The sequence below is a fragment of the Zea mays genome, chromosome 6 (genome assembly GCF_902167145.1).
Source record: "Zea mays cultivar B73 chromosome 6, Zm-B73-REFERENCE-NAM-5.0, whole genome shotgun sequence".
Taxonomy (NCBI): Eukaryota; Viridiplantae; Streptophyta; class Magnoliopsida; order Poales; family Poaceae; genus Zea; species Zea mays.
Window position 1 is genome coordinate 42,288,988 of NC_050101.1, and position 70,838 is coordinate 42,359,825.

General features: G+C 49.0%; 3 protein-coding genes and 1 non-coding gene across 5 annotated transcripts; 3 read left to right on the forward strand and 1 right to left on the reverse strand.

Annotated features, from left to right (window-relative positions):
• The first annotated feature begins 17,414 nt into the window (after positions 1–17,414).
• dhar3 (glutathione dehydroascorbate reductase3) lies at positions 17,415–20,454 on the forward strand. Its single transcript, NM_001136653.1, has 6 exons — positions 17,415–17,580; positions 17,703–17,793; positions 18,785–18,931; positions 19,390–19,507; positions 19,734–19,874; positions 19,968–20,454. Exons 1-6 carry the CDS (start codon positions 17,520–17,522, stop codon positions 20,052–20,054), a joined length of 645 nt encoding a protein of 214 aa, NP_001130125.1. The 5' UTR covers positions 17,415–17,519; the 3' UTR covers positions 20,055–20,454.
• Positions 20,455–22,479: 2,025 nt separating this feature from the next.
• LOC103629221 (uncharacterized) lies at positions 22,480–23,005 on the reverse strand. Its single transcript, XR_002263172.1, has 2 exons — positions 22,919–23,005; positions 22,480–22,706 (listed from the first exon to the last, which is right to left on the reverse strand). It is a non-coding gene; the product is annotated as an uncharacterized protein (transcript).
• Positions 23,006–25,986: 2,981 nt separating this feature from the next.
• On the forward strand, positions 25,987–27,659 carry LOC542653 (RmlC-like cupins superfamily protein). The gene is made up of 3 exons (NM_001112177.1): positions 25,987–26,253; positions 26,447–27,179; positions 27,278–27,659. Exons 1-3 carry the CDS (start codon positions 26,055–26,057, stop codon positions 27,435–27,437), a joined length of 1,092 nt encoding a protein of 363 aa, NP_001105647.1. The 5' UTR covers positions 25,987–26,054; the 3' UTR covers positions 27,438–27,659.
• A 1,851-nt stretch (positions 27,660–29,510) lies between these two features.
• Positions 29,511–42,566, forward strand: LOC100281192 (Beta-hexosaminidase 1). Of its 2 annotated transcripts, NM_001411496.1 has the most exons (16): positions 29,511–29,925; positions 30,023–30,109; positions 30,615–30,650; positions 31,023–31,134; positions 31,240–31,310; positions 31,388–31,518; positions 31,638–31,654; positions 39,423–39,471; positions 40,086–40,186; positions 40,856–40,915; positions 41,030–41,063; positions 41,189–41,287; positions 41,389–41,448; positions 41,559–41,809; positions 41,916–42,112; positions 42,223–42,566. In NM_001411496.1, the coding sequence occupies exons 1-15, from the start codon at positions 29,572–29,574 to the stop codon at positions 42,089–42,091; spliced, it is 1,638 nt and encodes a 545-aa protein (NP_001398425.1). In that variant the 5' UTR covers positions 29,511–29,571; the 3' UTR covers positions 42,092–42,112; positions 42,223–42,566. The 2 variants fall into 2 exon arrangements, with proteins under 2 accessions (NP_001398425.1, NP_001147583.1); NM_001154111.2 differs by having other exon boundaries at positions 41,916–42,496.
• The last annotated feature ends 28,272 nt before the right edge of the window (positions 42,567–70,838 follow it).

The window sequence follows — 70,838 nt, forward strand, 5'->3', positions numbered from 1 at the left end:
GCCCGATCGCCATCTTCTCTTACGAGCAGGCAGAGTGACGGCGCCGCCCAGGTTCGCGACGGACTATCGCCGGAGAGCGCTTGACTCCCGCCCCTGGTGTAGGATTCCTCGCCGCGCTGGTTGCTACGCAATGAGAAGCAGGTGGCAAACCAAGTCCGAGGATACATACCGCTTAATCAGATGCCCACATCGGTCGGCCACAGATTTCGCGGTGTAGAGTACTCCGGCGACGAATTGCGGCGCCGCCTGTCCACAATCGTGCCCGGAACGACCCTGTACACCACCAGTGTGACACTCCGAAGCTTCCAGGCCCAAATCTGAGGCCTCGTCGATGGAGCACCCGTGGTTCTACGTCGGCGGCACTCTCTTCCCCTTGGTGCGTGGCGAAGCTAGGCAATGGCGTACTCGGCTGTGGCTTGGGTACCGAGGAAAGGCATAGGTCTTATAGGAGGCGGGTCCGGGTTTGGTTGCGCTCGGTCTGCGGGAATCGCGCGCGTGCGGAGCTCTCGGCCACGGCTAATTCGGTCAGCGCGCGGAAGCTGTTGCGCGGAAGCGCGCTGCGGCTGATCCACGAGCGCCGAAGGAATCAAAGAACTTTTGCATGCGGAGTCCGCGCGACGAGGGCCTCGCATTGCGGATTTGCCGCGGACTCTGCACACAGTGCGTCGCGGAGATCGTACGTTAGTTGGGGAAGACGACGACGACGCTGACGACCCGGGGCCACATGGCGGCGAAATGTGAGGGAGTGCTTGGCGAGAGCGAGACGGTGTGTGGCTGGCAGAGTGGGGCCCGAACGTCATTGACGAAGGCGCGTGCGCGGTCACGAAATGGACAAGCAGGCCCACTGGTCAGCGGGTAGCGCGTGGTGGAGATGGCGGGTAGCACGGGGTTAACAGGAGATGGGCCGGTTTTGGGGTTGGTGGCCCAGTTGGTGTGTTCCCCATTCTCTCTTTTTTTATTTTCTTTTTATCTTCTAATCTCCTTATCTAATCTTTTTGATTCAAATTTTGAATTCAAATTTAAATGTGCACTTGCACTCAAATTAAAATTATAACATAAACATACTAGTATGGTAGTACTTTATTTAACCATATATTTTGTTTTATCTTGTATAGTGTTTATTTTTGTTTCCCTCCATTTCCCATTTAATTCCTTTTCTATTTTCTTTCTCATTTCAATTTCAAATCAAACCAAGTTTTAAATTCTAAATTTCAAATTTATGCACAAGAAAAACTTCACATGATGCACAATTACTACATAATATTTCTTCATTTATTTTATTATTATATTAATTAGGTAATGTTTTCAACATGAAGTACACACACCTCATTATAGCAATATATTATTATTTGAGTGTGTAGTCGAATTAAAGGTATATTCAAAAATTCTCCCTTTGTTTTGATAGGAACATTTTTCCAATGTCTAATCTTTATTATGATTTATTTTAACCATCGTTATTTTATTATGATCATTTACCTTTAAAAAGGGTGAATTATAAAGTTTAATTATTTATCAAGGGTACTTTGCTCAGATTTCTTCTACCAATCCCAAATTCAGAATTTGGGTGTTACAAATCCTACCCCTCTTAACAAAAATCTCGTCCCCGAGATTTGTAAGAAAGAGGTTGCAATAAGTTTGGTTTGTAGTCTATGTTTTAAGTTTTCAAGTGGTTTTAATTCCCATTTTTTTAAAAGTTTTATAATACAAATTAGAAGGTGATTAGGGAAGCTTGGGTATGTATATCCACTTTATTGTGTATGGTAAAATAGGTCTTTAACGCATAGAGAGGTTTGGGTAAGAAAGAGTACGGTAAAGAAAGACTCCATCCCGGATTGTGGATCTTGATTCCTTTGAAGATCTGGCTTGAACCTTATCCTTCCTTGATTGATGAGGTCGATCATCTTCGATCTTCGTTCTTGAAGTTGTTATCCGAATTAGGGACACATAGTTAGGATAACTGGGGTACACGAGGTAGGTAGGTTTGAACAAAGTTTTACTTTGCTTTTAGGACAAATGTACTAAGTAGCCTGTGAGGTAGGTCATGTTGTTTGTTCACGGACGAGTTGGTCTGTCGTTCTTAATTTAGTGCAGAGTGCAATAAGTTAAAATATGTTTTATAGGGGTAGAGTCTCATTTATTTTACCACTATCAACTAGTTAAGTGATTGACCTTAGGTTAGCTCAACTTAAGGTTAGACTTCGTTAGGTTAGATTAATCCATCACATTAGATCAGATCTGAGTTAGATTGTTATGACTAGATAAGATCTCATTAATTTGGATTAGATCATGGTTGTTACTTTAGGATGAGATAAGCAAAGTTGTTAGGATAAGACGAATATGTCAAGGTGAGATGAATTTATTGAGATAAGAGAGAATCTTTTAAGCCAAGATGGATCTATGAGTGTAAGATAGAATCTTTCAAGATAAGATGAATATTGTTAGGCTAGATACTTTAATGAGGGATAATCTAGTTTGTCTAGTTAGTTTTATAAGCATTATGTATATGCAGATGTAATTGTGGACATTACTCCACAACTCATCACACTCAATCAAAAATCTAAATCAAACATGTATCACAAGAACAAACATTCAAGCATACAAATATTTACCAAAAATAGTTTTGATTTTGTTCCTAAAAGTAGGTCTCCTATTCCTAAAGGTCACTTTAGGTACGGGATTTCAAAGTGTGACATCCACATTTGTCTTTAGAAAAGAAAAGATAAGAATAATCAGAGTAAAGCGGAAATAGATGAGAAAAGATTAAGATAAGTTTAGAAAAGAATCAGAGTAGCAAAGGTAAGTAGACAATGGTTGTCCAGTTCTATCTAGGTTTTGTCCTACAGTCAACATTCCTCTGATACCACTTCTGTCACACCCGGTTTTCGGGGCACCAAGACCCGGGCACAACATAATCACCAGGTGTGCTGGGACCAAGTCTCACACATATGATGAATCATGGCATAGGATCGAATGTCACATCTTTACTATATAATAGGAGTTCTATACAAAATAAATAATTACATTATAAGGAGACAACGGTCCAGCAACCCAAAGTTGACTGGGAGACGACGGCCTAGACCTCTCACGAACACATCGCAGCATCCTCCATGCGCCTCATCCTGGGGTACCTGTTCTTGACCTGTGGGGGGGTGTGAGACAGCAAGAGTGAGCTCACATACGTTCATCGCTCAACAAGTTGTGGGGAATAATGTGAATGAACTCGCCAAAGGTGGGAGTTCATGTGAAGTGTAAGGCTTACCAAAGAGGATGGTTAGAGCTGAGCATTGCTTTTAAAGTTGGTCAAAGTTTTATTAGCAATTACTAAGTATAAGTAAATACCAACCCAATTAAATAGTAGAATAAAAGTAACAACATCACCTGCGATGCAATGCATATGACAAATTGAATTTAGTTCCATAAATTAATCATGTGAGGGTCCGACCGAGCTGCTCATGACCGTGAGCATGGCTAGTATACCAGTTTTACACTCTGCAGAGGTTGCGCATCTTTACCCACAAGTCATGTTACCCATCTGCCAAGGGATCGTGACTTCCCATACACCTCTACCGAGGAGGCGAGGCAGGGTAACACTACGAGGCCTTTACAAAGTTCCACTAGCTTCAGAAAACCGCTACAGTTTATAGGAAGCTCCAATGCAGGGTTCTTGTCTGACCGCCATCGCAGCAAAATCAACCAAGGACCTCCCTACACTGACCACTCCCCTACTGCCCTTGCCCCTTTCGGGTAAGGTAGTCCTCCACTAGCTTTCCTAATTAATCAGTCAAGGGCGTCCATAAACCCTTGTGGTAGCACTGTTTACCCGGGTGGTCGCTCCATGTTCCAATTAACATAATGATCTTATCATGAACAGTAAATAACAACGGATAACAAAAGTATAATCATGAATAATGTAACTTCATACCCAAAACCACATAAAGCACTAGCAAGTACTACCCAAAAAGTTCAGTGGTAAACAAGGTATAAAGATAATCAAACTAGGGCAACCTATTGGGTCCCATCAAAATTAACCTATGCAGATCATTATGATTAATCAGAACATGGCTGGGTAAAAAGAAGTGATCAAGGGCACAACTTGCCTGGGACTTGAGATTCCAGGTACCAGGATGATCTTCAGATGACACGTATCCTCACTGCTAAACGTAGCAATACAGACAAACATGGTATAGGCAAAAATTAACATTACACCAATCATAAGAATAAACTGCGTAATAATAATCTACGCGTTGCTACGAGATCGTGGGTTCGAGAACCGCTAAATTCGGAGCTACGGTTATAAATTTATGATTTTCTAAAGTTTTAGGAGTGGTGTACAAAAGAAATTAAGTACATAATTTCAGTTTAGGTTTCATAACAAAATAAGGTTACTAGATGATAGATAATATTAATATGAAACTAATGCAACTGAAACGGATCAAATCGGAGCTAAAATAATTAAGTTATGAATTTGCTAGGTTTCTATATTTCTTTTTATGTTATAAATCATTTCCTATATTAAATTCTGCTTTTATCCGAAACTCTGGGATGAGGGCACCATTTAGGAGAAGTTCAGGGACTAAAACAAAAATATTCCTAAGACCCAGGCTTAACCAAGCAGTGGACCGCGGGTTGATTATGAAGAACCCCGAGGGCCCTTTAAGAATTCTACCCTGGCGCCGTGACCTCATGCGATCCCAACCGTCCGATCAAAAACTGAGCGCTAGGATTAGATCCGTTATTAAAGCGAAACGGTACACTCTGCGCACCGCTGGATCACAATCGGATGGCGCATGATCACTCGCTCGCCCACGGCCGCGGGATCGCTGATCTACGGTACAAATAAAACCCCGAACCGGTATCCTTAGGTTTAGATCTGTGCCATCCACGGACGGACCAACGGCCCGATCGCCATCTTCTCTTACGAGCAGGCAGAGTGACGGTGCCGCCCAGGTTCGCGACGGACTATCGCCGGAGAGCGCTTGACTCCCGCCCCTGGTGTAGGATTCCTCGCCGCGCTGGTTGCTACGCAATGAGAAGCAGGTGGCGAACCAAGTCCGAGGATATATACCGTTCAATCAGATGCCCAGATCGGTCGGCCACAGATTTCACGGTGTAGAGTACTCCGGCGACGAATTGCGGCGCCGCCTGCCCACAATCGTGCCCGGAACGACCCTGTACACCACCAGTGCGACACTCCGAAGCTTCCAGGCCCAAATCTGAGGCCTCGTCGATGGAGCATCCGTGGTTCTACGTCGGCGGCACTCTCTTCCCCTTGGTGCGTGGCGAAGCTAGGCGATGGCGTACTCGGCTGTGGCTTGGGTACCGAGGAAAGGCATAGATCTTATAGGAGGCGGGTCCGGGTTTGGTTGCGCTCGGTCTGCGGGAATCGCGCGCGTGCGGAGCTCTCGGCCACGGCTAATTCGGTCAGCGCGTGGAAGCTGTTGCGCGGAAGCGCGCTGCGACTAATCCACGAGCGCCGAAGGAATCGGAGAACATTTGCATGCGGAGTCCGTGCGACGAGGGCCTCGCATTGTGGATTTGTCGCGGACTCTGCGCACAGTGCGCCGCGGAGATCGTACGTTAGTTGGGGAAGACGACGACGACGCTGACGACCCGGGGCCACCTGGCGGCGAAATGTGAGGGAGTGCTTGGCGAGAGCGAGACGGTGTGTGGCTGGCAGAGTGGGGCCCGAACGTCATTGACGAAGGCGCGTGCGCGGTCACGAAATGGACAAGCAGGCCACTGGTCAGCGGGTAGCGCGTGGTGGAGATGGCGGGTAGCACGGGGTTAACAGGAGATGGGCCGGTTTTGGGGTTGGTGGCCCAGTTGGTGTGTTCCCCATTCTCTTTTTTTTTATTTTCTTTTTATCTTCTAATTTCCTTATCTAATCTTTTTGATTCAAATTTTAAATTCAATTTTAAATGTGCACTTGCACTCAAATTAAAATTATAACATAAACATACTAGTATGGTAGTACTTTATTTAACCATATATTTTGTTTTATCTTGTATAGTGTTTATTTTTGCTTCCCTCTATTTCCCATTTAATTCCTTTTCTATTTTCTTTCTCATTTCAATTTCAAATCAAACCAAGTTTTAAATTCTAAATTTCAAATTTATGCACAAGAAAAACTTCACATGATGCACAATTACTACATAGTATTTCTTCATTTATTTTATTATTATATTAATTAGGTAATGTTTTCAACATGAAGTACACACACCTCATTATAGCAATATATTATTATTTGAGTGTGTAGTCGAATTAAAGGTATATTCAAAATTTCTCCCTTTGTTTTGATAGGAACATTTTTCCAATGTCTAATCTTTATTATGATTTATTTTAACCATCGTTATTTTATTATGATCATTTACCTTTAAAAAGGGTGAATTATAAAGTTTAAATATTTATCAAGGGTACTTTGCTCAGATTTCTTCTACCAATCCCAAATTCAGAATTTGGGTGTTACACTGTGTCTTCACTCAGTTCTGCCTGTGGCCTGGGCTAGTTTATCTTCCACTACGTTTTATAATTTCGGCTCACTCTCGAGCTTGTACCCTGGTATTGTAATAACATTTACTCAAACTCTGTACTATTTGAAGTAAGGAATGTGGTTACTAGCCTCCTGGGACTAGTAATTGTATCACATTTGAGTCCCAAAGAATCGGGACGCTTCACAGACTCCCTTGATGGAGCCTTCCCATGGCTTGTGGCCTTCTCGCCGGTTTCCATATCCCTCTTGGTGGATCCTCCCGACATTACTTCGAGTTGTTAGACTCTAATGAAGCACCGGGCTCGGATACTAATTGAAAGTCGCCTAGAGGGGGGTGAATAGGCGGAATATGAAAATTATAAACTTAAGCACACACTACATGCCGGGGTTAGCGTTAGAAATAAATCCGAGACCGAAAGATAGGGAAAAACAAATCAAGAGCGAATCAAGCAGATGAACACGGTGATTTGTTTTACCGAGGTTCGGTTCTAAAGAACCTAGTCCCCGTTGAGGTGGTCACAAAGACCGGGTCTCTTTCAACCCTTTCCCTCTCTCAAACGGTCACTTAGACTGAGTGAGCCTTTTCCTTAATCTCCCAGGTCACTTAGACCCCGCAAGGACCACCACACACTTAGGTGTCTCTTGCTTCGATTACAAATCACTTGAGAAAAGAAATGAGAAAGGAAGAAGGCAATCCAAGAGGCAAGAGCTCAAAAGAACACAAAATCTCTCTCTCACAAGTCACTAAGTGTTTGAGATGAATTGGGGACTTGGAGAGGCTTTGATCTTTTGAATTGTGTCTAGGAGTGAATGCTAGAGCTCTTCTGATGAATATGATACTCAAAAACCTTGGATGCTTGGGGTGGTGGTGGTTGGGGGTATTTATAGCCCTCAACCACCAAACAACCGTTGGGGCAGGCTGCTGTCGATGGGTGCACCGGACAGTCCGGTGCGCCAGCCACGTCACCCAACCGTTAGGGTTCTGGAGCTTTTGACCGTTGGAGGCTTTGTCTCTAGTGGCACCGGACAGGCACTATTCAGTGTCCGGTGCGCCTCTGACCTGCGGCTCTGACTCTGCGTGCACTGTTTCTCACTGTTCATCTGATCACCGCGCTTTTGCAGTCGACCGTTGCGCGAAGTAGTCGTTGCTCCGCTGTCACACCGGACAGTCCGGTGGCACACCGGACAGTCCGATGAATTATAGCGGAGCGCGCCTGAAGAAACCCGAGAGTGGCTAGTTGGACTCAGTACGGTCCTGGTGCACCGGACACTGTCTGATGCGCCAAACCAGAGCACACTCGGTTTCTTTGCTCCTTTGAATTTGATCCCTAACTTCAATCTTTTATTGGTTTGTGTTGAACCTTTATGCACCTGTAGAACATATATTCTAGAGCAAACTAGTTAGTCCAATATTTGTGTTGGGCATTCAACCACCAAAATTAATACTGGGAAAAGGTTAACCCTATTTCCCTTTCAAGATATGAGCATCCTCGCCCACACGCCTACGGTTGAGCTCTGCCTATAGGCCATCAGTCCGCGCGCCCCTCACTGAGGGTGACTGCACGGATGCTGACGCCTCGCGTCGACACCGGTATAGTCGTGGCCCAGTTCTGCCAGAACCAGGGCGATCTGGGCCATGCTGAGAGGTAGTCGACGTCTTCGTGCCATTGCCTCATGGCCCCCGGTGAGGCTTTGGAGCTTGGGGGTTGCGGAGCAACTTCCTGGCTGCTGATAGCAACCCACCGGGAGTAGCCCGTGAGGGGGTCCTAGACTCCTACACTGGCATGTGTTGCTGTGCAGCATGCATAATAGCGGCACTAGACATAGGGCGGTAAGAGCCTGTAGCGTGGAAAATGTCGCCTCTTCCCCCATTGGGAAGTCCCCGGAGGACGAGTCGTGGTGCTCGATGATCTGTACCATCATGTCGAGCAAGGAAAACATGCAAGAAATCTAAGCCTAGTGCCCCCTACCTGGCGCACCAATTGTCAGAGAGAAAACTCCAGTTGGGTGGTGGAATGTACCCCCTAATCTTGTGAACTAGGGGGCCTAGAGATTTTCCTGATTAGTTGGATGAACTCGAGAACACAAGGGTTAGAGTGGTTCAGGCCGCTAGAGCATAATACCCTACATCCACTGTGAGTTGTATTGCATGAGGAACGAGTCTCTGTGTGTCCGAGGGGTTCCGAGAGAGTCTGTCCCTTGTAACGTTGTGTGCCTTCCCTTTTATAGTCCAGGGGGCACATACAAGGAAGTTGAGCCCCGACAGGCGGGCCTAGGAATATAGTAATAAAAACATGGAACAACTAATGTTGCTGGCGGACCGAGATCTTCTCTTGGTCACCGTGTGGATTTCTTGACCAGCCTCTCCTTCGCCTTGTCTTGTCAGCGTATGGGCGAAGGCTCTGGTAAGGGCCACAGCGTAGACTGATACGCCGACGTGCGTAGGAGCGTGCACAATCGCATGTGTTGTCATGTCCGGTCGATCACTGTAACGGACACATTACCCGACCGAACGACGCTTCATGATGGTGTCATCACGCGTGTGGCACAACGGCCTCGGTAACGCGCGGAGCTCTAAGCGAACATTTAATGCACGCGACGCTACCATGCTACTGTGCACCTCGATAACGTGTGGGTGGTTACAGAGACATGTTACAAGCCTGCCAATGCCCTGCACTTGGTCAGAGGCTGCCTTGCATTTAATGTGGGCTAAGGCCTTGCTTCCATGCGAAGGTTCGCACCATGCGCTCAGCGGCCACGTGGCGTTACCGAACCCCTGCTTGGGTCCGGAGTAGGGCCTGGGGCATGTTCTGCCCTGGAGCACCGATAGCCCTCATTAACGACCCAGACCCCATACGGGGGGAGGGTCTAGAGCCCTACTCGAGGGTCCGGTTTGTATACGTGGAGGTCCTGGACCTTCCATGGGTTCTGATTGTGTACATGGGGGTCCGAGACCTACCCATGGGGGTCCAGATCCATAGGTGAAGTCCCTGAGCATATCGCCTCCCTGGACACGTGGCACCACTGGACCTACCCATAAGACAGGGACATGCGCTGTTCTAGAATCGGAGTGGTTGGTCGAGGCAGGTAGCTCTCGGAGTGTTGCTTGAGACACCCTTGGGCAAAGCAGAAATGCGCTTCTCGCTCGAGGCTAGAGTGGGCGAGTCGGAAATGTGTTCCTCGCCCGAGGCTGGCCTCGAGCGAGTCGCGACTGCGTCTCCCGTTTAGGGTTGGCCTCGAGCGAGTCATGACATGGGTCGAGGTGCTCAGTTCCTTAGCGCACGATTAGAGATAACCATGTGAGTGCTGTGTTTTGATACAGTAGTAAGGGGTACCCTAGTTCTATGGTATCGATAGTACTTTTAACTACATCTTCTCCTTAAGAGTTGGTTTAGTGACCAGAGACCACGGGGATCCATGGGAAGGAGTCCCCTTGCTATTTAATAAGATTCCTCCTCCATGGACCCCGTGATCTCTGGTCACCAAATCAGTACTAATAGTATTTAGAAGTGATCTTGTCAACTCTAAATAGTACTCTGATCGTTTTTGCATATCTTGGTCTTCTCAGCTGACCATATTACCCCTCTCTCATTTTGCATATCTTTTTTAGCTAATTGATGTGCTCCCTTTCTCGCTGACTGCCGACCGAAGAGAATGCACGTAAACTCCCTGGACAAGGAACTTCGACATTCAATATCATTTGAAGGGAGCGTGGTAACCAGGACCTGATATTGCCCCATCTGTAAAACTCATCTCGGGTTCCAAGTTTGTGGCTGAAGAAAATGAAAATCAGATTGAATAAAAAACAGACTGAAAACACTAACTGAAGAACACATAGACTGAAACACTAACTGAAGAAAACGAAAAACAGACTAAAACTACCCTGACACTTGAAACTGTCAGCAGCGCAAGGATTTATTCAACAATAAGGACCTGATATTGCCACATCCATATGTTATTGCCCCGTGCGTTTTAATAACACTTCATGAATAATAACAAGGACCTGATCATGTTCTGAATATTGGCTTGCACAACTTGGTGTGCAAAATAAAAAAGATTATTCTTTACCTAAAAGGAGCAATTAAATAGCAGATTTATGTCACAACCCACATCAAACAAAAAAATGTTTTTCCAAACATTCAACATCCCATGCTAATACAGGCAATCAGAGTTGTTATTAAACTAAATGGTCCAATGACTCCAATCCAAAGTTAAAGTAATCAATTGCCAGCATGTGATTAAACTAAATTGTCCTCTCTTTCTTCTTGAATTGATATTGAATCACAATCCACTAATGAAGGTGGCTGCTCTATAAATGGAAGTGTCAGCTCTACTCTCAGATGTGATTTATCTCCGTCCATAGGCGTCGTCATTGTGGCTCTCCCAATAAGTCTCTTGTAATATGACACCTAAGTATCATCAAGGAAGATATATAATTAAGGAGTGTTTGAAGGCACTAGAAATAATAGTTAGTGGCTAAAATTAGCTAGAGACATGCAAACATCCTAGCTTATAGTTCAGTTATTAGCTATTTTTAGTAAATTAGCTACTAGTTAGCTAACTATTTGTTAACTAGCTAATTCTACTAGTATATTTTTAGCTAACTAACTATTAGCTCTAGTGCATTTAAACACCTCCTAAAAAGACTAAGTATTTCATATTTAATATTTTGTAATTTGTATTCGGTTTTGATGCACATGTATTAGTATTCAGTTTCTTGATGTATATCCACCCTCAGAATTCAGTTTTCCTGATCCAAACAATTAGTATTTATTTTTCTTGATCTAAGCCATAGCTTCTTGCCTCCTCACACGAATACAGAAACATGTTGCAACCTATCTGGCCGGCAAAGTTTCACATGGGAAACATGATGGTGGCAGCAGCAGCAAAGTTTTGCATAGGAGATACATGGTGGATTGGTGGATAGCAAGCAGGAAACCACACATCCATGGTGCATACGAACAAGAACTTTGCAATGGTGGGGAGGGAGATGAACCTGTTGTGGCCGCGAGGGAGAAATTCCTGTGGCGGAGTGCAGGAAGGCAATCTCCGATTGGCGGCGGCCATGTTCATGATGGGGAAGTGAAGTACTCTCAATTCTGCGATGGAAAGACGTATCGGTGGATGGAGTGTAAGGGCAACATGGTCAGTTGAGAAAACGAAGGTAAAGAAAATAATTAAAATAATTAAAAAACCATAGAATACTATTCAGTAAGATCACTTCTAACTACTATATCCGTTCATAAATATACGACAACATTATTTTTTTTGAAAATTTTTAATCACTCATCTTATCTAAAATATTTATTTAAACAATTAAAATTTTAAACAAATATAAACTAACTTAAATAATAAAACAAATCATAAAAAATAAAATGATAATTTATTATTTATTTGAATAAGATAAGTGATTAAAGTTTTAAAAAAAATAATAGTGTCATATATTTATGAAGGGGGAATAATTTTATAGAGAAGATGGAGTTGAGAGTAACGTAATAGAAGCCCGTTAAAACGAGTGTCATAACAGAAAAAACTCACCGGGAAGAAGTATAGATGGCCAACAGGCCAGCCCGGCACGACCCGGCACGGGCCCGGGGAAGTACGGCCCATCAGCCAACGGGTCGGCCCGGGCACACGGGCTTAACGGGCCGTGCCTAGGGAGCCCACGTGCCTGGCCGTTGGCCCAGGCACGGCCCTCTGGGCCACTTTTCGTGTCGGGCCAGCCCGCTAGGCACGTTCAAAAAAACGGGTCGTGCCAGCACCAGCCCGTCAGAGATCCCAAACAGCAGAAAACATAGAGAAATTTAACCAAAGTTAAAAAACAGCAGAAAATATAGACAAATATAATAAATGAGCTGTTTTGTGCAATGCTGCCTAATTAAAAACCTTTCTAGGTAAAACTCACCCTTGTGAGAAACCCTAGAAAGGAAAAAAGAGTGCAGCCAGCTTAAAGTTTAATCACTAATAAGTTTGTATCTGTTACAAATGTATATTACAATACAAAATGACTCTCTCACAATCACTCAATGACAAAGCAGTGAAAGCACATGTCAGATGACCACATCACAGTCTAGAAGACTACAACTAAGCAGCAACAGGTTCATCTTCATCAAGAAATAAATTCTGGAATGAGTCCTCAAGCTCTGGATTGTCAACAACATGTTGTTCTCTCTTTTCTCCTAATTCCCAATCTTTTAAGCAAGTCAGCATCTCCACATTCTCAGGCAATAAGCGTCGTCGTCGCTCCTCGATTATCCTCCCTGTCAAACTGAAACAAGACTCCGAAGAGACAGTAGATACAGGAACAGCCATAATATCCCTTGCCATTATGGATAAAACTGGATATGTTAGCTTGTGGTCACGCCACCAGAGAAGTATATCAAAATCATCCTCATAAGAAGTGACATTGTCACTGTCTAAGTAGGCTGTGAGCTCACAAATAACAGATGAAGATGAAGCAGAAGGGGTAGAGCTAGGGGGCCCCAAGCTTGTTTTCTTTTACCTGTATGAATAGAAGGCTGAGCAGCCCTTTGAGCCCTAACTGCACCAAACTTAGTCTCATATTTAGTAAACAGTTTATACAATTCATTTTTTACATCAGCATAATATGTACTGTACTCACACCCAGTGCACTCTACAAGTAAATGCAACACATTAAAAAAACCTCTCATCTTAGCTCTAGGGTCCAGAATGAATGCATATGAATATAGCAAACTCGGTTTCTTTGCTCCTTTGAATTTGATCCCTAACTTCAATCTTTTATTGGTTTGTGTTGAACCTTTATGCACCTGTAGAACATATATTCTAGAGCAAACTAGTTAGTCCAATATTTGTGTTGGGCATTCAACCACCAAAATTAATACTGGGAAAAGGTTAACCCTATTTCCCTTTCAAGATATGAGCATCCTCGCCCACACGCCTACGGTTGAGCTCTGCCTATAGGCCATCAGTCCGCGCGCCCCTCACTGAGGGTGACTGCACGGATGCTGACGCCTCGCGTCGACACCGGTATAGTCGTGGCCCAGTTCTGCCAGAACCAGGGCGATCTGGGCCATGCTGAGAGGTAGTCGACGTCTTCGTGCCATTGCCTCATGGCCCCCGGTGAGGCTTTGGAGCTTGGGGGTTGCGGAGCAACTTCCTGGCTGCTGATAGCAACCCACCGGGAGTAGCCCGTGAGGGGGTCCTAGACTCCTACACTGGCATGTGTTGCTGTGCAGCATGCATAATAGCGGCACTAGACATAGGGCGGTAAGAGCCTGTAGCGTGGAAAATGTCGCCTCTTCCCCCATTGGGAAGTCCCCGGAGGACGAGTCGTGGTGCTCGATGATCTGTACCATCATGTCGAGCAAGGAAAACATGCAAGAAATCTAAGCCTAGTGCCCCCTACCTGGCGCACCAATTGTCAGAGAGAAAACTCCAGTTGGGTGGTGGAATGTACCCCCTAATCTTGTGAACTAGGGGGCCTAGAGATTTTCCTGATTAGTTGGATGAACTCGAGAACACAAGGGTTAGAGTGGTTCAGGCCGCTAGAGCATAATACCCTACATCCACTGTGAGTTGTATTGCATGAGGAACGAGTCTCTGTGTGTCCGAGGGGTTCCGAGAGAGTCTGTCCCTTGTAACGTTGTGTGCCTTCCCTTTTATAGTCCAGGGGGCACATACAAGGAAGTTGAGCCCCGACAGGCGGGCCTAGGAATATAGTAATAAAAACATGGAACAACTAATGTTGCTGGCGGACCGAGATCTTCTCTTGGTCACCGTGTGGATTTCTTGACCAGCCTCTCCTTCGCCTTGTCTTGTCAGCGTATGGGCGAAGGCTCTGGTAAGGGCCACAACGTAGACTGATACGCCGACGTGCGTAGGAGCGTGCACAATCGCATGTGTTGTCATGTCCGGTCGATCACTGTAACGGACACATTACCCGACCGAACGACGCTTCATGATGGTGTCATCACGCGTGTGGCACAACGGCCTCGGTAACGCGCGGAGCTCTAAGCGAACATTTAATGCACGCGGCGCTACCATGCTACTGTGCACCTCGATAACGTGTGGGTGGTTACAGAGACATGTTACAAGCCTGCCAATGCCCTGCACTTGGTCAGAGGCTGCCTTGCATTTAATGTGGGCTAAGGCCTTGCTTCCATGCGAAGGTTCGCACCATGCGCTCAGCGGCCACGTGGCGTTACCGAACCCCTGCTTGGGTCCGGAGTAGGGCCTGGGGCATGTTCTGCCCTGGAGCACCGATAGCCCTCATTAACGACCCAGACCCCATACGGGGGGAGGGTCTAGAGCCCTACTCGAGGGTCCGGTTTGTATACGTGGAGGTCCTGGACCTTCCATGGGTTCGGATTGTGTACATGGGGGTCCGGGACCTACCCATGGGGGTCCAGATCCATAGGTGAAGTCCCTGAGCATATCGCCTCCCTGGACACGTGGCACCACTGGACCTACCCATAAGACAGGGACATGCGCCGTTCTAGAATCGGAGTGGTTGGTCGAGGCAGGTAGCTCTCGGAGTGTTGCTTGAGACACCCTTGGGCAAAGCAGAAATGCGCTTCTCGCTCGAGGCTAGAGTGGGCGAGTCGGAAATGTGTTCCTCGCCCGAGGCTGGCCTCGAGCGAGTCGCGACTGCGTCTCCCGTTTAGGGTTGGCCTCGAGCGAGTCATGACATGGGTCGAGGTGCTCAGTTCCTTAGCGCACGATTAGAGATAACCATGTGAGTGCTGTGTTTTGATACAGTAGTAAGGGGTACCCTAGTTCTATGGTATCGATAGTACTTTTAACTACATCTTCTCCTTAAGAGTTGGTTTAGTGACCAGAGACCACGGGGATCCATGGGAAGGAGTCCCCTTGCTATTTAATAAGATTCCTCCTCCATGGACCCCGTGATCTCTGGTCACCAAATCAGTACTAATAGTATTTAGAAGTGATCTTGTCACTCTAAATAGTACTCTGATCGTTTTTGCATATCTTGGTCTTCTCAGCTGACCATATTACCCCTCTCTCATTTTGCATATCTTTTTTAGCTAATTGATGTGCTCCCTTTCTCGCTGACTGCCGACCGAAGAGAATGCACGTAAACTCCCTGGACAAGGAACTTCGACATTCAATATCATTTGAAGGGAGCGTGGTAACCAGGACCTGATATTGCCCCATCTGTAAAACTCATCTCGGGTTCCAAGTTTGTGGCTGAAGAAAATGAAAATCAGATTGAATAAAAAACAGACTGAAAACACTAACTGAAGAACACATAGACTGAAACACTAACTGAAGAAAACGAAAAACAGACTAAAACTACCCTGACACTTGAAACTGTCAGCAGCGCAAGGATTTATTCAACAATAAGGACCTGATATTGCCACATCCATATGTTATTGCCCCGTGCGTTTTAATAACACTTCATGAATAATAACAAGGACCTGATCATGTTCTGAATATTGGCTTGTACAACTTGGTGTGCAAAATAAAAAAATATTATTCTTTACCTAAAAGGAGCAATTAAATAGCAGATTTATGCCACAACCCACATCAAACAAAAAAATGTTTTTCCAAACATTCAACATCCCATGCTAATACAGGCAATCAGAGCTGTTATTAAACTAAATGGTCCAATGACTCCAATCCAAACTTAAAGTAATCAATTGCCAGCATGTGATTAAACTAAATTGTCCTCTCTTTCTTCTTGAATTGATATTGAATCACAATCCACTAATGAAGGTGGCTGCTCTATAAATGGAAGTGTCAGCTCTACTCTCAGATATGATTTATCTCCGTCCATAGGCGTCGTCATTGTGGCTCTCCCAATAAGTCTTTTGTAATATGACACCTAAGTATCATCAAGGAAGATATATAATTAAGGGGTGTTTGAATGCACTAGAAATAATAGTTAGTGGCTAAAATTCGCTAGAGACATCCAAACATCCTAGCTAATAGTTCAGTTATTAGCTATTTTTAGTAAATTAGCTACTAGTTAGCTAACTATTTGTTAACTACCTAATTCTACTAGTATATTTTTAGCTAACTAACTATTAGCTCTAGTGCATTTAAACACCCCTAAAAAGACCAAGTATTTCATATTTAATATTTTGTAATTTGTATTCGGTTTTGATGCACATGTATTAGTATTTAGTTTCTTGATGCATATCCACCATTAGAATTCAGTTTTCCTGATCCAAACAATTAGTATTTATTTTTCTTGATCCAAGCCATAGCTTCTTGCCTCCTCACACGAATACAGAAACATGTTGCAACCTATCTGGTCGGCAAAGTTTCACATGGGAAACATGATGGTGGTGGCAGCAGCAAAGTTTTGCATAGAGATACATGGTGGATAGCAAGCAGGAAACCACACGTCCATGGAACATACGAACAAGAACTTTGCAGTGGCTGGGAGGGAGATGAACCTGTTGTGGCCGCGAGGGAGAAATTCCTGTGGCGGAGTGGAGGAAGACAATCTCCGATTGGCGGCGGCCATGTTCATGATGGGGAAGTGAAGTACTCTCAATTCTGCGATGGAAAGACGTATCGGTGGATGGAGTGCAGGGGCAACATGGTCAGTTGAGAAAACGAAGGTAAAGAAAATAATTAAAATAATTAAAAAATCATAGAATACTATTTAGTAAGATCACTTCTAAATACTACCTCCGTGATAGAAAACCATTGATTTTTTCGAAAATTTAATCACTCATCTTATTCAAAATATTTATTTAAGTAATAAAAATTTTAAATAAATATAAACTAACTTAAATAATAAAACAAATCATAAAAAATAAAATAATAGTTTATTATTTATTTAAATAAGATGAGTAATCAAAGTTTTAAAAAAATTAATGGTGTCATATATTTATGAATATATTTATGAACGGAGGGAATACTTTACTTTTATGGAGAAGATGGGGTTGAGAGTAACGTAATAGAAGCCAGAAAAAACTCACCGGGAAGAAGGAACCAGAAGCTAACCGGCACGTCGTGAAGCTAACCGGGATTCCGGGAAGCAGAGACGTCCGCCCGTCGCCCGTCGTCCGTCGTCATGGCCGCCGTGGAGGTGTGCGTGAAGGCCGCCACGGGGAAGCCCGACACGCTCGGCGACTGTGAGTACTCCCCACCCCCCACCTACGGCGCCCAATTCCGCCCGGATCCCTAGCCGTCTCACTGACCCTTCTTTGCCTTGGCTTGGTCTGGTCTGGATGGAACCGGAACCTGCTGCCGGCAGGCCCGTTCTCGCAGAGGGTGCTGCTCACGCTGGAGGAGAAGAAGGTCCCCTACGAGGTGAAGCTCGTCGACCTCGACAACAAGCCCGAATGGTCCGTCTCCCTCCCTCTTCCTCTCTTCCCTTCCCCCGCTCATCAATCATCATTATTATATATACTTTCCGCAGCAGCATTGTGCAGTCTGCACGCGGTGTCTCAGGAGTCACGACGGATCTGGCGAAGTGCCGCCGCTCAGGCCGTGTTTTTCTTCCTTTTCTTAATAACACCTTTTCTGCTGCATTGACTTCATTTCCAGAGGATCACCTCACTGTGGTAGACCGGGAACAGGGTTCGAGACAGGGAAATTCTTTGCGCTGTCTCCTTGTTTGCTTTGGAGAGTCTGCTGCGGATGATTTTTCGTTGGATGTGGTAGATTTCCCTGATCTGACTTAATTGCAGCCTGTAAACTGGCACTGGGAAAAAAGAATCCACACAACTTAGTCATGAATTATGTACTATTCAGCCCGACAGCCCCCATGTGTCCTGCTGAATTGATCTCTCCGGTGATTATTTTTTTTCTAGTTATGAACGAACTGTAGGTTTAATATTGCCTCCTATTTTTAACATGTGACACTGGTTCGTAGATTACCCGAGAATTATTATGCAGTTTTATTTTAATTCTCGAGAACTTAAATCTGTCATGACATAAACCCCAGACCTTTGTTCAACAGCGAACATCCAGTATCTTGTCTTGGTACAGTTGCATGTGTCTTCCCTGATGAATTAGAAGTTCTAGTGTACTTGGATTACAGCTAGTTTACGCGCACTAGAGAAGGCTTGATGTTTTCCACTGTACACACCATCAATTTATGCAAAATATTGGAATTGGCAAAACATGCTTCTCAAATTTGTGCTGGCAGTGGCACTTTTGGAATTATGCACCCCCCTTTCATATGAATTCATAGTTAGTTTCTAATTTGAAAATTGAAGAGGATTTTTCAGTTTCTTTTTTTTCAGTGAGCCAAGGGTGTACTTAAGTCCATTTCGACTTTGTTTTTTGTCTGATTGTAATGTTCGCATCTGACTACTGTAATGTCTCTTTCAGGTTTCTGAAGATCAGCCCAGAGGGTAAGGTGCCTGTGTTCAACGGTGGTGATGGCGAATGCATTGCTGATTCTGATGTAATCACCCAAACCATTGAGGAGAAGTTCCCAACTCCATCTCTGGTCACTCCTGTAGAATATGCATCAGTGTAAGTTGTGTTGCTCACATCCATCTGTGCTAGGGAAGTATTTAACACTATGTTAATTCCCAGGGCGTTAAACAGTTTAACCTGAAACCCTCATGTTCTAAATGGAGCCTAAGTCTTTATTATTATTTCCTGTTAAAAGGCCTGAGACCTTAGTTATATCTGAATTTACTTGGGAGGTGTATTATGTTCAAATAGCTGTCAGTTCATAATTCATGCACCTGAAGAATCACAATCTAGTAGTGCTTTACTTGTAGTTTTCATACGTAATACCAACTTGTAGTTTATGAGAAGCAGCTGCGGTGAAATACTTGTAACTTGCAAGGTTGCTATCTACATTATTAAGTTTCTTCTGAAGCATTATTTTGGGTTATTGTGTAGCTCTGTGTTCAAATTTGAGCTTGAGCAATTGTCTTAGTGCTTATGCCACATGATCTGATATAGATTGAATGTAATGATAGGGGATCAAAGATTTTCCCAGCCTTCATCACATTCTTGAAGAGCAAGGATGCTAGTGATGGTTCCGAGAAGGCGCTTCTGGATGAGCTGCAGGCACTGGATGAGCATCTCAAAGCTCATGTAAGTTAAATGCTTGACCCCTTACTGTTTGATATGTCTGCTGCTTTCAGCAGGGAAATAGACACAACACGTTCTTCTGTGCACTTAACATGTTTGGATATGACACAAATCATTTGTGGTATCTGATTACTTAGTGCTCTGGCATTGCTTAGTCTCACCATCAAATCTGATTGAATCATGCCTTTCCTAACGTCATTGTCAACACTCTGGTGTTTGCACTTTGCAGGGCCCCTACATCAACGGGGAGAACGTATCAGCAGCTGATCTTAGCCTGGGGCCAAAGCTCTTCCACCTCCAGGTCGCACTGGAGCATTTCAAAGGCTGGAAGATCCCAGAAAACCTAACCAACGTCCACGCCTACACCAAGGTACACAAGTGTTCAAGTGATTGCATTTCGCCGTCAACTCCATAACCTGTACTACAGAATCGAATAATCAAGCTCACCTTTGTCTTTGCCCAGGCTCTTTTCAGCCGTGAATCTTTTGTCAAGACTAAGCCATCCGAGGAGCACGTGATTGCGGGATGGGCGCCCAAGGTGAACGCGTAAGCACATCGTGATTTGGTGCTAACTGGTGGACTCCATCCATTTATCTGATCAGTCGTTGTCAGTGGTGTGTGTAGGTGTCACATCTGTAGCCTAGACACATGATTCAGTTGGAATAAATGCAGTGTCGTGTGATCGTGTCTCGAGTACTCAGTTCTGGCTGTTGCAATTGTGCGTGTCTGTTGCCGGTTTCGTTCGAGACCATGGGCATCTCTTGATCTGCTATGAGAGCATGCATATAGTGTAACGTGGGCTCCAAATAATGGAACTGCTTTTATGCTTGCGGTGAGCCTTGCTTTCATGATTTTCTGTTCTCTGGTGAATTGGTGGTAGCCTGAGCATCAGGTTATCTTCTCTTATGGTCATATTTCTGACCTGGATTTTTTCAAGCGCATGTTAATCGAAATTTCTGACAATGTCTGACAAGTAATTGCCAAACAATGTCTGACAAGTAATTGCCAAAGTGCTACTCTGTTCATGTTCTTTTCCCCCCTACTTTCCAGTTGTTTTGGGGCAGAAATTTCTCTGCCGTCTTAACTTTGTTTTCAGAGGTTCGGTGTGGTAGACCTCTTCTCGTAGAGGGGCTCCCTATCAGGGCTTGTTCGGTTAGAAGTTGATTGAGGGAGATTGGAGGGGATTAAATCCCTTCCTAGTCAAAATTGAATAGAAAGGGATTCAATCCCCCTCAGGGCTTATTCGGTTCTACCACAATCCATATGGATTGAGGGGGATTGAGGGGGTTTCAATCCCTATTAAGTCAAAATCCCTCGCAATCCCTATCAATCCCCTTCAATCCATATGGATTGAAAATAACCGAACAAGCCCTCAGATGGAGCTTATTACCTTAGCAAGCCTGTGAATGGTCTGTCTCCTTTCCCTCTCCCATTTATTATTTTTCAGAACAGCATTTTTGCACTGTCTGACTACTGATTGGCAAAGGGCTACTCTCGGATCATGTTTTATTTTTCTTTTCGCTCCAATTGTTTTGGGGTCAGATATTGCTCTGCTGTCTTTACTTCGTTTTTCTGAGGTTCAGTTTGGTAGACTGGTATTGGAGTGGCAACAGCATATGAGATAGAGAGAACCTTTCTGTTGTCTGCTTGTTTGATTTGGAAACATAGATAATATTTAGGCCTTGTTCGGTTAATCCCGTTACCTATGGATTGGACGGGATTGGAAAAAATTGTGAAGAAATTTGACTTGCTTGGGATTTAAACCCACCCAATCTCACTCAATCCATATGAATTGAGAGCTAACCGAACAAGCCTTAGTGGATTCGTTGGGCGTTCTAGATTTCCTTGATCTGATCAACTTGTTTGTTGCCTGGGACTGGCATCGAAATCCACACTGCTTAGTCTTGCATTATATACAATCCAGCCCCTGAATAACTGAATTGAGGTCCATGTTTCTTTTGGACTTAAAAAGGCTGTCAAAGAACATAATCCCCGTACTGTGGTTGAACAGTCAGTGTCTTGTCTGGTAGAGTTGCTTGTCTTCTTGAATGGGATTGAATTCTGATATGGCTACTGCTGTCAACAACAAGGGGTACACACGGAGACACGACAATTGTTCCCTGAGCCCTTTTCATGGCATTCACGCCTCACTCTCTTGTGCATTCGACCTATGTAGATATGGCACATTGCAAAAAAGCCAACAATTTCGGATTGACAAGGTGCCTTGTCGTGGGGGCATTGCTTGGTAAACAATATCATCTACAGTTTTGTGTCCTCTATTTTATCTCACATGGAGACAGTCTTAGGCTGTCTCCAGCAGCGTCCCCTAAATTCCATCCTCTAAAGGAATATTCTCTGTCATTTACAGCACACTCTAAAAGATTCTGTTCTCTATATATTCTCAGTCTCCAGCAACGTCCCCTAAATTCGGTCCCTTAAAGCTACAGTGTTAACAGATTCTCTTTTTTCCATTTCTTTTTCAGTTTTCTTTGTTTTCTTCCCAATTCACGCTATACAAATGATGCGCAAAAATGTATTTATTAATTTTCGAATTAATAATTTCGCATTGTCTAAATTAATTATCATTGCCTGTTATTTTGTGTGTAATTGTTCTCGATAGAACGTCGCATAGAAGCAGGTCAAGCTAGCTTTGCAGAGGATGCAAGATACTAAGAGAGTGTCATTGGAAAAGGGCGTGTTTCATTTCAAGAAAATAATATGAGAAGTTTATCATGGAAGAGTGAGGTCTTGAGAATCTGCACAGATGTTCAAGCAGTGGCTGCAAGATCCCTAAGTGTGTGTGATCAAGTGGTCCTGTCTGTCAAACACAATTGACAATTGTATAGCTGACACACATTAATCTTCAGGAAGTATTAAAATGCCTCTATCGAAAACATAATTGGGCAAGAAGTCCTTGAGGTCTGTATCCCCTAATTGTCTCCTAATAGTTCGCTCATAAAGGTTTAAGCATGATATAAAAATGAGAATAAGCAATTAGAAAAATATTAAGAGAAGATAGGCACTGGATCAGGTGTCTATGAAGTACAAACGAATGTTCATACAAAGATACAATAGACACCGACAGTTTTTATCATCATCCACATACACACCTCCACATCATGCAGAAGAATCAAACCATCTTCTGTGCCAAGTGCTATTATTTTACCATCAGGGCTCCAACAAATTGATGTGATGCACTTCCCTGAACAATTATAAATACTTTAGTTGCCAGTTCCTCACTATTTTTTATAAGTTCAAAGCAGACATGATCTTATACATCACTATAACTAAAATGTGTAACTGAAGGGCACACTGGAATTGACAGATTGTACATATTGATTGTAATGACAAGGAACATTCAAAGTGGGCAAAAACAACAGGCAACTGAGGGTAATGGAGTAGGGGTGTATCAACCTGGAGAGATTGTCCAAAGCCTTTGCCAATTGAAGCGGGCAACTGAGGGTAATGGAGTAGGGGTGTATCAACCTGGAGAGATTGTCCAAAGCCTTTGCCAATTGAAGCGATGGACACCTAGAGTTTGTTGATTCTGCGGAAAACAGATGTACTGTGGGTCTACCACTAATAACAATAGCCAAGCCTAAAAGGCTAGTGCTCAACTTCTATTTGCTCTGTTTAAATGAGCATATTAACTTCACAAAATATTTTTGTGTAGAACAGATTTCCAGATGAGCTGTTAGGGTAGAAAGGTCCCCAAAACCAATAACAGGAAATGCTGAAGCAGGAGAGAGCATGCATGAGAGACTATTTTTTGTTGAGTTCAAATTATGGACAAGTGAGTTACTGTATTTACTTGCTATCTTTCCAACAGGAAATATTCCAAAAATGCTGAAGCAAACACAACCATCTTTGCCACCACTGCACACAATGTTAAAACGCTGACAGGAAGCATTAGAAAATTCTGGAATAGCTTCTTCGTTCTCATCCGCAAGACCAGTATCTCCAGAACGTAGTCCACCTATCCTAGGCATCACAGGAGGAGAAAAGAAACGTGTGGTGCGGTCTTCATAGGATAAAAACTCATCCTTGTCAGACTGAATAAATTAGTAGAAGAATCAGTAATGAGAAGTTTTAGTAGAGACCTAAACTAATTTTGATTAGTGCTGAATTTGTAAATCAACTGAAACTTTTTGTAACTACACATGTGTTATTATATGATACTTATATCGCAAAGGCAATAGCATACCTTTGACAGTGGAGAGTCTTCTGCCCAATTCAAAGATACAATGGCAACATCGTGGGATTTCGTAGTTCTTAGCATCTTCCCATTCTGCAATGAGATTTTTTATTCAATTATAAATGCACAAAGTGACAGTGTAAAAGAAAAGTAACAAGTAGATCTTGACAGCATGAGATATTGTTATATTTCAAGATTAACTGACAGTGGCAAGCTGTGCAGATTTGGTCTTGTTTCCAAATTAAAGGTGAAAGGGAGTATGAAAGATTACATACACTACTAGTACTAACAATGTGAGTGAAACTGCAAAAAAGAAATTAATGACACTGCAATACATTTCCCTTTGTGTCTGTGTGTGTGATTATAGTGCCAATCAATCACCTGTGCCTAAGCATTGGAAAAATTTCTCCCACCAAATTGTTTTTTAGCCCTTCAAGCTTATAAAGAAAATTAACCATTGAAAGATGGTCAAAGAAAACATTACACTTATTACAGAGTACTTGTTGAGTGATGACGCCAATTTGTAAAGTTAGTTTTGATGCAGGCAGCAGGTGGCTAGCTAGAAGCAGGTCAAGCTATTTTGCAGCACACTATTTTGCAGCCTCAACAAATGTTGGTTAAGAATCAGCACAACATGAACTTGCACAACAGCGTTTGCGTACGCAGAAGGGAGAGGCAGGGGAGGAGAGTGCAGATTAGACCTGGAACGGGATGGGCTTGTCGAACTGGAGCTGGAACGGCGTGACCGCCGCCGCGGCCATGGACGCCTCTTCGATCTGCTCCTCCGCCATGCTCCGCGTCCGGCAATGGCCATGGACGCCTCTTCGATCTGCTCCTCCGCCATACTCCACGTCTGCCCTCGCAAGCCCTCTTCTCTCCCACCTGCCTCGATGCCGGCGGCGAAGCACGCCGGATCGAGGGCTCGGCTCCGGAAGATGCAATCGCCAGCGCGCGGTAGGAGGAGGCGGAAGTTTCCTCGCGGCGGCGGGTGGATCCGTCGCGCGGATAGCGCACGGTGAGCGACCTTCACATTTAGGGTCTCTGGCACATCCTCTATAATTTAGGGGACGCTTTAGAGGATCTTGTTGGAGACGTAGGGGACCTGACAGTCCCTCACATTTAGCGGACAGGAGCCTTTAGCGGCTCTTGTTGGAGACAGCCTTACAACCTTGCATCTGATTGAACCTGGACATTCATTCGCTGATGTCACTATCAATGTCGCCTTGTTTTGTAGGGCCGTCGCCCCTATATCAGGTAAAAAAAATTTCTCTACATCACATATACAAAACCACACCATCGCAGCCTCTCACATCCATCCGCTAAAAAAAGACCAAACGGTCAAGTGGTGGGGCTTCGATTTCTGTTCGTGGTGGCGCTGGAGCATTTGTAGGGCTGTGTAGTCGTGGAGATTGAGAACATATTCCAAACTGTCTAATCTCGGGCCGGGTGTGCAATCGTGCTACTACACATGGTTCCTCTCCATGACAAGAAACTTAATCATTCTTATGTGATGGAATAACGGATAGACGGGTGACGATTATTATTATTATTATTGCTGGACTTGAATTCGAGTTCGGCCCAGAGCCAGAGGATGACGCAAGCCAGAGCTTTGTATTGTTCCCAAACGCCGCCCACGGGTCGTCTCGTCTCGTCTCCTTCCTCCACGCAATCGCAACGGGCTCTGTTTTGTTGTGCACCCGTTCGGCAAAACGACACGTCGGAGGGCGGTCACGCCAAGTTCATGCGTGCGTGCGGGCGCTGCCGAAATCAAAAGCCTCTCCTCTCCCCCTCCGGCCCTCAGTTCAGGATCTGTGCACGCACACGAAACGCCTGATCCAGATACGTGCCAGTGCGCACCCATCCAGATTATCTAATCTAATCTTAATCATCTTAAATTCTTAATAACCATCCAATCCAAACTTATCATTAACCGATAGTTATCGCTTCGCAGATTCGAAAAACCCGCGAGAGGCATCCAGATTACAGCGCATGACCCGCGCCGCCAGCTCAGCTGCACCGCGACCGCGCCGGGAGCCCAACGAACCCACACACGCCGCCGTGGGGCCCGCGAGTCAGCGAGCTGAGAGCTGAGCCGCGCAGCTCTCTTCGGCTCCGTAGGCGTAGGGGACGGGGAAAGCTGTTTGTGTTGTTGAGCTTGAGCAGCAGCTGCGGCCTGCGGGGTAGATCAGAGGAGAAGATAAGCCCACGGCCGCAGTTAACCCCTATCCTCTCACCAGCTACAGCTACAAATAGCCGCCCTGAGCCCTCCGCCGCATCACAAACACCTCCGATCCGTCCCCGATCATCGCACCACCTGTAGCCCACCTCGCTCTCGAGTCTCGACCCAGCGACGAGATGGCCGCGGTGGATCTGACCCCAAGGACGCCCAAGAAGGCCTACGGCGGCGACGGCGGCGCCTACTACGAGTGGAGCCCCGCCGACCTGCCCATGCTCGCCGTCGCCTCCATCGGCGCCGCCAAGCTCTCGCTCGCCGCCGGCGGCCTCTCCCTCCCCAGCTACTCCGACTCCGCCAAGGTCGCCTACGTCCTACAAGGTACACGCCATTCGTTCCGGTTTGCATGGTCTGATCCGTTCAACTTTGCATGATGATCCGATCTGGTCTGCATACTGCTGAACCGATCTGCTGATCCGATCTGGTTTGCATGGCTACTGCATGCGGTGTTCCTCCCTCCCTATTTCTGATCGATGCGTGCTTACATCGTTATCCGGGCGACAACGAACGACAGGCGTCGGTACCTGCGGCCTCGTCCTCCCCGAGGCGACGAAGGAGAAGGTGGTGGCGGTGAAGGAGGGCGACGCGCTGGCGCTGCCCTTCGGCGCGGTGACGTGGTGGCACAACGGCCCCGCCGCGCAGGCCGACCTCACGGTGCTCTTCCTCGGCGACACCTCCAAGGGCCACAAGCGGGGGCAGTTCACCAACTTCCAGCTCACGGGGTCCGCGGGCATCTTCACGGGCCTGTCCACCGAGTTCGTGTCGCGCGCGTGGGATCTGCCGGAGCCCGACGCCGCGAGGCTGGTGTCGAGCCAGCCGGCCTCGGGCATCGTCAAGCTGCCCGCCTCCGCCGCCGCGCTCCCGGCGCCCTCGCCGCAGGACCGCGCCGGGGTGGCGCTCAACTGCCTGGAGGCGCCGCTGGACGTGGACATCCCCGGCGGGGGCCGCGTCGTGGTGCTCAACACGGCCAACCTGCCGCTGGTGCGCGAGGTCGGGCTCGGCGCCGACCTGGTCCGCATCGACGCCCACTCCATGTGCTCCCCGGGCTTCTCGTGCGACTCGGCGTACCAGGTCACGTACATCGTGCGCGGCAGCGGCCGGGTGCAGGTGGTCGGGCCCGACGGGAGGCGCGTGCTGGAGACCCGCATCGAGGGCGGGTCCCTCTTCATCGTGCCCCGCTTCCATGTCGTGTCCAAGATCGCCGACGCGTCCGGGATGGAGTGGTTCTCCATCATCACCACCCCGAAGTAAGGCGTCTCTGCTCCTTTTTGCCTGACTGTGCTTTGTTTGCCTGCTCGCGAATAGAAATGGATTGACTGTGCTTTGTTTGGAAAAAAAAATGCAGCCCGGTGTTCAGCCACCTGGCGGGGAAGACGTCGGTGTGGAAGGCCATCTCGCCGGAGGTGCTGCAGGCGTCCTTCAACACCACTCCGGAGATGGAGAAGCTGTTCCGCTCCAAGAGGCTCGACTCGGAGATCTTTTTCGCGCCTCCCAGCTCCAACTGAAGCACCAGCTCTCCAAGACGGGGGAGAGGAGATCGTTCTCGATTGTCGTCAAGGTCATGGTTATTAATAATTAAGTTAGTGTCGTCGTCTTAAGTTAGCGTCGCGTCGTCGTCTTAAGTTAGCGTCGTCGAAGTCAGGGTAGAGCGAGAGGTAGAGGTCGTCTGTCATCCGCCATTGAACTGGAACTGCTTTTTCAAGATGAATACTACCCCTCTTTCTTAATCATCGTTATTACTGCTGCGAAGTTGTGTCTGGGATGTTCGATTGTTTGGCCCTTTAGGCGCATGATGATTAAATCTTGATCTTGGTGCTAACTGTGTGTCCTCTTGTTTTAGACCATCTCTAGCAGGTCGTATAAACGGTCGTATAAAATACTATTTTGTATTTAGATTATATTATTTACGAGTGTAGTTTAAAATAGAAATTTTGATAAGGAGTGAGATAGAGAGCCTGTTGGAGATAGTCTGAAGATGAAAAAATGGTCTGAAGATGAAAAAATGCATGCTAAACAGGTGTTCGATCTACACAGTGGGTGCAGTTTAGACTCCTATACAATCAGTGGCGGACGCAGGACGAAAATTCAGGGGGGGCCAAAAAGATCACATGAGAGCCATGATTTTCTAGTTCGCCAAGTTCGCCGACTGCAGGGGACAAGTCATATCGTTGCGACGAGCGAGATCTAGCTTGTCGAGCGGATGGACGTCAAACAGGACAAAGGACGGAGGCGTCAGAAAGGGGCGAAGTCGGGTGGCGTCACATCGGGAATGGGTCGGCGGCGGAAACGAGGCAGCGAGCAGACTGGTTTAGGTGCTGTCGGGAAGATTAGAGTCAGACTGGTAGATGCAAGGACTTGATCGAGAGAATCCGGCAAGCAGGCTCATAACATGGTTGTTTTAGGCCATGTTCTAAACCTTTAGAGCTAATTGTTAACTGATTTAGCTGGGTTGGGGCATCTAACAACTAATACTTATTTGAGGGGTATAACTAACAATTAGTTGATCCATTCTAAACCTCTTGGGTAATTTTAGCAACTAGCTATTAGTTTTAGAGATCTAGAACAAGACTTTATACTATCTAAAACTTTGATTTTTTTTTACACTTAATACTAAATAATCATTAGGTATAAAAGGGTGTATAAAATTGAGGGGGGGCCATGGCCTACTTTGCCCCCCCTCTGGATCCGCCACTGTATACAATAGAGAGTTGCTGGTCATCTAGGGAGTATTTAGTTTGAGGAATCAAACTATCCAATATAAGATGGTGCATCATAATTCTATTCTCTTGTTCCTCATGTTAGTACTAACTAATTATAATAAATTAGGTCATAATAGATAACTCATTTCATTTCACAAATAAAAAAAAGAGAAGATGATGATGATAAACTAACTTATTGATTAAACCAAACACCCTACTACTCTCTGTCTTCACTCCAAAGGCTGCAAAACTTGGATTTTACTGCACCTATACGGCAGCTTTGGATCGATGGTCCCTCCAAAAGGATGCACAAACCTTACACTTACACAACCTGACGCTGCCTTGGACACACGCTGCTCTGTACAAACACCCCTCCCTTCACTTTTAATTATACTGAACAACTTATAATGGCGTCTCTTGTCCATTTTGCCTCTTATGATAAGTGTGTATCCATTTTTCATCTGTTTTTATGATAAGTGTACGGTCCATTTAATTACCTCACTGATGGCTGACCAATAATGCTCAGTGTTTAGGCTAACATTATATTAGTCCTACCAGGGTAAAAAAATACTTTTTCTTTTGATAAAAAACTGTGGAGCTGCACCTATTTTGACTAGAAAATACAAAATAAAGTAAAAAAAAAGAACATAGAGCATAATAGTCCTAAACATATGTTAGGTATTGCTTTTTAACAATTTATTCTAAATGTTCAAATAAGTAATTGGTCCAACAAGCTTTAGTTTAACCTTCTACTAGAGAGGTAGCCTCAATCTCCCCGAACATTTACATGATGATATATGGAAACATTGAGGACCTCTACCAAAAACCCATACCTTCTCCCGCCACGTATATATTGGATCCCCGCGGCTCTGTTCCTCTCTCTCTCGTCCAAATCACCGAAGACAACCAGCACATTAAAATTCTTCCCAACCTTCCCAAAATGCCCCCCAACCGCCCCGCTTACCTGCTCTCCGCCCTCCTCCTCGCCGCCGCCGCCGCGGCCGTCGGCGCGCGTCGCCACGCGTCGCCGGCCGCGAACGCTACCTTCGCCGGAGAGCCCGTCTACCTCTGGCCGCTGCCCAAGAGCGTCTCGTCCGGATCCCGGACGCTGACGGTGGACCCGGACCTCGCGCTCGACCCGCAGGGCCTCGGCGGCCGCTCCCCGGCCGTGGCCGAGGCGTTCCAGCGGTACCGGGGCCTCGTGTTCGCGCCGTGGGCGCACGCCGCGCGCGCGGGCCGCGCGCGGTACGACGTCACCAGGCTCACCGTCGTCGTTGCCTCCGCCAACGACACGGTGCGTAGTGTAGCTTGCTTGCTACCTGGCTGCTTTCGTCTGAATCACCCCCGTCGTGCACAGGCCCGTGTGACGTTTTCTCCGTGTGTGTATGTAGCTGGCGCTGGGGGTGGACGAGAGCTACGCCATCTACGTGGCGGCGGCCGGGGGCGTCGATTCCATCGTCGGAGGAGCAATCATTGAGGTCCGGTCGCCTGGCCTCTTCCCCCCACGGTTCTGCTCTGTAGCTTTTGTTCAGATCGGTGCAGCTGTGCTCCCTGCCTCCTCGCCCCCCTGCTAATCGTGCAGCTTTTAGAGTTGACTAGTTATCAATCGCATACAACTGCAAAATTTGCGGCACTAGTTCTCCATCCTTTTCGGATGTTTAATTATTCCTTTTCGTTGTTGGTGATTTTTTCACTGGAAATCTGGGATCGTTCTAGTTGTTGAGTGTTTTATATCATAATGGACTAAATAATGGTTAGTGATTGAAGCTCATAATGCAGTTGAGATAAACTATTGAGCAACACTGGCAGCTGTACAAATAGTTGAAGGTGTCTTTCTTATCCATATGTGCTAGGCCTATGATTGAGTCCACGCATGCTGGCATACTTGCATTTGTATTGATTTTCTTTTTAACCAAAGCATATGCTTGGTTTGCCAAGTGCTTCCATGTTGTAACTGAAGCTGTGATTTACCTGTACTTGCAGGCAAACACAATATATGGAGCTATTCGAGGACTGGAGGTATGGACTGAGTGCGCAGGAATGACACCTTTTTGTTTTCGAATTTTAATTGGCTTTTAAGTTTAAGCCTGCTGATTAGTGGCAGAGCCTGGACAAGAAATGAGAAGGGACCAATATGACATGAAATGAATGCAGATGGGACCAGATTTGTATTTTGGTAGCACTTAAAGGAACAAAATTAAGTACTTCGTTAAGAATTTATCTAGCAGCATGGTGGCCATGTCCCTCTTTGGTCCTCACTAAGCTCCACCGCCACTGCTGGTTGTAAACATGTTTTGCATGATCTCTGAAGAGCTAGTTAATACTTAATTTTTGGTGTTTTAATATTTTGGAGCATGCACATAAACATTATTTGTTTTAATTGATCGACAGACATTCAGTCAACTTTGTGTTTTCAACTATGACACCAAAAATGTTGAAGTGCACAATGCTCCATGGCATATCCAAGATGAGCCCCGCTTTGCTTTTCGTGGGCTGCTCCTAGGTAAAAATGCAACTTAGTGCTTCTACTAAAATCACTGAGTTATACATAAGAAACAAAATGTAAAGTGTGAAATGACTAATTTTGCTTCTATCACATGTATTGCAGACACCTCAAGGCATTATCTTCCAGTTGATGTTATTAAGCAAGTGATCGACTCTATGTCATTTGCTAAGCTGGTAATACCACCGTCTTCTGGATCGTGCTTCTTATGCTAGAATTCACATGTGCTGAAACCTAGAGTTATGTCCAGTAGAACGTTCTTCATTGGCATATCATCGATGAGCAATCCTTTCCATTGGAGGTGCCAACATATCCAAACCTTTGGAAAGGTTCATACTCCAAATGGGAGCGCTACACCGTGGAAGATGCACATGATATTGTCAAGTATGTCATTATATCATTCGCTTTCAGCATTAGCCTTTTATTTTCTCATCTTAGTTCTTTTGCTGACTGATGTTCTCTAATTGCTTCCATATCTTGTCTCATACTTTTCCATGGCAAAGCTACGCTAAGAAAAGAGGTACTTTCAGTCGCTATATATATATATATATATATATATATATATTGATCTTCTTGACTATATTATATAACTGTTCAGTCAAACTACAAGTCATAGTTCCCCCCTGAGAGAAAACAGCAGTGGAAACCCCACTGTGGTAAAATATATTTATATAAGTAGGAAAAAAAGTGTTGTTGTTATGACCGGCCGCCAGTATAGGCGCCGGGCAACAGCATAAAACATGCAGATAAGGATTAGAAGATAAGATTGCATGCAGATAAGGATTAGAAGATAAGATTTGTTAGAGAGAAAAGAGGAGATCTATCTCATTAGATAAGGATTAGAAGGGAGTATAAATAATTGTAAGCACCACTCTATAGATCAAGCAGAAACAAGATTGTTCCGGCTTCCCAGAGGGAGCCGGGAGATTACTATGACCTAGCTGCCCCTTTCCTCGCGCCGTGAACACGGCGCCCCGGCGCTGTGCATCGCGCCTCAAACCCCGGCCACCAATCACCCACCACTACAACCTGCGATCAATCCGGGAATCAGCCCCGATTCCTATCAACCTGGTATCAGCAATTTCAGGTTCGATCACCATGTCCAGCCCCAACCCTCCACCTTCTCCCCACCACCCGCAGCCGCCACCATCTCCGGGGCTGTCCCAGCCGCCGGGTGCCCAGCTGCAGGCACCGGCATCCCAGGGGACGGCCGCCCCCATGCTCGGCGATCACACGGCGGCCGCGCTGGTGCCCACTGCGCCGCCAGCCGACGTCCTGACGGGCTCTTCCCGCCTCCAGGCATTCACGCCTCATGAGATGACGACGGCCATCTTGAGCTGGGCCAGGCGGTGGCCGGGATCCGCGCCTTCCTGGCCGGGCCCTATACGCCGCCACCGCAGCTACCTCCGCCGCAGCAACCGCCCGCGCCGGCGACCTCGTACCAATACGGGATGCCGCCGGATTGGGCAGGTTCCGCTTCATCTTCTTCACCGCAGGCGTCCCAGGGCCTCCCCATCCATATGGTCCGATTTCCGCCCTCGCCCTCACCACTGCCGGCATGGGCGACCGTGACATCGGCGCCCGTCTTCGGATCGGCCGCCATACAACCACACGTACCGTTTCAGCCAGCCGCTGGGGGAGTTCCCTCTCACGGGGGCTCATCGGCGGCCGGTGTCCTCTACGGCGGGGTGGATGGGTCGCTGTTCCACGGCAGCAGCGTTTCGCCCCCGGTGTCCAGGGGCCAGTGCTCGTCCCCGCCAGCAGCAGCACCCGCGGCATCCGATCCCCTGCCTCCACGATTCTACAAACTGGAGTTCACAACATACGACGGCGCTGCTGACCCCGTCAATTGGCTCAATCAATGTGAGCAGTTTTTTCGGGGCCAACGCACGCTCGCTTTCGACCGCACATGGCTGGCCTCATACCACTTGAGGGGCACGACCCAGACGTGGTACTACGCCCTCGAGCAGGACGAGGGCATGCCGACGTGGGAACGGTTCCGGGAACTCTGCCACCTGCGTTTCGGGCCGCCAATACAGGGCAGCCGACTTGCGGAGTTGGGTCGGCTTCCCTTTCAGTCCACGGTGCAGGAGTTCGCCGAGCGCTTCCAAGCGCTTGCGTGTCACGTCGACAGTGTATCCTCGGTTCAGCGGGCGGAACTCTTCGTCGGCGGCCTTCCCGACCACATACGGGTGCAAGTGCAGATGCACCATCCACGGGATCTTCAGACCGCCATGTACTATGCTCGCGCATTTGAGCTATGCACGGCGGCCGCACAGCCGGCTCCGACATCCCGCCCCACGCGACACGCACCTCGCCCGCCCCAGCAGCCACCGGCGCGTGCGCAAGTGGGGGGGGGGTAACCTCCTGCAGCGGCGCATACACCTCCAGGGGGGCGCCCCTTTCGTCGGCTCACGCCGACCGAGATGCAAGAGCGACGCCGTCAAGGGCTGTGCTACAACTGTGACGAGCCATATGTTCCGGGTCACATGTGTTAGACTACCCGTCTAGGGTTTATGTTATTCCCTGTGTAATGACCGTTATACCCCTGTGTAATGGGCCTTGGCCCAGTTACTCTCTCTATTTAATACCACTCCCAACCCCTGATTAGGGCATGGGTTCCTATTCTAACATGGTATCAGCTTAGGGTTTCATCCTCTCCTCCTGCTACAGCCGCCAGCCGCCAGGGGACGTCTTCCCCTTACAGCCGCGCCTCCCTCCCGCCGCCGGCCCCAGCCCCCAGCCGCCGGCCTCCCCTCTACCTCCCTCCCTCCCCTTCCCACTCGTCCCCAGCCGCCGGCCTCCATCCGCCGCCGGCCCCAGCCCCCAGCCGAAGCCGCCGGCCTCCATCCGTCCACACAGAGCCGCCCGACCCCGCTCTCGCGGCTCGTCGCGCCGCCAGGGGCAACTGCCGCGCCGCCTTGGACGGCCGCCGCCAGGACGCGCCCCTGCCGCACTCGCGCCTGGGAGCCGTGCTGCTCTGGCGCCGACCCCGACGCCGCCCTGCGCCCGGCCCAGCCGCCGCTCCGCCTGCGCGCCCTGTCCTGTGCCAGCCGCGCCTCCCCTCTCCAGCCGAGCGCGCCCTCCTCCCCCTTCGCCTCCACCGCCGCAACCCTCTGCTCATGGCGGACCTCCGACCCGACCCGCACCCTGCCGGCCTGGTGCAACCGTCCCTGACCGCGGATCTGGGCACGACCCCCACTTCCCTGGCCGCCGGCGTCGCCTCCCTGGGCCTCCCTACTACCGGCCAGACCCACCCCATGGGCCCCGGCCGCTCCGTGGCCGATGCCGAGGCTCCCTACATCGTCGGCCTACGGCCCATCCGCGACGTCTCTTCCCCGGCCCACCGTCGAGGCTCCCCACCGGGGTTTCCTGCCCTCGCGGCACCCCCCGGTACCGACTCCACCCTCGGCGACACCCTCGCCACGATCCAGGCGGCTGTGCTGGCCTCGCAGGAGCGTGCGCGCGCCGCCTCCCTCGCCCTGGAGCGTGAGCGTGCTCTGGGTGCCGCTCTGACCACCCAGATGGCCACCACGCAGCGTCTCCTCGGCCGCCCACCGGTCGCCCCGGTGGAACCCCTGGAGGACCCCCGCGACTCCGACCTCGACGCCGACCTCATCGCAGCTCTCCACGCTCAAGCCGCTGGTCTGCACAACATCCGGGCCCTCGTGTCCGTGGTGTTGGATCCGGCGTCTTCCCACTACCCCCGGTGGCGTGGACAGGTCCTCCTCACGCTGCGACGGTTCGTCCTCGACGATCACGTCCTCGTCGACCACGACGCTCCACCACCTCGCTCCTGGTGCCTCATGGACAGCGTTGTCCTCTCGTGGCTCCACGGCACCATCACCGTTGAGCTACAGGACATCATCCGCGACCAGGCGGACACTGCGCGCCAGGCGTGGCTCGCTCTCGAGGACCAGTTCCTCGGGAATCGGGATGCTCGGGCACTCCACCTCGACGCCCAGTTCCACCTGTTCTCTCAGGGGGACCTCTCCGTGGGCGAATACTGCCGCCAGATGAAGGGCCTCGCTGACTCTCTCCGCGATCTCGGCGAGCCAGTTGCCAATCGTACCTTGGTGTTGAACCTCCTGCGTGGCCTCAGCCCCCGCTACGGCCACCTGAAGGCTCTCATCAAGAGGAGCGTGCCCTTCCCCACCTTCCACGCCGTGCGGAACGAGCTTCTCCTCGAGGAGCTCACCATGGCGAATGAGGCACACACTCCTGCCTCGGCCCTCTACAGCGCTCCTACCAGTGGTCAGCCACCTTCAGGGGGCCAGACCACCCGTCCTCCATCGACCGGGGCTCCCACCCGCCCCCCACCTGCCGTCCCGGCGGCCCCTCGTCCGACTTCCACAACCGACGGGGGTCGTCGCTCCCGCAAGGGCGGCCGTGGGAGCGGCGGCTCCTCTCGTGGTGGTCCCTCCGGCCGGGGTGGCGGCCACGCGTGGCCGTCCTTCTACAACCCCTGGACCGGGACCATCGCCATGTGGCCGGGCCAGGCACCGAGTACCCCCCGTCCTCCGGCGCCCGCCCTCCTGACTACACCTCACTACGGCGCACCTCCTTATGGTGTTCCCGTCGTGCCCCAGGCTTCGCCCGCGCTCCTGCCCCCGGAGACCCACACCTCGACGCCTTGGTCCCCGCCGGCTGGTGGTTGGGACAGCACCTCCCTCGCTGCTGCTTTCAGCACCATGGCGATGACCCCACCCCCCTCCGACTGGGTGATCGACTCCGGTGCCTCGTACCACACCACCCCCACGGCAGGCACGCTCTCTCGCTCTCATCCCCCACTCCCCTCTCACCCATCCTCGATCGTCGTTGGAAACGGTTCCACTCTGCCAGTCACCTCAGTAGGTGCCTCGGTTCTTCCTGGGCCGTTTTACCTCAACGATGTTCTCGTAGCTCCCCACATCACCCACAATCTTCTTTCTGTTCGTCGATTCACTACTGACAACTCCTGTTCCATTGAGTTTGACCCCTCTGGTTTTTCTGTGAAGGATCTGGCCACCAGGACCCTTCTCGCCCGCTGTGACAGCTCGGGGCCTCTCTACACGCTCCAGCCCTCCACCGCCGGCGTGTCTCCACCTCCTGCCTTGGTCTCCACCACCTCCTCCACCACATGGCATCGACGTCTCGGCCATCCTGGACCCGACGTCATGACCAAGATTACCAGTAGTCTCGATCTTTCATGTAGTAGGGGATATTTTGAGGGTCTCTGTCATGCTTGTCAGTTAGGCCGACATACTCGTCTCCCATTTACTACTTCTTCTTCTCGGGCTGAGCAGGCTTTTGATCTGGTTCATTGTGACCTTTGGACCTCCCCTGTACTCAGTCTTTCTGGTTATAAATATTATCTGGTGATTTTGGATGATTTTTCCCATTTTCTCTGGACCTTCCCGCTTCGGTTGAAGTCGGACACTTTCGCCACCCTCACACACTTCTTCACCTGGGTATCCACTCAGTTTCGTCGCCCGATCCGTGCTCTGCAGTGTGACAATGGCCGCGAGTTCGATAACAACGCCTCTCGCTCCTTCTTCCTCACTCATGGCGTCCAGTTGCGTCTCTCGTGCCCCTACACTTCTGCCCAGAACGGCCGAGCCGAACGCATGATCCGCACCACCACTAATATGCTCCGCTGTCTCCTCTTCCAGGCGTCTCTCCCTGCCCGCTACTGGGCAGAGGCCCTGCATACTGCCACCCACCTCCTCAACCGTCTTCCCTCGAAGGCGGTACGCCACCCTACCCCCCACTTCGCCCTTTACGGCACAGCCCCTTCCTATGACCACCTTCGCGTGTTCGGCTGTGCCTGCTACCCTAACACTTCCGCTACCGCTCCACATAAGCTTTCTCCTCGCTCCACCCGCTGTCTATTCCTTGGCTACTCCCCTGACCACAAGGGGTACCGGTGTCTGGACCTCACCTCCCACCGCATCATCATCTCTCGTCATGTCGTCTTTGACGAAGATGTGTTTCCCCTTGCTGGCTCCACCCCACCCACCGATCTTGACTCCCTCCTCGAGTCCGATCCGATTCCTCCCCCACCTTCGGCTCCCCGTTTTGCGCCGTTACCTGCTCCTCGTGCGGCCCCCACGACCTCTTCCGCGCCACGCGCGGCCCCGTCGACCCCGCCTGCGCCACGCGCGGCCCCGTCGACCCCGCCTGCGCCACGCGCGGCCCCGTCGACCCCGCCTGCGCCACGCGCGGCCCCGTCGACCTCGCCTGCGCCACGCGCGGCCCCGTCGGTCCTGCCTGCACCACGCACGGCCCCGTCGACCCCGCCTGCGCCACGCGCGGCCCCGTCGACTCCGGCTCGATTCGCCAACCCCGCCCTCGTCTACCATCGCCGCGGCCACGCCACTACCTCGGCACCCCCCGACGCGTGCCCATCGACGAGTGCGGCCCGCTTCGCCGACCCCGCCGTCGTCTATCACCGCCGTGAGCCGGCCCCTCCAGCCGCTCCCGACGTTCCGGTGGCTCACTCCGAGTCATCCGTATACCACCCGGTCGCCATCCATCGCGACCCCGGGCACGTCCACCCGATGGTGACTCGTCGCGCTGCTGGCGTTCTCCGCCCCGTCGACCGGCTCATCCTGGCAGCCGCCACGACCAGCACTCCACCCGACGCTTCCCCGGTACCCTCCTCCGTTCGCACTGCCCTCGCCGACCCACACTGGCGTCGCGCTATGGAGGAGGAGTACGCGGCCCTCTTGGCCAACCACACTTGGGACCTGGTGCCACGCCCACCAGGCACCAACGTGGTCACCGGCAAGTGGCTATTTCGCCACAAGCTGACCTCAGACGGCTCCCTCGACCGCTACAAGGCCCGTTGGGTCCTTCGGGGCTTCACCCAGCGCCCCGGAGTGGACTACGACGAGACCTTCAGCCCTGTCGTCAAGTTCGCCACTGTTCGCGCCGTCCTCTCCCTCGCCCTCTCCCGCGACTGGGCGATCCATCAGCTCGATGTCAAGAATGCCTTCCTCCATGGCACTCTGACGGAGACTGTCTACTGCAGCCAGCCCACCGGCTTCGTCGACGCTGACCGTCCGGACCTGGTTTGCCGGCTGAACCGATCCCTGTACGGCCTCAAGCAGGCGCCACGGGCTTGGTACAGCCGCTTCGCCTCCTACTTGGCCTCTGTCGGCTTCGTCGAGGCCAAGTCGGACACGTCCCTGTTCATCTACCGGCGCGGCGACGACACCGTCTACCTCCTGCTCTACGTCGACGACATTGTGCTCACGGCATCCACCGCCGACCTCCTTCACCGCACGATCGTCGCCCTTCAGCGGGAGTTCGCGATGAAGGACCTGGGGCCCCTCCACCACTTCCTCGGCGTCACCGCCGAACGTCGGCCTCAGGGTCTCTTCCTCCACCAGCGCCAGTACACCATCGACATCCTGGAGCGGGCTGGCATGTCTGACTGCAAGCCCTGCATCGGCAGCGTCGCCTACCGTCTACAGCTTCCGGACGGGGCGCGCATCCACGACGTTTTCCACGTAGGGCTGCTGAAGCCTCACCATGGCGAACCTCCAGCAACTCCGGCCTCCCTTCCGCTGGTCATGGATGGACGCATCCTCCCGGGGCCGGAGCGCGCCCTTCAGGCGCAGCAGCGCCGGGGCGTTTGGCACGTGCTGATCAAGTGGCGCGGCCTCCCTGAAGACGACGCAACGTGGGAGACAGTCGAGGAGTTCAAGGCGCACTACCCAGACTTCCAACTCGAGGACGAGTTGTTTGCGCAGGCGGGGAGAGATGTTATGACCGGCCGCCACTATAGGCGCCGGGCAACAGCATAAAGCATGCAAATAAGGATTAGAAGATAAGATTGCATGCAGATAAGGATTAGAAGATAAGATTTGTTAGAGAGAAAAGAGGAGATCTATCTCATTAGATAAGGATTAGAAGGGAGTATAAATAATTGTAAGCACCACTCTATAGATCAAGCAGAAACAAGATTGTTCCGGCTTCCCAGAGGGAGCCGGGAGATTACTGTGACCTAGCTGCCCCTTTCCTCGTGCCTCTCTCCTCTCACGCGCGGTGAACACGGCGCCCCGCCGCTGTGCATCGCGCCTCAAACCCCGGCCACCAATCACCCACCACTACGACCTGCGATCAATCCGGGAATCAGCCCCGATTCCTATCAGTTGTACAAGGCAAAAAAAAAAACCAAAGGACAAACAAACTGTACTAGGAAAAGAAAGAGAAAAAAGAAGGGAGGGTAAATTAGCATAGCATGCTTACATATATCACTGCATTCTCTAATTCCATGCTTACCAGTACTATACTTTTCACAGGTATCAATGTGATGGCAGAAATTGACGTGCCTGGTCATGCAGAATCATGGTAAGTTTGCCTGTAGCTTTTCACATGATGTTCATAGAGACAGACAGACAGTAACTTCTCCCTTCGTTCCAGCGTAGATTTTTGCCAGTTGCTTTGTTAAGTGCAACTTAGTTATCTCCTGCACAATTAGAGAAATTAGTGGTTTTTATTTCATGGCGTCACTTAGTGTTACAACTTACAAGTATTGATTGATCGAGCAGTTAGTCATTCCTGGGCAGGGGCAGAGCTTCATTGAGGCCAACATGGCCCGTGGCCACCCCTGGCCCAGTAAAGCTTCTATATAATTAGAGCCCACTCTGCAATGTTTTGTAGACTTTTGCTCTTTGCTACAACCTAATTAGTTTTATTGGCCCTTGCTAGAATTTGGCCCATGCTCCGTGACTGCACCTGAGTACAGCATATGTCCAACGGTACCTATATCAAGAAATCGTCATAATTCCCTTATTTGATTTTCATCTGCCGATTTACATTTCAAATTAAATTAATGCATACCTGTCCACATATTTCTAACTAGGTTATCTGATTAGGCATCCAAACGCTTACAGTGGTTATGTTATGCCCCTTGTCTCCATTATTTGCTCTTGAAAATTTATTCGCAAATTTACTTTTTGCAGGGGAAATGGATACCCAAAGCTCTGGCCTTCTCCCATTTGTACAGAGCCATTAGATGTCTCTAGTGATTTCACATTTGAAGTAATTTTTGGAATTTTGTCTGGTTAGTTCCTTTCACACTTCTTAGTTCTTAGTCTGCTTAAGTCATATGAGGACTTGAATACTAATCGGACAAATACTCATCCACTTCATATAATTTTGACATCACATGTTGCTTTTTTTAAGAAAGTGAAAAGGAATACATTGATATTTTGCAACGTGGCATGTGGAATGTGTGTGCCCCTATACAGGTTCATTTCATCGAGCATATGAATTTCTTTTCCAAACTGTCCATAGTACTTTATCTAGAAATGGTGTTCCACAAATCATTACGAATATGAACTGGCCAACTCAATATTGGGTTGTGTTTTGCTGAAACATTATATTCCACAACCAATTAAATTGACTTAAATAACTAACCGGTCGTTACATCAGAGCACTACCATTTCAGAAATTGGTGTCCTGCCTTCCGTAGAACCTAGCGGGAAAGTACACATTCTTGTTTCTTAGAACTGGACTGAACTCTTGGATTGCTTTAGAATCATGTACAAGCAACCATAAATGTGCACTAAATATTATCCAGTGACAGTTGGACCCTCCTCCTGTAGTATAAAACTCGTGCACCAATATTGGTAATGATCCATAATAATTTCTCTGCTGGCTTTTGTATATACCAATTTGTACTGCATTATAACAAATTGATTCATCATTATGGGCCTTTTTATCTTCTCAGATATGAGGAAAATCTTTCCATTCGGGCTGTTTCACTTGGGTGGTGATGAAGTATACACAGGTTAGACGATTTCTGTTTCACTTGGGTGATGATGCTATACAAATACTTCAGTGTCCAAGCGCCTTTTTGTTTCCCATGAAGTTTTTCCCAGCTCACTCTAAATATCCATGACAGGGTGCTGGAACACAACGCCTCACGTGCGGCAGTGGTACGGAATCTTATCCAGCAACTAGTTTCAATCCACAATTTATTTGATATCTGCCGCTGGATGTTCCATTTGACTCAGACTCAGTTGTTTAACTTAACACCCCCCAATCCCAATCACAATCCCAGGATGGACGAGCGCAAAATGACCACGAAGGACGCTTACAAATACTTCGTTCTGAAGGCCCAGGAGCTGGCGATCAAGCTGAACTGGACTCCCGTGAACTGGTCCGTTCCTGGCATCCTTGTTCTTTCGTTCACTCTACAAGTTACAACTCACTCTGGAGTTACAAGGGAGCTCTAACCTTGACTCTGCGCCCCGCCTGCAGGGAAGAAACCTTCAACTCGTTCGAAGAAAACCTCAATCCACTGACGGTTGTGCACAACTGGTAAACCGCGAAAATCAGCCTGTTCCTCTCATTCCTCGGCAACCGTGAATCTTCCATTTGTCGATGCATGGTACTGAAAAGACAGTCTGACCTGTGAAACGCACCGCCAGGCTGGGGCCCGGAGTCTGCCCAAAGGTTGTGGCCAAGGGTTTCAGATGCATAATGAGCAACCAAGGCGTCTGGTACCTGGACCACCTCGACGTCCCCTGGGAGGACGTCTACAGCGGCGAGCCGCTCGCCGGGATCAGCGACAGAGAGCAGCAGAAGCTGGTGCTCGGCGGGGAGGTCTGCATGTGGGGCGAGACGGCCGACACGTCCGACGTCCTGCAGACAATCTGGCCCCGAGCCGCCGCAGCGGCAGGTACGACTACGAGCCACCACACTCTCCCGCAACCGAGTTCCCTTTCCACAAGGACTCACCCTCACCCTGTCGCCGCCGCCGCCGCCGGGTGGTTGCTGCACTGCAGAGCGTCTGTGGAGCCAGCTGGAGGCCATATCCGCCCAGGACGTCGAGACGACCGTGCTGTCACGGCTACACCGCTTCAGGTGCCTGCTGAACCACCGTGGGGTCGCCGCGGCTCCTGTCACGAACTACTACGCTCGGAGGCCGCCGGTCGGCCCGGGTTCGTGCTTCGTTCAGTAAAGCAAGCAGCCAAGCAGGAAGGTACCCTCCTACCCACGCCACGAGGTGCTCTGCCTTCGTGTACCATATCTGTGTGTAATCCACGGAAACAATCTGTATAATAATCTGTCTCCGTTTTCGATTTCCCAAAGTCGAAATAAAACCGCACCGTTCAAACCTCCTTCGAGCTCGGGCAGTACTGCATTTGTTTTCTGGCGGCGGGGTGCGTCGCTGTCGGGGACCGGACGCCATCTTTTCCTCAGTTTGGCCTTGACCTGAAACCCGCTGGTCCAAGCTGCGCATTAATGGCGCGTGTAATTTGCGACCACCTGTTGTGCTTGGGTGGTTTGGAGTGACGACAATGGGTTTGGCACCTTGTTCTATACTTCCAATATAGAGAGAGAGGTCACTGTCCTTCCCATGCCACCTTCTTCATTGCCCATGTATGTCTTTGGCCTTTTGCTCTATCTATATATATCTACTGCCCCTATTTCTTAACTATTGGGAGCCTAAAATCGAGATAAAATTGAAAGGGCTAAATTTTAGCCCCTTTAACCTGACTGGATTTTAGGCTCTCAAACTAGCTACGAGTGCAGGTGAGGTGAAGCATGGAACGGATTCTTAATATCCCCTTTATTACGCTAGGCGACAAGGCCATCAGCGCAAGTCTACACTACACTACAACATGATGGCCGTTCACTATACAAAAAGATTAGGCAACGAGTACCCAACAGCATGCCCACAGGAGCAAACAAAATTGTCTCGCACCTAATATTCCCATGACATGTTTTTTTAAATAAAAAAACAGAATCCCCTTTTGTGTAGTAGGAGCTCAGATCACGTGGCATCACTCTTTTTTTCCTCTCTAGGGGTCAAATTCTGTCTTCGTTTTCCAAAAGCGACTACACTCTTGCTCTACGAATATGAGATGACATCATAACACACCAATCAATCCTAGCCAGCTATGAAGCGAACTCTATGTCTATGGCGACGTTAGAAGTAGGGCCAGACGAAATGTCTGTGGCTCGTTGGCTCGCTCGTTTCGTGGTCAGCTCGGGTCGACTCGTTTGAATTTTTTTATGAGCTGAACTAACATCCTAGCTTGTTCATTAACGGGTCAGTTCGATTTGTTAACGATCCAGTTCGCGAGCAAAACGAGCTATCACATTTTAACGAAACAAAACTATATGCACATCATTTACGTAACAATTGATCAACATTGTCGGTACCCTGAAACAGGGGTACCCCTTACTACAGTGTGAAGACACGGTGCCCACGCAGCTATCTCTAGTCGCGTGGTGAACAACACCCAACCCCACCACGTGGACGGCTCCGGGGTCGCCACGTGGCCAGATAAGACGATATACTCCAGGATATCAACAGTGGGTCCGGACTCCCATGGGAAAGTGTCGGACCCCTGTACGAACGGACCGGACCTCGGGGTAAGATCCAGAACCTCCACGGGCGTACACCAGACCCCTCGGACGGGTCCCGGACCTCTCTGTGTGGGGTCCGGGCCACTCACAGCAAGGTCCCAGGATTTTGGGACAGAGAATACCCAGACCTTAATCAAGTCCAGGTGGGGGTCCGGAGCCGACACGTGTCCGGACCATACCATGTACGCTTCTGCTCCCCGCTCAGGCGGAGACCCGATGCTGCCACGTGGCCTACTGCCCGTGACGTAAGCCAGCGAGCGGAGCCTGACGTAAGTCCTCTGGGCCGCGCGGCCACTGCATTTATTGCGGATTAGACGTGTCGCCTGTCTATTCTACTGGCAGATGATGTGTCGCCTCGGCATTTAATGAGCCCTGCCACTCCGCTGGCAGGCGATGTGCCGCCTCAGCATTTAATGTGCCCTGTCCACTCCGCTGACAGGCAGCGACCGGGCCATCCTGCAGGCGGCGTGCCTGTCCATTCCGTTGGCAGGCAGTACGCCCGTGCTGCGACGTACACTGTGCTCATCATGACTCGCGTGTTACCGAGGAAGCAGCGCAGGATATTAATACTATATGCACTACGGACATTATGGTGCTCGGAGATCTTATAGGCGACACTGGCATTGGATACTTCTATATGTATTCCCTCTGTTTTGCCTCTGGGCCCACATGTCGGGGCTCAACACCCTTGTACGTGCCCCCTTGAGCTATAAAAGGGAGGGCACACGACGTTACAAGGCAGACCTAACTTAGGCTCAAGCTCACTTAGACTCTCAGACTCACGAGTTCATACAAGCTCTCAAGCTCAATACAGCACACAGTGGAGTAGGGTATTACGCTCCGGCGGCCCGAACCACTCTAAACCCTTGTGTGTTCTTGTGTTCTTCCCGATTCCACGTAACAGGCAAAACGCTTAGGCCCCCTCCGACATTTGGCGCGCTAGGTAGGGGGCCTAGACATCCTGCAGGTCATGTTGCGTAAATCAAAGGATAAAAGATACCAGTTAGTGGGTCCTATGGGTGCACTACTAAAGCTTCCTAGCCAAGGCTGTGTGCAGGTCCAGGTCCCAGTCGAGACTACCTCCTGGGGGCTAGGTCACCAATTCTTTCTTAAGTATACTGGCCCCATCCTCGACACGTCGAGCCTACATCCCAGGGGGGCCAAGTACCAGGGAGAAGTTGGTAACAATGCACACAGCAGAGACAAATAGCATACAGATAAGTTCTGTCACTGTTAGATTAATACTTCCCAAAAGTATCTTACAAGACCAAAACATATTACAAGCCGTTTTCTAGCGGGACCCTTGCCTTCTCTGTGTAGATCCGGCTACTCGTCATCAGCAGGATCCCGCTGGAAGTGCTCGGCCACCAGCTCCATAGCATCCTTAATGCCCTCCTGGGCAGCGTCTTCAGTGTCGGCCACCGGACCGGCGATCACTGGCTCCAAGGAGATGGCGGGGTCGTGGCTCCGGAAGCACGTCAAGTTGTACTCGACTACCGCCCGACAGAGTCTGTCGCTCTTGGCCTCCAAGCGGGAGCCCAGGATCTGGTCCAGGCGTCGGAGGCGGTCGGCGGCGGAGTCCAGCACCGAGAGCGCGTCGGAGATGGACGTCGGCGGCTGCGACACAGGGATGGGACTCACCCCTAGTGGCACCAGTGTCATGCTTGCCTCGCCGGCCCATGCGGCGATGCGTTGAACCCCGGCGCGCTGCTCTGCCTGGAGATCTTCAAGCGTCTTCTTCATCGCCTCCACCGCCTGAGGACCCGATGCTGCCTGTGCCGCCTGCGCCGCCTCGAGCTGGCGGACCTGCTCCTCCAACGCCCGCTCCTTCGCCTCGAGCTCATGATCGGCCAGCAACTTCTCCCGCCTTTCAAACATTTCCTCCCTGAAAGCGAGGTCTTTCTCCTGCCAGGCGAGATCCGCCACCCGCTTATCCAGGGAAGCATCCTTCGCCTTGAGGTTCTCCTCGGCCAGGGCAAGGCTGCTGGCCCTGTCATCCAGCCCCCGCTGCAGCCTTTGCAGGCTCTCCACAGCCTCGGTCTGATGGACCCGCTGCTCCTCCAGCATCTTGTTGAAAGCATTCAGCTTGGCCTGGAGCTCTGTGATAACTTCCTCCCTCTGGTCCAAGTGCTCCTCCTTCTTGGCCAGCCTCTTCTCCTTCCGGGCCACCTCTAGCTCCCGGGCGTACACCTCTGGAGGTCCTTCTTGTAGTCCTTGCGGTCCCGCTCAATCTCGGACCGCTCGAAGGCGAACTGGCGGGACGTCGCCTTGGTGCGCTCCTCTAGCTGGGTGCGCCAATCGCCGAGGTGCTGGTGCTCAGCCTCGAGCGCCTCCCACTCCCATAGGATCACCGCCTCAGTCTCTTGAAGGGCCTGATGGGCGCGAGACAGCACCCGGGGGAGGGGAACTGGCGCTGCTTCTGGCTCGGCGTCGGACCGGAGCTGCCGCCCAAAAATCACCTCTATCTCTTCCGGAGTGGGCGGCGGGATGGAGCTGGATGCGCCCCCCGCATCGACCTCGATGGCAGGGGCGGGCGCAGCTGGGGCCTCCTCTGCCGCTGCCGACGGTGTACTCGACGGCATCGACGTCGTTGAGGCTGTGGCAGCTGTCGGAGCAGTGGGGACCCACTCCGCCGCTGCGGCACCGCTTGGTGTTGGCGCCGCTGCTGCCGGACCCCCAGCGGGAGCCTGGGGGCCCGGTGGCGCTGTCTCGGCGGCAGAAGCCGGAGGCGAGGGAGGCACGACCTTGGGCGCAGAGGGGGAAGAGACCCTGATAAACAAAGGATGGGTTAAGGCCCGTCGACATGGTAAAAAGACCAATCAAAAGGAAAGGGGCTTCACTCACTTGGGGCCCTGGACCTTCCAATGACCCTGGAAGCGGGATGACTGCTGCTTCTGCTGCTGTTGCTATTGTTGTTGTTGCTGTTGTTGTTGCTGCTGGTGCCCCTGGGGGAGATCGCCCCCGGGTGGTGGTGGCGGCGGCGAACCCGACAGTGGTGGTGGTTGTGGTGGCGGCGGACCCGATGGTTGTGGTGGCGGAGGACTGACGCGCCTCTGCGCGCCCTGGGTCTGGGAGCCGGTCTCCTCGGCCCCGCCAGTAGTCCTCTGGAGCTTCTGGGAACCGGCCTCCTCGGTCTCAACAGGGGGGATCCGAAACAAACGATCCGTCGGCGCGGCGCAGCCGACGTCTCCTCTCCTCCTCCGACATCCCGGCACCGCCTGGGGCAAAGGAGCTGCTTGCAGCCCCTTTGCCCTTGTCCAAGGGGCGAGGGGCCACGGCGGAGGCGTGGGAAGCTCCAGCAGAGGCGCTGGGGGTCACGCCAGCAGTCTGGGGGGCTCCAGCCGACGCATCGGATATTCGGATCTCGCGATGGGGGTCCCGGCCGCCGGTCTGGCGAACCGCGAGGCCACGCTCGTCGAGGGTCGGCAGCATGGCCAAAATCACCGTCCTCAACCCTACGTCGTCGCAGAGCGCAGGGATGCCCTCGGGGAGGATTAGAGACTCAGGGACGATGGACTCACCAGTAATCCCCTTCACCAGAACCTCCAGCTCCTCCCAGGACAGGTCGGTCCCTGGCCTGCGCTGCACCCGACGGATGTCGTTTGAGCCGGTGAACCAGCATCACAGGCGCACCCTCTGCTGCAGCGGCGCGATCCGGCGCTTCAAGAAGTCTCCGACCACGTGCATCGACGTCAGGCCGCCCGCCGCCAAGCTCTTGATCCTGTCCAGTACGAACTGGAACTCCGGCGCCAGGGATGGCTTGGCCCTCCACTGCTTCCGGTCGAGTCTTGGCCCATCACTCGGCAGGGCTAGGCGGTCATTGGCTTCCGCACTGGCAATCACTCAGTCGCTGCGCCAGTTCTCCCACCTTGCGCCGCAAAGGGAGGGGATGTAGGCGCCGGCCGAATCCGGTCGTGTCTGGAAGTAGTAGGCGCCGAGGTGGTCCTTCGCCTTCCCCGACTTCACCAGCTGTCACACCCGGGTTTCGGGGCACCAAGACCCGGGCGCGAACATAAACATCAGGTGTGCTGGGACCAAGTCTCACACATATGATGAATCATGGCACAGGATCGAATGTCACATCTGTACTATATAACAGGAGTTCTATACAAAATAAATAAATAATTACATTATAAGGAGACAACGGTCCAGCAACCCAAAGTTGACTGGGAGACGACGACCTAGACCTCTCACGAACACATCACAGCATCCTCCAAGCGCCTCATCCTATGGTACCTGTTCTTGACCTGTGGGGGGGTGTGAGACAGCAAGAGTGAGCTCACATACGTTCATCGCTCAACAAGTTGTGGGGAATAATGTGCATGAACTCGCCAAAGGTGGGAGCTCACGTGAAGTGTAAGGCTTACCAAAGAGGATGGTTAGAGCTGAGCATTGCTTTTAAAGTTGGTCAAAATTTTATTAGCAGTTACTAAGTACAAGTAAATACCAACCTAATAAAATAGTAGAACAAAAGTAACAACCTCACCTGCGATGCAATGCATATGACAAATTGAGTTTAGTTCCATAATTTAATCATGTGAGGGTCCGAGCTGCTCATGACCGTGAGCACGGCTAGTATACCAGTTTTACACTCTGCAGAGGTTGCGCATCTTTACCCACAAGTCATGTTACCCATCTGCCAAGGGATCGCGACTTCCCATACACCTCTATCGAGGAGGCGAGGCAGGGTAACACTACGAGGCCTTTACAAAGTTCCACTAGCTTCAGAAAACCCGCTACAGTTTATAGGAAGCTCCAATGCAGGGTTCTTGCCTGACCGCCATCGCAGCAAAATCAACCAAGGACCTCCCTACACTGACCACTCCCCTACTGCCCTTGCCCCTTTCGGGTAAGGTAGTCCTCCACTAGCTTTCCTAATTAATCAGCCAAGGGCGTCCATAAACCCTTGTGGTAGCACTGTTTTCCCGGGTGGTCGCTCCATGTTCCAATTAACATAATGATCTTATCATGAACAGTAAATAACAATGGATAACAAAAGTATAATCATGAATAATGTATCTTCATACCCAAAACCACATAAAGCACTAGCAAGTACTACCCAAAAAGTTCAGTGGTAAACAAGGTATAAAGATAATCAAACTAGGGTAACCTATTGGGTCCCATCAAAATTAACCTATGTAGATCATTATGATTAATTAGAACATGAGTGGGTAAAAAGAAGTGATCAAGGGCACAACTTGCCTGGGACTTGAGATTCCAGGTACCAACTTGCTCTTCAGATGACACGTGTCCTCACTGCTAAACGTAGCAATACAGACAAACATGGTATAGGCAAAATTAACATTACATCAAACATAAGAATAAACTATGTATTAATAATCTACGCGCTGCTATGAGATCGTGGGATCGAGAACTGCTAAATTCGGGGTTACGGTTATGAAGTTATGGTTTTCCGAAGATCCACGTGGTTAAGTATAGAATAGACTAAGTGCAACATTTTAACCTATATTTCATGACAAAACAAAGTCACCGGATGATAATAAATATTATTGTGAGACTAATGCAACTAGAATGGATTAAAACGAAGTTACGGTTATTGAGTTGTGAATTTCTGGAGTTATTGAGTACTTGGCACGGGATAAATTAAGTAAACAATTTTAATCTATGTTTAATGTCTAAACAGAGTTACTAGGTGATAAATAATATTAAAACAAAATTAACGCCACCAGAATGGATTAAAAAGGAGCTAAGATAAATTTTCTATGAATTATATAAGTTCTTGAATTATTTTTATACCTGAAAATTCATTTCTTAAATAAATTCCTGATTAATTCTCTGTTTGGGCTGCGTGTGCAAAAACAGGAGAGTGTAGGGACTTCTGCGCAAAAAATAATAGACTCAGGCTATAGTCATAGTGGACTGCGGGTTGTTTACTTAAAAATATAGGGTCTCTTTTAGAAAACGTAAACGGCGAAGGGTTACGCTTCAATCACAGCCGTTGGATCAACATTTGAGGGCTCAGATTAGATCGTTATCATATGTGAACCCGTATTCAATCCGGGCCGCAGGATCCGGGATCCATGGTCCAGATCACATCCTGAAGCGATACGCCCTGGATTCGATCCCATACGCCCATTGGAAAACCAACAGTATGAAGATCATCACCCACCCGGATCTAATCGCACGCATCCACCATGGATCTAACGGCTGGCACACCATCACCCACCTCCAGCCGAGATGGACGGAACAGGGCGGCGGCGCCTTTGGCCGGCGATGAGTTATCCGGCCGACGGAGGCCCAAACCGCACACCAGACACCCCTACCCGAGGAGGAGGACTGGGCGAACCCTATGATTAGTGGCTTACCATCAATCGGTAGTCAGGGCGAGCTGCTCACGGTACGCGGCGGCGGTGCGGCGGAGCACCCGCTCCGGCGAAGAATCCCGGTGGCCAGGAGCACGATTCCGCCCAGGCGAAGCCGCGACGAGCATCCGTGTGCGCTGGGCTTCCTCCCGAGTCGATCCCCGAGGGCTAGACGTGGGTGGTGGAGCACGACCACGAAGCGAAGCGGCCCGGCGGCGGACCCTGAGTCCGGCGAGCAATTGACCCCAGGCCCGACCGCAACTCCACACGGTGAGGGTGCCAACGGTTGCGTGTACTCCGGTGAAGGACGCACGCAGGTCCGAAACTCTTCCCCTACCCAATTCGCCGATCCCCTCATTCTCTCACCTCGATTTCTCTCTCCCTAATTATTCACAGTAATGGCGCACCACGGATGGACGGATGAAGGAAGGGGGGGTCGTTTTTTTTATACCACGGGCAGAAGGAGGTTGGCGCGAGTACCTCGGATCACGACCATACCAGCGCGTGGATCACGCCAGGGTTTAACGGACTCGGTTCCGTGTGCGCGATGCGCGGGCTGTTGCGCGGAAGAAGGAGATCCTGACGGCGCAGGGCCCACCTCACAGTGACGCCGACGCGCTAGGGAGCAAGGACTGGGCTGGCGCAGGAGTGGGGAGATGGTGGGCCAAAAAGGAGAAGGGCGGCCCAGCTAGGGTTTTCTTTTTCTTTTTTTTTATTTTCTGTTTTCTTTTTTTCTGATTTTTGTTCTAAATTAAACTCGAATTCAACTAACATTTGAATTCAAATGAAATGCATAAACAAGAAAATTTCAGCATGGATGAATTATTATCATACTAATCACTTAATCTTTCCATTTTACATATGCAATGCACACACACATCGTTTGAAAGTCAAATTTAAAGTTTTATTCAAAAGTTCATATTCGCTTGTTTTATTTTGGGATAAGACATTTTATAATTTTTTTATTAAGAGATATTTTTAGATTAATTTTTTTTTCGAAGACTTTTACGTATGCGATCCATACCCATAGGTATTTTTAGAAAGATGATTTCTAGTGTATAAAATCCTTTGGTTGAATGTGCACAAAGAAAAGGAGACCAAGGAATCCCCAAAACACAAGCATATAAGTATATTTATTTATTTATACTTCTATCTTTCTCTTATACAAATTTTGGGCATTACACCAGCACAAAGAAATGGCGGAAGAGGGATGTGCAGGGCGCCACCCCCACGAACATCTCGTACAGGTGGGCGAAGATGGCCGCCTGGAGGATGGAGTGGGGGGTGAGGTGCTGAAGCTGGAGCCCGAACTCCTCCAACAACAGCAGGAAGAAAGGCGAGATCGGCAGCGCCAACCCGCAGGAGATGTAGGAGGTTGATAGTCGCCTAGAGGGGGGGTGAATAGGGCGAAACTGAAATTTACAAATATAAACACAACTACAAGCCGGGTTAGCGTTAGAAATATAAACGAGTCCGCGAGAGAGGGCACAAAACAAATCCCAAGCGAATAAGCAAGTGAGACACGGAGATTTGTTTTACCGAGGTTCGGTTCTTGCAAACCTACTCCCCGTTGAGGAGGCCACAAAGGCCGGGTCTCTTTCAACCCTTCCCTCTCTCAAACGGTCCCTCGGACCGAGTGAGCTTCTCTTCTCAAATCAAAGCCGGGAACAAAACTTCCCCGCAAGGGCCACCACACAATTGGTGCCTCTTGCCTTGATTACAATGGAGTTGTGATCTCAAGAACAAGTGAGAAAGAAAAGAAGCAATCCAAGCGCAAGAGCTCAAATGAACACGGCAAATCACTCTCACTAGTCACTAGGGCTTTGTGTGGAATTGGAGAGGATTTGATCTCTTTAGTGTGTCTAGAATTGAATGCTAGAGCTCTTGTAGTAGTTGAGAAGTGGAAAACTTGGATGCAATGAATGGTGGGGTGGTTGGGGTATTTATAGCCCCAACCACCAAACTTGACCGTTGGCTGGAGGCTTCTGCTCGATGGCGCACCGGACAGTCCGGTGCACACCGGACAGTCCGGTGCCCCTGCCACGTCAACACTGCCGTTGGATTCTGACCGTTGGAGCTTCTGACTTGTGGGCCCGCCTGGGTGTCCGGTGCACACCGGACATGTACTGTTTGATGTCCGGTGCACCGGTATGGGCAAGTCTGATGTCTGCGCGCGCTGCGCGCGCATTAAATGCGCCGCAGGGAGCCGTTGGCGCCGAAGAGAGCCGTTGCTCCGCTGGTACACCGGACAGTCCGGTGAATTTTAGCGGAGCGGCTGCCGCACGAACCCGAGGCTAGCGAGTTCCGGAGACCGCGCTTCCTTGGAGCACCGGACATGTCCGGTGCACACCGGACAGTCCGGTGAATTATAGCGCGCCGGCTTCCGAGAATTCCCGAGGGCGAAGAGTTTGAGTCTGAGTCCCCTGGTGCACCGGACAGGTACTGTTCACTGTCCGGTGGCACACCGGACAGTCCGGTGCGCCAGACCAGGGGTGCCTTCGGTTGCCCCTTTGCTCCTTTATTGAATCCAAAACTTGGTCTTTTTATTGGCTGAGTGTGAACCTTGTACACCTGTATAATCTATACACTTGGGCAAACTAGTTAGTCCAAAGATTTGTGTTGGGCAATTCAACCACCAAAATTATTTAGGAACTAGGTGTAAGCCTAATTCCCTTTCAATCTCCCCCTTTTTGGTGATTGATGCCAACACAAACCAAAGCAAATGGAGAAGTGCATACTTGAACTAGTTTGCATAATGTAAGTGTAAAGGTTGCTTGGAATTGAGCCAATATAACTACTTACAAGATATGCATGGAATGTCTCTTTCTTATTTAGTATTTTGGACCACTCTTGCACCACATGTTTTGTTTTTGCAAAGTTTTTGGAAATTCATTTCAAAGATCTTTTGCAAATAGTCAAAGGTAAATGAATAAGAGTTTGCAAAGCATTTTCAAGATTTGAAATTTTCTCCCCCTGTTTCAAATGCTTTTCCTTTGACTAAACAAAACTCCCCCTAAAAGAGATCCACCTCTTAGTGTTCAAGAGGGTTTTGATATATCAATTTTTGAAATACTACTTTCTCCCCCTTTTGAACACAATAGGATACCAAATGATAAATACTTTTGGAAAGCACTAAGTTTTTGAATTTGGTGGTGGTGGTGCGGTCCTTTTGCTTTGGGCTCATTTCTCCCCCTTTTTGGCATGAATCGCCAAAAACGGAATCATTAGAGCCCTTTTAGTGTTTTTCTTCCTCTTTGGTCTTAAATGAATGAGTTAAGATTATACCAAAGATGAAGTACGGTCCTTTTGCTTTTGAGCTTTTACTCTCTCCCCCAAGGATGAAGTCCTTTTCTTTAATGCTTATTTCTCCCCAAGGAATAGAGAGTTGCTCGGAGTGATGGCGAAGCATGAGTTACGGAGTGGAAGCCTTTTTCTTCGCCGAAGACTCCAATTCCCTTTCAATATACCTATGACTTGGTTTGAAATAGACTTGAAAACACATTAGTCATAGCATATAAAAGAGATATGATCAAAGGTATTCAAAAGAGCTATGTGTGCAAGCTAGCAAAAGAAATTTCTAGAATCAAGAATATTGAGCTCATGCCTAAGTCTGGTAAAAGATTGTTCATCAAGTGGCTTGGTAAAGATATCGGCTAATTGGTCTTTAGTATTAATGTAAGAAATCTCGATATCCCCTTTTTGTTGGTGATCCCTAAGAAAATGATACCGAATGGCTATGTGCTTAGTGCGGCTATGCTCGACGGGATTGTCGGCCATTTTAATTGCACTCTCATTATCACATAGCAAAGGGACTTTGGTTAATTTGTAACCGTAGTCCCGCAGGGTTTGCCTCATCCAAAGCAATTGCGCGCAACAATGACCTGCGGCAATGTACTCGGCTTCGGCGGTGGAAAGAGCGACCGAATTTTGCTTCTTTGAAGCCCAAGACACCAAGGATCTTCCCAAGAACTGACAAGTCCCCGATGTGCTCTTCCTATTAATTTTGCACCCCGCCCAATCGGCATCCGAATAACCAATTAAATCAAACGTGGATCCCCGAGGGTACCAAAGCCCAAACTTAGGTGTGTAAGCCAAATATCTCAAGATTCGTTTTACGGCCGTAAGGTGTGATTCCTTAGGGTCGGATTGGAATCTTGCACACATGCAAACGGAAAGCATAATGTCCGGTCGAGATGCACATAAATAAAGCAATGAACCAATCATCGACCGGTATACCTTTTGATCCACGGACTTACCTCCCGTGTCGAGGTCGAGATGCCCATTAGTTCCCATGGGTGTCTTGATGGGTTTGGCATCCTTCATCCCAAACTTAGCAAGAATGTCTTGAGTGTACTTCGTTTGGCTAATGAAGGTGCCCTCTTGGAGTTGCTTGACTTGGAATCCTAGAAAATACTTCAACTCCCCCATCATCGACATCTCGAATTTCTGTGTCATGATCCTACTAAACTCTTCACATGTGGACTCGTTAGTAGACCCAAAAATAATATCATCAACATAAATTTGGCATACAAACAAGTCATTTTCAAGAGTTTTAGTAAAGAGTGTAGGATCGGCCTTGCCGACTTTGAAGCCATTATCAATAAGGAAATCTCTAAGGCATTCATACCATGCTCTTGGGGCTTGCTTGAGCCCATAAAGCGCCTTAGAGAGCCTATAAACATGGTTAGGGTACTCACTGTCTTCAAAGCCGGGAGGTTGCTCAACATAGACCTCTTCCTTGATCGGTCCGTTGAGGAAGGCACTTTTCACGTCCATTTGATAAAGCTTAAAGCAATGGTAAGTAGCATAGGCTAATAATATGCGAATTGACTCAAGCCTAGCTACGGGTGCATAGGTTTCACCGAAATCCAAACCTTCGACTTGTGAATACCCTTTGGCCACGAGTCGAGCTTTGTTCCTTGTCACCACACCATGCTCATCTTGCTTGTTGCGGAAGACCCATTTGGTTCCTACAACATTTTGGTTAGGACGTGGAACCAAGTGCCATACCTCGTTCCTTGTGAAATTGTTGAGCTCCTCTTGCATTGCCACCACCCAATCCGAATCTTGGAGAGCTTCCTCTACCCTGTGTGGCTCAATAGAGGAAACAAAAGAGTAATGTTCACAAAAATGAGCAACCCGAGATCGAGTAGTTACCCCCTTATGAATGTCGCCGAGGATGGTGTCGACGGGGTGATCTCGTTGGATTGCTTGGTGGACTCTTGGGTGTGGCGGTCTTGGTTCTTCCTCATCCTCCTTTTCTTGATCAATTGCATCTCCCCCTGGATCATTGCCATCATCTTGAGGTGGCTCATCTTCTTGATTTTGCCCTTCATCAACTTGAGCTTCATCCTCATTTTGAGTTGGTGGAGATGCTTGCATGGAGGAGGACGGTTGATCTTGTGCATTTGGAGGCTCTTCGGATTCCCTAGGACACACATCCCCAATGGACATGTTCCTTAGCACTATGCATGGAGCCTGTTCTTCACCTATCTCATCAAGATCAACTTGCTCTACTTGAGAGCCGTTAGTTTCATCAAACACAACGTCACATGAGACTTCAACTAGTCCAGTGGACTTGTTAAAGACCCTATATGCCCTTGTGTTTGAGTCATAACCAAGTAAAAAGCCTTCTACAGTTTTAGGAGCAAATTTAGATTTTCTACCTCTTTTAACAAGAATAAAGCATTTGCTACCAAAAACTCTAAAGTATGAAATGTTGGGCTTTTTACCGGTTAGGAGTTCATATGATGTCTTCTTGAGGATTCGGTGAAGATATAACCGGTTGATGGCGTAGCAGGCGGTGTTGACCGCTTCGGCCCAAAACCGGTCCGGTGTCTTGTACTCATCAAGCATGGTTCTTGCCATGTCCAATAGAGTTCGATTCTTTCTCTCCACTACACCATTTTGTTGTGGCGTGTAGGGAGAGGAGAACTCATGCTTGATGCCCTCCTCCTCAAGGAAGCCTTCAATTTGTGAGTTCTTGAACTCCGTCCCGTTGTCGCTTCTTATCTTCTTGATCCTTAAGCCGAACTCATTTTGAGCCCGTCTCAAGAATCCCTTTAAGGTCTCTTGGGTTTGAGATTTTTCCTGTAAAAAGAATACCCAAGTGAAGCGAGAATAATCATCCACAATTACAAGACAATACTTACTCCCGCCGATGCTTATGTAAGCAATCGGGCCGAATAGATCCATGTGGAGTAGCTCAAGCGGCCTGTCGGTCATCATGATGTTCTTGTGTGGATGATGGACTCCAACTTGCTTCCCTGCCTGGCATGCGCTACAAATCCTGTCTTTCTCAAAATGAACATTTGTTAATCCTAAAATGTGCTCTCCCTTTAGAAGCTTATGAAGATTCTTCATCCCAACATGGGCTAGTCGGCGGTGCCAGAGCCAACCCATGTTAGTCTTAGCAATTAAGCATGTGTCGAGCTCAGCTCTATCAAAATCTACTAAGTATAGCTGACCCTCCAACACACCCTTAAATGCTATTGAATCATCACTTCTTCTAAAGACAGTGACACCTACATCAGTAAAAAGACAGTTGTAGCCCATTTGACATAATTGGGAAACAGAAAGCAAGTTGTAATCTAAAGAATCAACAAGAAAAACATTGGAAATAGAATGGTCAGGAGATATAGCAATTTTACCAAGTCCTTTGACCAAACCTTGATTTCCATCCCCGAATGTGATAGCTCGTTGGGGATCTTTGTTTTTCCAATATGAGGAGAACATCCTTTTCTCCCCGGTCATGTGGTTTGTGCACCCGCTGTCGAGTATCCAACTTGAGCCCCCGGATGCATAAACCTACAAAACAATTTTAGTTCTTGACTTTAGGTACCCAAACGGTTTTGGGTCCTTTGGCATTAGAAACAAGAACTTTGGGTACCCAAACACAAGTCTTTGACCCCTTGTGTTTGCCCCCAACAAATTTGGCAACTACCTTGCCGGATTTGCTTGTAAGCACATAAGAAGCATCAAAAGTTTTAAATGAAATAACATGATCATTTGATGCAATAGGAGTTTTCTTTCTAGGCAACTTGGCACGGGTTGGTTGCCTAGAGCTAGATGTCTCATCCTTATACATAAAAGCATGATTAGGGCCAGAGTGAGACTTCCTAGAATGAATTTTCCTAATTTTGCTCTCGGGATAACCGGCAGGGTACAAAATGTAGCCCTCGTTATCCTGAGGCATGGGAGCCTTGCCCTTAACAAAGTTAGACAAGTTCTTAGGAGGGACATTAAGTTTGACATTGTCTCCCCTTTGGAAGCCAATGCCATCCTTGATGCCAGGGCGTCTCCCATTATAGAGCATACTTCTAGCAAATTTAAATTTTTCATTTTCCAAGTTATGCTCGGCAATTTTAGCATCTAATTTTGCTATGTGATCATTTTGTTGTTTAATTAACGACATGTGATCATGAATAGCATTAACATCAATATCTCTACATCTAGTGCAAATAGAAACATGCTCAACATTAGATGTAGAGGGTTTGCAAGAATCAAGTTCCACAATCTTAGCATGAAGAATATCATTTTTATCTTTAAGATTGGAAATTGTAACTTTGCAAACATCAAAATCTTTAGCCTTAGCAATTAAATCTTCATTCTCTAATCTAAGGCTAGCAAGAGATACATTTAATTCATCAATCTTAGCAAGCAAGTCAACATTATCATCTCTAAGATTGGTAATTGAAACATTACAAACATGTGAATCAACCTTAGCATTTAAAATAGCATTTTCATTTCTAAGGTTGTCAATCATCTCACGACAAGTGCTTAGCTCACTAGATAGTTTTTGACATTTTTCTACTTCTAGAGCATAAGCATTTTTAACCTTAACATGTTTCTTGTTTTCTTTAATTAGACAATCCTCTTGGGCATCCAAAAGGTCATCCTTTTCATGAATAGCACTAACTAATTCATTTAACTTCTCTTTTTGAGCTATGTTAAGGTTGGCAAAAAGGGAACGCAAATTATCCTCCTCATCACTAGCATTATCATCACTAGAAGATTCATATTTAGTGGAGGAGTTGGATTTAACCTTCTTCTTTTTGCCGTCCTTTGCCATGAGGCACTTGTGGCCGACGTTGGGGAAGAGGAGTCCCTTGGTGACGGCGATGTTGGCGGCGTCCTCGTCGTCGGAGGAGTCGCTTGAGCTTTCGTCGGAATCCCATTCCCGACAAACATGGGCATCGCCGCCTTTCTTCTTGTAGTACCTTTTCTTCTCCTTTCTTCTCCCCTTCTTGTCGTCGCCTCGGTCACTGTCACTAGATATAGGACATTTAGCAATAAAATGACCGGGCTTACCACACTTGTAGCAAACCTTCTTGGAGCGGGACTTGTAGTCTTTCCCCCTCCTTTGCTTGAGGATTTGGCGGAAGCTCTTGATGACGAGCGCCATTTCCTCATTGTCGAGCTTGGAGGCGTCGATTGGTTGTCTACTTGGTGTAGACTCCTCCTTCTTCTCCTCCGTTGCCTTGAATGCAACGGGTTGGGCTTCGGATGGGTCGCCAAGCTCGTTGATTTTCCTCGAGCCTTCTATCATGCACTCAAAACTTACAAAATGCCCGATAACTTCCTCGGGGGTCATTTTAGTATATCTAGGATTACCACGAATCAATTGAACTTGAGTGGGATTAAGAAAAATGAGAGATCTTAAAATAACATTTACCACTTCGTGGTCATCCCACTTCTTGCTCCCGAGGTTGCGTACTTGGTTCACCAAAGTCTTGAGCCGGTTGTACATATGTTGTGGCTCCTCCCCTTTGCGAAGCCGGAACCGACCGAGCTCCCCCTCGATCGTTTCCCGCTTGGTGATCTTGGTGAGCTCATCTCCTTCGTGCGCGGTTTTGAGCACATCCCAAATCTCCTTAGCGCTCTTCAACCCTTGTACTTTGTGATACTCCTCTCTACTTAGAGAGGCGAGGAGTATTGTCGTTGCTTGAGAGTTGAAGTGCTCGATTTGGGCCACCTCATCCTCATCATAGTTCTCATCCCCTACCAACGGTACCTGTGCACCAAACTCAACAACATCCCATATGCTTTTGTGGAGCGAGATTAGATGAAATCGCATTAAATCGCTCCACCTAGCGTAATCTTCACCATCAAAAGTTGGTGGTTTGCCTAGTGGGACGGAAAGTAAAGGTGTATGTTTGGAAATGCGAGGGTAGCGTAGGGGGATCTTACTATACTTCTTGCGCTCTTGGCGCTTAGAAGTGACGGAGGGCGCATCGGAGTCGGAGGTAGAAGTTGATGAAGTGTCGGTCTCGTAGTAGACCACCTTCCTCATCCTCTTGTGCTTGTCGCCTTTCCGATGCGGCTTGTGGGAAGAAGATTTTTCCTTCTTCTCTTTGTGATGAGAAGAAGATTTCTTCTCCTTCCCTTTGTTGGAGGAGCTCTTCTTCTTCTCCCTCCTTTTGGTGCGGGACTCTTCCGATGAAGTGCTCCCGTGGCTTGTAGTGGTTTTTTTCGCCGGTCTCCATCTCCTTCTTGGCGTGATCTCCCGACATCACTTCGAGCGGTTAGGCTCTAATGAAGCACCGGGCTCTGATACCAATTGATAGTCGCCTAGAGGGGGGGTGAATAGGGCGAAACTGAAATTTACAAATATAAACACAACTACAAGCCGGGTTAGCGTTAGAAATATAAACGAGTCCGCGAGAGAGGGCGCAAAACAAATCCCAAGCGAATAAGCAAGTGAGACACGGAGATTTGTTTTACCGAGGTTCGGTTCTTGCAAACCTACTCCCCGTTGAGGAGGCCACAAAGGCCGGGTCTCTTTCAACCCTTCCCTCTCTCAAACGGTCCCTCGGACCGAGTGAGCTTCTCTTCTCAAATCAAAGCCGGGAACAAAACTTCCCCGCAAGGGCCACCACACAATTGGTGCCTCTTGCCTTGATTACAATGGAGTTGTGATCTCAAGAACAAGTGAGAAAGAAAAGAAGCAATCCAAGCGCAAGAGCTCAAATGAACACGGCAAATCACTCTCACTAGTCACTAGGGCTTTGTGTGGAATTGGAGAGGATTTGATCTCTTTAGTGTGTCTAGAATTGAATGCTAGAGCTCTTGTAGTAGTTGAGAAGTGGAAAACTTGGATGCAATGAATGGTGGGGTGGTTGGGGTATTTATAGCCCCAACCACCAAACTTGACCGTTGGCTGGAGGCTTCTGCTCGATGGCGCACCGGACAGTCCGGTGCACACCGGACAGTCCGGTGCCCCTGCCACGTCAACACTGCCGTTGGATTCTGACCGTTGGAGCTTCTGACTTGTGGGCCCGCCTGGGTGTCCGGTGCACACCGGACATGTACTGTTTGATGTCCGGTGCACCGATATGGGCAAGTCTGATGTCTGCGCGCGCTGCGCGCGCATTAAATGCGCCGCAGGGAGCCGTTGGCGCCGAAGAGAGCCGTTGCTCCGCTGGTACACCGGACAGTCCGGTGCACACCGGACAGTCCGGTGAATTTTAGCGGAGCGGCTGCCGCACGAACCCGAGGCTGGCGAGTTCCGGAGACCGCGCTTCCTTGGAGCACCGGACATGTCCGGTGCACACCGGACAGTCCGGTGAATTATAGCGCGCCGGCTTCCGAGAATTCCCGAGGGCGAAGAGTTTGAGTCTGAGTCCCCTGGTGCACCGGACAGGTACTGTTCACTGTCCGGTGGCACACCGGACAGTCCGGTGCGCCAGACCAGGGGTGCCTTCGGTTGCCCCTTTGCTCCTTTATTGAATCCAAAACTTGGTCTTTTTATTGGCTGAGTGTGAACCTTGTACACCTGTATAATCTATACACTTGGGCAAACTAGTTAGTCCAAAGATTTGTGTTGGGCAATTCAACCACCAAAATTATTTAGGAACTAGGTGTAAGCCTAATTCCCTTTCAGAGGTGAACAAAACAAACTCCCCGGTGGCGAGATCACCGAGGGGGACGACACCAGCGCGGATCCTCCCGGCGAGCGCCGGCTTGCTCCATCCGAGCAGGTGGCGCACCACGTTGAGTGTCGCCTCGGTTTGGAAGCGAACGGGTTGGCCAAGCGAAGCCATGGCGACTATGGCGGCGGAAAGCAGAAGAATGCGAATGCAAAGGGACGCGGAGAACTCGAAGGCGAAAGGGCGCAACAGTTGGAGAAAATACGAAAGCATAACCGCTGCACGCGGAGTGAATCCCTTTTTAAGGAAGACTCCCTTGCTCGCGCCCCGAGACGCCGCAGAGAATCTCGCCCGACGCGCACCAATGCAACCCAGCCTATGACAGGGGGCCCCGGGCCCACAAGTCATACAGCTGGTGTGCGGGTCTCTGAGTGTGAAGAAGGCGAACCGCCACACAAGGAGCGAACTGCTGCCCGCAGTAGTGCGCTTCTTCATCTCCACCGAAAACAACGACCCAGTCTCTGACACGGGGGCCCGGGCCCACTGGTCATCCTCCTTGGGCGTCGGTCTCCGAGTGCAGAGAAAGCGAACCGCCGCACGCACCCGAAAAGTGAACCGCCACACGCGGTTGCGCGCCTCTTCATCTCCGCCGAAAAAACGGTCCAGTCTATGACATGGGGGCCCAGGCCCACAAGTCATACCCCTTAGGCGTCGGTTCCTGGGTGCAGAAAGAGCGAATCGCCACTCGTGCCAGTACTGCGCCTCCTTGGGGCCGCTGCAGAAGATAGAGAAGGTGATTTTTCAAAACCAATGCAGCGGCATCGAGGCAACTCGTGCGTGGCCCTGCGAAACCATCAGGCGTGGGGGCCGTGGGTCAGTCAGTCGCGGGGACAGACGTGGCAGTTGGCGTGACCGAAGGTGGGCTGACAGTGATTACGTCAGCAAGCGCATGGAAGCGGCGCGCCAATCGCCAATCAGGCTTTGGCCCCATCTGAAGGCTCATATCCTCCCCTGAGGTGGGCCCGGGGGCCACTGTCGGTACCCTGAAACAGGGGTACCCCTTACTACAGTGTGAAGGGATGGTGCCCACGCGACTATCTCTATTTGCGTGGTGAACAGCACCCGACCCCACCACGTGGACGGCTCCGGGGTCGCCACGTAGCCAGAGAAGACGATATACTCCAAGATATCAACAGTGGGTCCGGACCCCCATAGGAAAGTGCCAGACCCCTGTACGAACGGACCGGACCTCCGGGTAAGATCCAGAACCTCCACGGGCGTACACCAGACCCCTGGGACAGGTCCCGGACCCCTCTGTGTGGGGTCCGGGCCACTCACAGCAAGGTCCCGGGATTCTGGAACAGTGAATACCCAGGCCTTAATCAAGGCCAGGCGGGGGTCCGGAGCCGACACGTGTCCGGACCATACCATGTACGCTTCTGCTCCCTGCTCAGGCGGAGACCCGATGCTGCCACGTGGCCTACTGCCCGTGACGTAAGCCAGCGGGCGAAGCCTGACGTGAGGCCTCTGGGCCGCGCGGCCACTGCATTTATTGCGAATTAGACGCGCCGCCTGTCTATTCTACTGGCAGGTGATGTGCCGCCTCGACATTTAATGAGCCCTGCCACTCTGCTGGCAGACGATGTGCCGCCTCAACATTTAATGTGCCCTGTCCACTCCGCTGACAGGCAGCGACTGGCCCATCCTGCAGGCGGCGTGCCTGTCAATTCCGTTGGCAGGCAGTACGCCTGTGCTGCGGCGTACACTATGCTCATCATGACTCGCGCGTTACCGAGGAAGCAGCGGAGGATATTAATACTATATGCACTACGGATATTATGGCGCTCGGAGATCTTCTGGGCGACACGGGCATTGGATACTTCTATATGTATTCCCTCTGTTTTGCCCCTGGGCTCACATGTCGGGGCTCAGCACCCTTGTATGTGCCCCTCTTGAGCTATAAAAGGGAGGGCACACGACGTTACAAGTGAAAGGGAATTAGGCTTACACCTTTTTCCTAATTGATTTTGGTGGTTGAATTGCCCAACACAAATAATTGGACTAACTAGTTTGCTCTAGTCTATAAGTTCTACAGGTGCCAAAGGTTCACACAAAGCCAATAAAAAGACCAAGAAAGGGTTCAAACAAAGAGAGCAAAAGACAACCCAAAGGCACCCTGGTCTGGCGCACCGGACTGTCCGGTGGACCACCGGACAGTGTCCGGTGCACCAGGGCACTTGAAGCTGAACTTGCTACCTTCGGGAAAATCAGAGGGCGCTCCGCTATAATTCACCGGACTGTCCGGTGAGTCACCGGAACGTGTCCGATGCACACCGGACTGTCCGGTGTGCCAGCGGAGCAACGGCTACTTCGCGCGCAACGGTCGTCTGCAACCGCATTCAATGCGCTACAGTGCGCGCCAGAGTCAGAGCACGCGCAGTTGGCGCACCGGACAGTCTACAGGACCTGTCCGGTGCACCACCGGACAGCCTAGAGGCCCCACAAGTCAGAGCTCCAACGGTCGAACCCCAACGGCTCGCTGACGTGGTTGGCGCACCGGACAGTGTCCGGTGGCACACCGGACTGTCCGGTGCGCCATGCGACAACAGCCTTCCAACGACCATTTTTGGTGGTTGGGGCTATAAATACCCCAACCACCCCACATTCAATGGCATCCAAGTTTCTACACTTCTACACCTTACAAGAGCTATAGCATTCAATACAAGACACACCAAAGAGATCAAATCCTCTCCCAACTCCACACAAAGCTTTAGTGATTGAGCTCTTGCGCTTGGATTGCTTCTTTATTTCTCCATTCTTGTGATCAAACTCAATTGTAACCAAGGCAAGAGACACCAATTGTGTGGTGGTCCTTGCGGGGACTTTGTGTCCCGTTTTGATTGAGAAGAAGAAGCTCACTCGGTCTAAGTGACCGTTTGAGAGAGGGAAAGGGTTGAAAGAGACCCGGTCTTCGTGACCACCTCAACGGGGAGTAGGTTTGCAAGAACCGAACCTCGGTAAAACAAATCATCGTGTCTCGCTCTTTATTCGCTCACGATTTGTTTTGCGCCCTCTCTCTCGGACTTGTTTCTATTTCTAACGCTAACCCGGCTTGAAGTTGTGCTTAAGTTTGTAAATTTCAGATTCGCCCTATTCACCCCCCTCTAAGCGACTTTCAATTGGTATCAGAGCCCGGTGCTTCATTAGATCTTAACCGCTCGAAGTGATGTCGGGAGATCACGCCAAGAAGATGGGGATCGGCGGTGAGAAGTCCACTACAAGCCACGGGAAGGCTCCATCCGGGGAGTCCGCCAACAAGGTGAAGGGATCCCCTTCACACAACAAGTCCGGTCAGAGCGGTGACAAGAAGAAGAAGATGAGGAAAGTGGTCTACTACGAGACCGACTCTTCGTCGCCATCCACCTCCGGCTCCGACGTCCCGTCCGTAACTTCTAAGCGCCATGAGCGCAAGAAGTTTAGTAAGATCCCCCTACACTACCCTCGCTTTCCTAGACAAACTCCATTTCTTTCGGTCCCATTAGGAAAACTACCGATGTTTAACGGTGAAGATTATTCTAGATGGGATGATTTGATGAGATTTCACCTAACCTCTCTCCACAAGAGTATATGGGACATTGTTGAATTTGGAGCATAGGTACCTTCCATAGGGGATAAAGATTATGATGCGGATGAAGTTGCCCAAATTCAACACATTAACTCCCAAGCAACTACTATACTCCTCGCCTCTCTAAGTCCGGAGGAGTATAATAAGGTGCAAGGGTTGAAGAGCGCCAAGGAGGTTTGGGATGTACTAAAGACTGCGCACGAAGGAGACGAGGTGACCAGGATCACCAAGCGGGAAACGATCGAGGGGGAGCTCGGTCGGTTCTGACTCAACCAAGGCGAGGACCCTCAAGCCATGTACAACCGCTTGAAGACCTTGGTGAACCAAGTGCGCAACCTCGGGAGCACAAAATGGGATGACCATGAAATGGTCAAGGTTATTCTTAGATCACTTGTTTTTCTTAACCCTACACAAGTGCAATTAATTCGTGGTAATCCTAGATATACACTAATGTCTCCCGAGAAAGTGATAGGAAACTTTGTGAGCTTTGAGTTGATGATCAAAGGCTCAAAGAAAATCAACGAGCTAGATGGTCCCTCCACGCCCGAAGCACAACCGGTCGCACTCAAGGCAACGGAGGAGAAAAAGGAGGAGTCTACATCAAGTAGACAACCCATCGATGCCTCTAAGCTCGACAATGAGGAGATGGCGCTCATCATCAAGAGCTTTCGCCAAATCCTCAAGCAAAGGAGGGAGAAGGACTACAAATCCCGCTCCAAGAAAGTTTGCTACAAGTGTGGTAAGCCCGATCATTTTATTGCAAAATGTCCATTATCTAGTGATAGTGACAGGGGCGACGACAAGAAGGGAAAGAGGAAAGAAAAGAAAAGATACTACAAGAAGAAAGGCGGCGATGCCCATGTGTGTTGCGAGTGGGACTCCGATGAGAGCTCCACCGACTCCTCTTCTGACGAGGACGCCGCCAACATCGCCATCACCAAGGGCCTCCTCTTTCCCAACGTCGGCCACAAGTGCCTTATGGCAAAGGACGGCAAAAGGAAGAAGGTAAAATCAAAATCCTCCACTAAATATGCAACCTCTAGTGATGAGGATAATTGTAGTGATGAGGAAGATAATTTGCGTATCATTTTTGCCAACCTAAACATGCAACAAAAAGAAAAATTAAATGAATTAATTAGTGCTATTCATGAGAAGGATGAACTCTTGGATTCCCAAGAGGACTTCCTAATTAAGGAAAACAAGAAGCATGTTAAGGTTAAGAATGCTTATGCTCTAGAAATAGAAAAATGTGAAAAACTATCTAGTGAGCTAAGCACTTGTAATGATATTATTGCCAACCTTAGAAATGAAAATGCTAGTTTAATTGCTAAGGTTGATTTAAATGCTTGTGATGTTTCAATTCCCAATCTTAGAGATAATAATGTTAGCCTTCTCGCTAAGATTGAAGAATTGAATGTCTCTCTTGCTAGCCTTAGGATTGAAAATGAAAAATTAATTGCTAAGGCTAAAGAATTAGATGTTTGCAATGTTACAATTTCCGATCTTAGAGATAACAATGATATCTTGCGTGCTAAGATTGTTGAACTCAATTCTTGCAAACCCTCTACATCTACCATTGAGCATGTCACCATTTGCACTAGATGTAGAGATATTAATGTTGATGCTATTCATGATCACCTAGCTTTAATTAAGAAACAAAATGATCACATAGATCAACTTAACGCTAAAATTAATGAGCATGACTTAGAAAATGAAAAATTTAAATTTGCTAGAAGCATGCTCTATAGTGGGAGACGCCCTGGCATCAAGGATGGCATTGGCTTCCAAAAGGGAGACAATGTTAAACTTAATGCCCCTCCTAAAAGATTGTCTAATTTTGTTAAGGGCAAGGCTCCCATGCCTCAGGATAACGAGGGTTACATTTTATACCCTGCCGATTATCCCGAGAGCAAAATTAGGAGAATTCATTCTAGAAAGTCTCACTCTGGCCCTAATAATGCATTTATGTATAAGGGTGAGACATCTAGCTCTAGGCAATCAACCCGTGCAAAATTGCCTAAGAAGAAAACTCCTAGTGCATCAAATGATTCTAACATGTCATTTCAAACTTTTGATGCATCTTATGTTTTAACTAACAAATCCGGCAAGGTAGTTGCCAAATATGTTGGGGTCAAGCACAAGGGGTCAAAGACTTGTGTTTGGGTACCCAAAGTTCTTGTGTCTAATGTCAAAGGACCCAAAACCATTTGGGTACCTAAAATCAAGAACTAAATTTGTTTTGTAGGTTTATGCATCCGAGGGCTCAAGTTGGATCATCGACAGCGGATGCACAAACCACATGACATGGGAGAAGAAAATGTTCTCCTCCTATGAGAAAAACCAAGATCCCCAAAGAGCTATCACATTCAGGGATGGAAATCAAGGTTTGGTCAAAGGATTGGGTAAAAATGCTATATCACCTGACCATTCCATTTCCAATGTTTTTCTTGTAGATTCTTTAGATTATAACTTGCTTTCAGTTTCGCAATTATGTAAAATGGGTTATAACTGTCTTTTTACGGATGTAGGTGTTACTATCTTTAAAAGAAGTGATGATTCAGTAGCATTTAAGTGAGTGTTAGAGGGTCAGCTATACTTAGTAGATTTTGATAGAGCTGAACTCGACACTTGCTTAATTGCTAAGACTAACATGGGCTGGCTCTGGCATCGCCGACTAGCACATGTTGGAATGAAGAATCTTCACAAGCTTCTAAAGGGCGAACACATTTTGGGACTAACGGATGTTCATTTTGAGAAAGACAGGATTTGTAGCGCATGTCAGGCAGGGAAGCAAGTTGGTGTTCATCATCCGCACAAGAACATTATGACGACTGACAGGCCACTAGAACTCCTACACATGGACCTATTCGGCCCGATTGCTTACATAAGCATCGGCGGGAGTAAGTACTGTCTAGTTATTGTGGATGATTATTCTCGCTTCACTTTGGTGTTCTTTTTGCAGGAAAAATCTCATACCCAAGAGACCCTAAAGGGATTCTTGAGACGGGCTCAAAATGAGTTCGGCTTGAGGATCAAGAAAATTAGAAGCGACAACGGGAAGGAGTTCAAGAACTCACAAATCGAAGGCTTCCTTGAGGAGGAGGGCATCAAGCATGAGTTCTCTTCTCCCTACACCCCACAATAAAATGGTGTAGTGGAGAGGAAGAATCGAACTCTATTGGACATGACAAGAACCATGCTTGATGAGTACAAGATGTCGGATCGGTTTTGGGCCGAGGCGGTCAACACCGCTTGCTACGCCATCAACCGGTTATATCTACACCGAATCCTCAAGAAGACATCATACGAACTCCTAACCGGTAAAAAGCCCAATGTTTCATATTTTAGAGTCTTTGGTAGCAAATGTTTTATTCTTGTTAAAAGAGGTAGAAAATCTAAATTTTCTCCTAAGGCTGTAGAAGGCTTTTTACTAGGATATGATTCAAACACAAGGGCATATAGAGTCTTTAACAAGTCCTCTGGACTAGTTGAGGTTTCTTGTGATATTGTGTTTGATGAGACTAACGGCTCTCAAGTAGAGCAAGTTGATCTTGATGAGATAGGTAATGAAGAGGCTCCGTGCGTCGCGCTAAGGAACATGTCCATTAGGGATGTGTGTCCTAAGGAATCCGAAGAGCCTCCAAATGCACAAGATCAACCATCTTCCTCCACACAAGCATCTCCACCAACTCTAAATGAGGATGAGGCTCAAAATGATGAAGGAGAAGATCAAGGAAATGAGCCACCTCAAGATGATGGCAATGATCAAGGGGGAGATGCAAATGATCAAAATAAGGAGGATGAAGAACCAAGACCGCCACACCCAAGAGTCCACCAAGCAATCCAACGAGATCACCCCGTCGACACCATCCTCGGCGACATTCATAAGGGGGTAACCACTAGATCTCGTGTTGCACATTTTTGTGAGCATTACTCTTTTGTTTCCTCTATTGAGCCACACAGGGTAGAGGAAGCACTACAAGATTCGGATTGGGTGGTGGCGATGCAAGAGGAGCTTAACAACTTCACTAGGAATGAGGTATGGCATCTAGTTCCATGTCCTAATCAAAATGTTGTAGGAACCAAGTGGGTCTTCCGCAACAAGCAAGATGAGCATGGTGTGGTGACAAGGAACAAAGCTCGACTTGTAGCCAAGGGGTATTCACAAGTCGAAGGTTTGGATTTCGGTGAAACCTATTGAAAGGGAATTAGGCTTACACCTAGTTCCTAAATAATTTTGGTGGTTGAATTGCCCAACACAAACAATTGGACTAACTAGTTCGCTCTAGTGTATAAGTTATACAGGTGCCAAAGGTTCACACTTAGCCAATAAAAAGATCAAATATTGGATTCAACAAAGGAGCAAAGGGACAACCGAAGGCACCTCTGGTCTGGGGCACCGGACTGTCCGGTGCACCACCGGACAGTGTCCGGTGCACCAGAGGACTCCAACTCAAACTTGCCACCTTCGGGAATTTCCAGAGGCAACTTCGCTATAATTCACCGGACTGTCCGGTGTACACCGGACATGTCCGGTGCTCCAAGGAAGAGCGGCCTCCGGAACTCGCCAGCCTCGGGTTTTCACTTCAGCTGCTCCGCTAAAATTCACCGGACTGTCCGGTGTACACCGGACTGTCCGGTGTAACGACGGGGCAACGGCTATTTCAGCGCCAACGGCTACCTGCGTCGCATTAAATGCGCGCTGCGCGCGCAGAGGTCAGGCACGCTCAAGCTGGCGCACCAGACAGTGAACAGTTCATGTCCGGTGCGCCACCGGACATCAAGGCGGGCCCAGAAGACAGAGCTCCAACGGTCGACCCCAACGGCTTTTGGTGACGTGGCTGTCGCACCGGACATGTCCGGTGCGCCATCGAACAGACAGCCTCACCAAACGGCTAGTTTGGTGGTTGGGGCTATAAATACCCCAACCACCCCACCATTCATTGCATCCAAGTTTTCCACTTCTCAACCACTTACAAGAGCTAGGCATTCAATTCTAGACACACTCAAGTGATCAAATCCTCTCCAATTCCACACAAGGCTTTAGTGATTAGAGAGAGAGATTTGTCGTGTTCTTTTGAGCTCTTGCGCTTGGATTGCTTCTTTCTTTCTCATTTGTTCTTGTGATCATAAACTCATTTGTAACCAAGGCAAGAGACACCAATTGTGTGGTGGTCCTTGCGGGGAAGTTTTATTCCCGGGTTGATTTGAGAAGAGAAGCTCACTCGGTCCGAGGGACCGTTTGAGAGAGGGAAAGGGTTGAAAAAGACCCGACCTTTTGTGGCCTCCTCAACGGGGAGTAGGTTTGAGAGAACCGAACCTCGGTAAAACAAATCCGCGTGTCTCACTTCATTATTCGCTTGCGATTTGTTTTGCACCCTCTCGCGGACTCTATTATATTTCTAACGCTAACCCGGCTTGTAGTTGTGATTATTTTTGAGAATTTCAGTTTCGCCCTATTCACCCCCCTCTAGGCGACTTTCAATTGGTATCGGAGCCCGGTGCTTCATTAGAGCCTAACCGCTCGAAGTGATGTCGGGAGATCACGCCAAGAAGGAGATGGAGACCGGCGAAAAGCCCACTACAAGCCACGGGAGCACTTCATCGGAAGAGTCCCGCACCAAGAGGAAGGAGAAGAAGAAGAGCTCCTCCAACAAAGGGAAAGAGAAGAAATCTTCTTCTCACCACAAAGAGAAGAAGGAGAGATCTTCCTCTCACAAGCCGCATCGGAGTGGGGACAAGCACAAGAGGATGAGGAAAGTGGTCTACTACGAGACCAACACTTCATCAACATCGACCTCTGGCTCCGATGCGCCCTCCGTAACTTCTAAACGCCAAGAGCGTAAGAAGTTTAGTAAGATCCCCTTACACTATCCTCGTACATCTAGACATACTCCATTGCTTTCCGTTCCATTAGGCAAACCGCCAACCTTTGACGGTGAAGATTATGCTAGGTGGAGTGATTTAATGAAATTTCATCTAACCTCACTCCACAAAAGTATATGGAATGTTGTTGAGTTTGGAGCACAGGTACCATCCGTAGGGGATGAGGATTATGATGAGGACGAGGTAGCCCAAATCGAGCACTTCAACTCTCAAGCTATAACCATACTCCTTGCTTCTTTAAGTAAGGAGGAATACAACAAAGTGCAAGGGTTGAAGAATGCGAAGGAGATTTGGGACCTACTCAAGACCGCGCACGAAGGTGATGAACTCACCAAGATCACCAAGCGGGAAACGATCGAGGGGGAGCTCGGTCGCTTTCGACTTCGCCAAGGGGAAGAGCCACAAGACATGTACAACCGGCTCAAAACCTTGGTGAACCAAGTGCGCAACCTTGGGAGCAAGAAGTGGGACGATCACGAGGTGGTTAAGGTTATTCTAAGATCTCTCATTTTCCTTAACCCCACTCAAGTTCAATTAATTCGTGGTAATCCTAGATACACTCAAATGACCCCCGAGGAAGTTATCGGGAATTTTGTGAGCTTTGAATGTATGATCAAGGGCTCCAAGAAG

Excerpts from the sequence above, each read along its gene's own strand:
- dhar3 (NM_001136653.1), top strand. The coding sequence starts at position 17,520 with ATGGCCGCCGTGGAGGTGTGCGTGAAGGCCGCCACGGGGAAGCCCGAC. Across the intron at positions 17,794-18,784 it reads CTCGACAACAAGCCCGAATG|GTTTCTGAAGATCAGCCCAG; the intron begins GTCCGTCTCCCT and ends TGTCTCTTTCAG. Across the intron at positions 19,875-19,967 it reads ACGTCCACGCCTACACCAAG|GCTCTTTTCAGCCGTGAATC; the intron begins GTACACAAGTGT and ends GTCTTTGCCCAG.
- LOC542653 (NM_001112177.1), top strand. The coding sequence starts at position 26,055 with ATGGCCGCGGTGGATCTGACCCCAAGGACGCCCAAGAAGGCCTACGGC. Across the intron at positions 26,254-26,446 it reads GGTCGCCTACGTCCTACAAG|GCGTCGGTACCTGCGGCCTC; the intron begins GTACACGCCATT and ends AACGAACGACAG. Across the intron at positions 27,180-27,277 it reads TCCATCATCACCACCCCGAA|CCCGGTGTTCAGCCACCTGG; the intron begins GTAAGGCGTCTC and ends AAAAAAATGCAG.
- LOC100281192 (NM_001411496.1), top strand. The coding sequence starts at position 29,572 with ATGCCCCCCAACCGCCCCGCTTACCTGCTCTCCGCCCTCCTCCTCGCC. Across the intron at positions 31,135-31,239 it reads TTTTCGTGGGCTGCTCCTAG|ACACCTCAAGGCATTATCTT; the intron begins GTAAAAATGCAA and ends CATGTATTGCAG. Across the intron at positions 41,449-41,558 it reads CTGACGGTTGTGCACAACTG|GCTGGGGCCCGGAGTCTGCC; the intron begins GTAAACCGCGAA and ends ACGCACCGCCAG.